General features: G+C 37.9%; 5 protein-coding genes, 1 long non-coding RNA gene and 2 pseudogenes across 9 annotated transcripts in view; 3 read left to right on the forward strand and 5 right to left on the reverse strand.

The window, feature by feature from the left end:
* The window catches only part of LOC143558810 (uncharacterized), a 9,040-nt gene extending 6,754 nt beyond the window's left edge, over positions 1-2,286 (forward strand). Inside the window, exon 6 of the mRNA XM_077047567.1 lies at positions 2,120-2,286. Within this exon, the coding sequence (XP_076903682.1) occupies positions 2,120-2,286 (167 nt within the window). The remainder of the gene's footprint in view (positions 1-2,119) is intronic.
* A 4,963-nt stretch (positions 2,287-7,249) lies between these two features.
* Positions 7,250-8,868, forward strand: LOC143558804 (UDP-glycosyltransferase 91A1 pseudogene; annotated as a pseudogene).
* Positions 8,869-9,835: 967 nt separating this feature from the next.
* LOC143558832 (F-box protein At3g07870-like) lies at positions 9,836-16,927 on the reverse strand. The gene is made up of 2 exons (XM_077047591.1): positions 16,777-16,927; positions 9,836-11,453 (listed from the first exon to the last, which is right to left on the reverse strand). Exon 2 carries the CDS (start codon positions 11,433-11,435, stop codon positions 10,299-10,301), a length of 1,137 nt encoding a protein of 378 aa, XP_076903706.1. The 5' UTR covers positions 11,436-11,453; positions 16,777-16,927; the 3' UTR covers positions 9,836-10,298.
* Positions 16,928-22,811: 5,884 nt separating this feature from the next.
* Positions 22,812-25,575, reverse strand: LOC143558805 (uncharacterized protein At2g39920-like). Its single transcript, XM_077047564.1, has 6 exons — positions 25,490-25,575; positions 24,967-25,065; positions 24,398-24,887; positions 24,100-24,300; positions 23,706-24,031; positions 22,812-22,915 (listed from the first exon to the last, which is right to left on the reverse strand). The coding sequence occupies exons 2-5, from the start codon at positions 25,034-25,036 to the stop codon at positions 23,839-23,841; spliced, it is 954 nt and encodes a 317-aa protein (XP_076903679.1). The 5' UTR covers positions 25,037-25,065; positions 25,490-25,575; the 3' UTR covers positions 22,812-22,915; positions 23,706-23,838.
* A 1,741-nt stretch (positions 25,576-27,316) lies between these two features.
* On the reverse strand, positions 27,317-32,710 carry LOC143558834 (dnaJ protein ERDJ2A-like). Its single transcript, XM_077047592.1, has 11 exons — positions 32,612-32,710; positions 31,335-31,558; positions 31,159-31,254; positions 30,951-31,071; positions 30,741-30,847; positions 29,681-29,898; positions 29,405-29,582; positions 29,213-29,332; positions 29,032-29,118; positions 28,831-28,941; positions 27,317-28,216 (listed from the first exon to the last, which is right to left on the reverse strand). The coding sequence occupies exons 2-11, from the start codon at positions 31,518-31,520 to the stop codon at positions 27,383-27,385; spliced, it is 2,058 nt and encodes a 685-aa protein (XP_076903707.1). The 5' UTR covers positions 31,521-31,558; positions 32,612-32,710; the 3' UTR covers positions 27,317-27,382.
* Positions 32,711-35,564: 2,854 nt separating this feature from the next.
* LOC143558835 (pentatricopeptide repeat-containing protein At4g39620, chloroplastic-like) lies at positions 35,565-38,487 on the forward strand. Its single transcript, XM_077047593.1, has 2 exons — positions 35,565-36,117; positions 37,135-38,487. Exons 1-2 carry the CDS (start codon positions 35,767-35,769, stop codon positions 38,248-38,250), a joined length of 1,467 nt encoding a protein of 488 aa, XP_076903708.1. The 5' UTR covers positions 35,565-35,766; the 3' UTR covers positions 38,251-38,487.
* An 844-nt stretch (positions 38,488-39,331) lies between these two features.
* On the reverse strand, positions 39,332-42,472 carry LOC143558836 (receptor-like protein EIX2; annotated as a pseudogene).
* A 1,001-nt stretch (positions 42,473-43,473) lies between these two features.
* LOC143558806 (uncharacterized) lies at positions 43,474-55,077 on the reverse strand. 4 transcript variants are annotated; one of them, XR_013139812.1, is made up of 4 exons: positions 54,777-55,077; positions 54,203-54,742; positions 44,108-44,162; positions 43,474-43,661 (listed from the first exon to the last, which is right to left on the reverse strand). It is a non-coding gene; the product is annotated as an uncharacterized LOC143558806 (long non-coding RNA). The 4 variants fall into 4 exon arrangements; XR_013139810.1 differs by lacking the exon at positions 43,474-43,661 and having other exon boundaries at positions 43,943-44,162; XR_013139813.1 differs by lacking the exon at positions 43,474-43,661 and having other exon boundaries at positions 43,943-44,162; positions 54,203-54,675; positions 54,710-55,077.
* Positions 55,078-72,089: the final 17,012 nt, after the last annotated feature.

Genomic DNA, 72,089 nt, shown 5'->3' on the forward strand with positions numbered 1-72,089 from the left:
GCCAACTAAAGTAACAACTATGAACAACAGGAAACAAAATCCAAAGAAAAAATTATAAGCTGAAGGATTAATACCTGACATCAGCAGACCTCCGATGATAGCAGCTTCGATAAAGACCCGCCTGAAACTGTTATGAACTAGGATTTTGGGTTTGAGAGCCACATTGTAATCAAAGTCGTTGCATTATAATATAAGTACAGTAGATTATAGTTGAACAATAATGTAGTGCACAGAAGATATGACCATTGTGTTTTTTTATTACTAATAAGTATAAAAGACAACATTGGTGCCGCAAAGCTTCATTGGGCTGTTTTGCGTCACCTTATTGGTCCGCAATATTTGTTTTTAATTTTGGTACTTATGGAAAACCAACCGAATGCCAATTTTGTTTCTGTTCCGATACCGTAACAAACGTGACTGAATCCGACCAAATTCGTGTGTACTTACCATGTTTTGTTTTAATTCTGGTGTTGTAGAGAACATAACGAAAATGTCCGAATGCCAATTTTGTTTTTGGATTGGTCCGCAATATTTTTTTTTTTAATTTTGGTACTTTAACGAATGTAAGGAAAACCGACCGAATGCCAATTTTGTTTTTGTTCCGATACCGTAACAAACGTGACTGAATCCGACCAAATTCGTGTGTACTTACCATGTTTTGTTTTAATTCTGGTGTCGTAGAGAACATAACGAAAACGTCCGAATGCCAATTTTGTTTTTGTATTGGTCCGTAATATTTTTTTTTAATTTTGGTACTTTAACGAATGTAAGGAAAACCGACCGAATGCCAATTTTGTTTTTGTTCCGATACCGTAACAAACGTGACTGAATCCAACCAAATTCGTGTGTACTTACCATGTTTTGTTTTAATTCTGGTGTCGTAGAGAACATAACAAAAAATGTCCGAATGCCAATGTTGTTTTTGTATTGGTTCTGGTATCGTAATGAACGTGATGAAAACCAACAAAATTCGCGTCGACTTACCACCTTGACACATGAGACCAACAACACTTAGGTTTGCTTAACGCGCACCAAGGTTTAGCAACCTGCCTCGGCGCAACATGTCGGGTAATACCACTAGTTATTATACAAATTAAAGAAGGTTTTTTTCAATGTTATGCTGAAGTACTTTGGCACTCCGCACCCCTATCTGTGAAATCATTTGTTGTGATAGTATCTTTGGGCCGTGTTTACATGTGTGAAAACCAAGTCTTTACAGCTAATGTTCATCATCTCAGTCACATCTTCGTTGAAGAATACGACATTAGTTGTCCCTGTTTTATCTGTGATGGCCGTGTTTACACAATACCTTGTGGAGTCAGAGTCATATCTGTGATGGCCGTGTTTACACAATACCGTGTTTACACTTTGAGCAATGCACGTTGTACCAGGTATGGTAGGCACAGATGTCTTCGATAGGGCCACGCATGTGAGGTTAGATTGCTGCCATCTTGAAAAGAGTATGATTGCATATGTATAGTTAAGCAATGTAAAAGAATTTAATGATTGATTATTACTTATTTCTTTGTAGAGTTGTTGTCGATCAGTTCGTGTATATGCATGATGAAATGTCTTGTAAATTACTGTTTTGACTGAAATTAAGTTTGCTCTAAACATGAGACGACTCATATCATTTTACCATTTTTTTAATAACACGTTTTCGTCCACATTTATTGTGCCTAAAGCCTTTTTCGATCTGAGCCAACTCACTTCCAAGGCGAACTAACTTTGTAGATGACCCAATTTTACCTGAATTGATTCTAATAAATGTGGCAACATTTCACATGCAGAAGTTAACATTTAGAGCTGAACCACACAAATCATTCTTACAGTTCAAGTGGGCCTAGTGCTTCAACCTTGATATTTTGGTTGCATTTAGTATCGAATAATTAAATGCCTTTTGTATGTGAAATGTGACTATATTTTGGGCTGACTATTCTGACTTCAAGTCAAATTGCTCTAAACATGTCTTGACCATGATCAATATACAAACTTTTTAAAATAAAGCGCTTTAGCCCGGATTCATAATTTCATAATGCCAAAAACCTTTTTCGATCCGGACCAATTCACTAAAAATGTTCTTAAAGTAACTCATTCTATGGCTAACTAATTTTGTTAGATCATTTTTTACCCGAGCTTATTTTGCTAAAAACCGATTTTGATCTGAACCAATGCTTGTTTCTTCGAGTGTGTTACATGGTGACATGCTCTACTGTTTCTAAGATTGGTGGATTGATGAAAACGGTTGTTGCAGGTGTTGTTTCCAACTGCGGCAATCCTGTTTAGACAAAGATGCAAATGAGATAATAGTTAATAATGGTGTTTTTGAGTGATGCCAAATTAGATTTACAGTATCTATGTTCAACAGTACATAAGAAAGCCCACTAATTAATACAGCAGTCTAGATGCTAAAAATTAGAGAATAGTTTCTCCTTTAACTAAATTATTAGTTAATAATGATTTAATCCTTAAAATATCACTAATTTTATATTGAACCTTTTAATCTTTAAGTTAGCCTTTTCAAAATACTTTATTTTATTATTTAATTTAGAACAAATATAACATAAATGATGAGTTATATAAGTAGCATTAGATCGACTTGGCTGCAACAGAGGTTGCAAGGGATTTAGAACACTGCACTTGCTGTCCTCTGATTTTGCCACGCAAAAACACAATCTTGACTTGACTAATCACTGCCTCTTTGTGTTCTCCAAACACCTACACATAGGCGGTACATGGAAACAAAACACAATTATGAATAAACGCATTTTATCGAACAACTTATGGGCAAACTAAAAAAACAAGCAAAGTCACCTAGTGAATGTCATACATGCAAAGGTAAAATCAAAATGAAACAACACGTAGCTTCAACCCACAGTGAGACAAATTAAAAGATACGTAGAAGTTTAAAACACACGTGGCTCAACAAGGGAGTAAAGTGATGCAGCGTACTATGAGAATCTGAAGGCGAATCACGTGATTCTTAGAATACCCGTGAAAATCCTTCCCCAAACCCCCAAATTCGACTCAAAAGTCAAGAATTTGAAAAGACAGAGTAATTTTATTCAATTCTAAATGATCAGTCACAAGTTATCTTAAAATATAAATAGAACACCCAAAATAGGTTTGGGCCAACACAAACAACCAAAGGCCCAACAGCCGAAACAAAACCCGAAAACTAGACGAAAAACACAAACGCGGCCCAAAAGTGTATCTAGAAGCCTTATTTCGGAAAAATAAACGGAATAACCCGGCTGAAACGGAGGCTCGTAGCCCAAGTTATGCCCATTTTTGTGCAGCCCCTTTTGAAGCGTGATCTTGGACCTACATAAACACCATGCCCCGCTCTTCTACACTTGGGCCCACATCATAAAATAGGTTGAAAGCAAGCAGTAGGTTGCAAAATGGTACAACTACAGCTAAAAGAACAACCTTTAAAGCCAACTTCCTCCCAATTTTATAATTATATAAATTTGTTTTGGTCCATAATGACGATGGTGGTCATGCAGTACAAAAGATGAAAGTGGGTCTGAGATGCGGCTGTGGGACGCGTGGTTGCCAAATGTTTTAAAAAGCGGAATTTTACTTGTACCGGGTTTTGTTTAAAATTGGTATAAACGGTTGAACCGGGATGTACCGAGAGGTTCAACCGGGTGTAATAGGTTACCCTGTAATTCAATATAAATGCAACTTTAACTCAAAAGAACATTAATAAACCTCAAACATGAACCAAACATCAAACATGAACAATGATAACTCAAGTAGAAACTTAATCCATTACAAAAGATGTAAAGAAATCAACATTGGATTTGCATAATACAAAATTTGTTTATTAATGACTCGTCGTTTACTATGATTATTTGTTTCAACCTTACCCGTTAGGTTAAAAGTTTTTATAAAATTTGGGCCGCAAAAAAGTATAAAAAATATCTCGGTTTAAAACCGGTTTGCCGGTTTAAACCAGTATTTTTAAAAAACCGACGGTACGATGTTCTAGCAAGCCGTCCAAGAATGCCGGTTGCTTTACCATAATCCGGTAAAACTGGTTCAACTGCCCGGTACGAACCGGTTTTTAAAACACTGGATGGTAGAGTGAGACAGAGAGAATGTGGGGGCAGCATAAACACATGGAGCACAACCAACACAATAGAAAATGTACAACGTTCACAGCAAGTCTAACAACACATTAAACACAATTTCAAAGAAACAGTAAATTTGAGAGTGATTACTATTTTGCAAAATAATATATATATATATATATATATATATATATATAGGGTGGAGTTATAATAAGAAATTGAGTGTGTTTAATAAGTGTAAGAAGTAATCTGGTGCGTTAGATATTTTGATCTGACGGTGGATATGAAAAATGTGTTTATTGTGCAGTGTGTTTTATTTTTAGTTTTCGTGTGTTTATTGTGCGGTGTGTTTTATTAGATATAATGGTGAAAACACACTTCCTATACTTCTTAGGAAAAATCTGCTTCTTATTATAACATTGCTCTCTCTCTCTCTCTCTCTCTATCTGTATATATATATATATATATGTATATACTAGCTTTTATCCCTCGTATTACAGGTTGTTTTACATTATTCGTTTCTAATATTTATATATTTTTAGGATATTAATTTTATTTATTGTAAAAAAGCTAATAATATACTTAGAATTTAATGATGAAAGGGCTTCACAAATAAATAAAATGTTATAACCCAGTTAAAATGCTATTTGGGTTTGAAGAGACCCGCGGCGCGTTTTTTTTACTATAAAATTGTTTTTTAATTCTAAATAATATCTTTTTTTAAAAAAAAATCGGATATTATTATATCTTTTTTTATAGGATTTTCATATCAAATATTTAATGGATTAATTTTTAATATAATGAATGTTATAACTTGTTTAAGAGATATCTGGGTTTAGTGAGACTCATACCCGTGAATTCGTGTCAAATGCATGAGAAACATTCATTTACAAATAAAATAATTTGGTGGCTTTAGAGAATTTATGAGGGTAATACTTATATATATATATATATATATAGGGTAGGGTTATTGTAAAAAACAATAGTTTTGTGAGAATCATAAGAATAAATATAGGCCTTTGGATTTGAGATTCAACGGTTGAGATTTATAGTTTCTTAATAACTAAATAGTGTTTTATTTTTGCTTATAGTTTTAATTGTTGTAGGGGTAATATGGTCCATGTATTGTTTTAAAACATATACAAAACTACCATTATTATGTATCAATTCAAATAGAATCCTGATGTTAACCCTACTATATATTATTTATATATTTCAAATATAATATATCCCAATCTGTGGAAAAAGAATCGAAATTAATCTCCATCACAAAACTATTAATTTATTTCAAATACAATATATACCAATTTTACTATGAAACAATGAACACTTATTAAATTAAACATAATACTATGATTGTTATAAACCTTATCTTAAAAACTATCGAATTATTATGAACTTACCATTGTCTCTGTCCAAAATCAAATTTATGTAGTTAGTGCTTTTTGAAAACTGTAAATTACTATATGATTTAAGAAAAAAAAAAGAAAAAACATTCAAATAAACCCACGATATGTTAAATCCCTTGAATAGAGGAACAATTATTTTATTTAAAATATTTTTATTAATATAAAAATGAGAAGATTACCTTAGTACCCTTGAATCTTAATTTTATGGATCTCCACTTGTCGAATTTATATTGGTTCGTATTATTCTCACAAAACTATAACTTTTTATTTGAACTCTTTTCTATATAGTAATATAGTATATATATATATATATATATATATATATATATATATTTAGAGAATTATATAGTACTCTACTTGTATATATAATTATTCTACTTGATTTTCACGTTTAACACGTTAATTTCATTTGTACGTTAACCTTCCCCTTTATATATATATATATATATATAGAGAGAGAGAGAGAAAAGAGTTCAAATAAGAATAAGGAGTTTCCTAGAAATGGTAAGAACCAACAAAATTTTGACATTTGGCATTACAAATGATGGTGAAAGAACAATTTTTGGAAACTATGTCGGTTATAATGATAAAAGAGTAATTCTAGGAAACTATGTCGGTTATTGGTAATTTTAAATCTCAACCATTGATTAACATGATCCAATGACTATGATTTATTTCTAGTCTTCTTAGGAAACTATTTATTTTTAGGATAACCCTCCTATTTATATATATATATATATAGAGAGAGAGAGAGAGAGAGAATGATTTAAATAAAAATTTGTAATCATTGTAAATTTATGCTTCCCAAATTAAATATATATTTTGGTTTGTATATATTAATGCAATAATCCAAAACGATAAACTTTTACAAACCATCACATCAGTTTTTAAACTTTCCAAAAAAACCTCATTTTCACAACAACAGGCCGACACATAATCACATACTAATTTAATCAAGTAAAAATAATTCTTTTATTATATATTATTAATCACCTAATAAATTATTATTTAACCACCAAATAACTTTGACAGTTTAAACAAAAACAAAAATAATAAAATAAAATAATCCTCTACGTAATATTAATCTTTATATATATTATCCATGGAGTAACCAAATCAATCAGATGTTACCTCTTAAAATCTTCAATGAAGTCAATGAAGGTCCCGTTTCCATCATCATTAGCATCATCAAACTCTGGAAAACTGAAAACCATCAATAATATATCAAGAAACAAATGTACTGTAAGTTAATGTGATATAAACATGCCCCTAATATTTAATTTAGAAACTAATCTTCATGGTGGAAGATTTTAGACAAAACCTTAAGTTAATAAAAGAAAAGAAGAATGCATATACAAACGAAACATTAAGGCGAGAAGATGTGTTCGCCAAAACTCTTAACTGATTTCGACAATTTCAACAAAATTATAATACAGAGATCTGTAAATCTCAATTATAAACGAAACATTAAAAGAAAAGGAATGGTAATTTGGGAACGAAACAAAAATAAAAAAATGGCAGTTGTACGCGAGAGCTGCATGCAGAAATTTTAATCGCCGACAATAACGAAGAGCGGCGTTTGAAGTTTGGGAAATAAGGTTTGGACGTGTAAACTGTAGAAGGTTAAATAGGTAGTAGAGTATTCTTATTTTTTGTTTTGGGTACGGTTTTTTCCATTTTGCAATTACAATAGAGTTTGAAGGACAATGAATTTAGAATATGACTGTTATCAAGATTCAAAGTGATTGATTCAAACAGAAATCGATCTCCCTATTGATTCAATAGCAACAACGAAATACGATTAGTCTCCTTCAAATCAAATCAATGGCCGAAAACAATGCTAATAAGCAACTACACATAGCAATGTTCCCATGGCTCGCATTTGGTCACCTCTATCCATTTCTTGAACTTGCAAAACTTATTGCCTCCAAAGGCCACAAGATCTCTTTCATATCTACTCCTACAAACATTGATCGCCTGCCGAAAATTCCCGAAACATTGACTCCTTTTATCAGTTTCATCAAAATCAAATCTCCCAAAAGTTCAAAATCTCCCCGAAAACGCAGAGTCCACCCGGGATTTACCCGCAAATAAGGTTAAGTACCTCAAAATCGCATACGACAGCCTCAAAGAACCTGTTGTTGATTTTATTAAAGCCTCATCTCCAGACTGGATCATTTGTGATTTTGCTGGTTATTGGTTGGGGCCATTAGCCGCGGAGCATGGCGTCCGGACGGCTTTTTTTAGTGTATTCCCTGCGCTCGTGCTTGGTTTCATGGGTTCCCTGAATACAATGTGCGGGAACGATGATCGGGCATCAGTTGAAGAATACGTTCAACTACCAAAGTGGGTTGCATTTCGATCCCATGTTCGACCAAGCACGTTTCAGGTTAACAGAATCATGCAAAACTTAACTGCCGACGATGAAAATGTTAGTGACGTGTATCGACTTGGAGCCACCGTCCGTGGATGTGACGTGGTGGTTATGAGAAGTAGTGTGGAATTCGAACCGGATTGGTTGAACCTCCTGAACGATTTATACCAGAAACCAGTCGTCTCAGTCGGGCTTTTACCCAGCAGAGACGAAAACCACAGTTTAAACTGGTTATAAACGAAAGAGTGGTTGGACAAGCAAGAAAAAGGGTCGGTTGTATACATAGCCTTTGGAACGGAAACTAAACCGAATCAGTACGAACTGACTCAGCTGGCTTTAGGGTTGGAGTTGAGTGGATTGCCTTTTTATTGGGTTTTAATAACTGATCAACGTGGGGTATCCGAGGATGAGGTACTTGAGTTGCCAAGTGGCTTTGAGGAGCGGACAAGTGGGCACGGTGTGGTGTGTAGGGGTTGGGCCCCACAGTTTAAGATAGTGAGTCATGACTCGGTTGGTGTGTTGTTGATTCACTCGGGTATGAGTTCGGTCATTGAAGGGCTTCAACTTGGTAAGCCACTCGTGTTGCTCCCGTTCATGTTCGACCAGGGTTTAATCGCAAGTTATTTGGTGGAGAAGAAGATGGCATGTATGGTACATAGAGAGGATGTGGATGGGTCGTTTACTCCGGAATCGGTGGCTGACTCACTGAGTCTTGTGATGGTGAAAGAAGATGGGAAAATGTATAGAGAGAAAGCAAAAGAGATGATGTCTTTGTTAGGTGACACAGATGTTCAAGACAAGTGTTTGGATGAGCTCATCATGCATTTTCATCATAACTCTTCCAACAAGTAATTGTTTGTTTGTTTATTTGTTTGTTTGTGTATATGCCACTTTTGAACAAGTTTGTTTTCTGTTGTACTAATAATGTTAAGTAATAAAGCTTTGAATCAAGATTTAATACTTGGATATATATATGTAAAATCATCCAATTGTTTTTACTTATTTCACATCATTGAGACAAAACAAGTTTTACGTCACATTAATTAGCTTGTAAACCTGGCCTAACCAAAGACAAAAACCAACTCTTTTGCGACACATCAACACCAAGTACGGTAACTAATTTCGTTTGGAGAGCCAAATGTGAATGATTCCCACAAACGATATCTAGATTACTAGGGGTATATACTGCAAACATTTCCTCGCCGAATTGTGCCATTTTGATGTAAACTGCAAATCATGTGATGGAATCGTGTTTGATGGGCAGATAAGTATGGTGGCAGATTTGTGGTTGGTTAAAGATTGGTAGGGGGATAATAAAAGGAGTTTCGAGCTTCATGATCGTAGGAGGCATTAGGAAGATCCTTTTTATGGGTGAGAAATAGATCAAAATGTTGTAACACTGATTGGAATAGGTATAGTGTCAAACTTTCAACATCGGTGATGTATCTGTATAGATTAGATGTTTTGTGATTTTCCGTAAATTTTATACAATGAAAGTAAGTCGACCTTATTGGGTCAAACAGAGTTAAGCCTAAACTCACCGGCTAAGATACCAATGTAACTCTACATAAGTGAAGTCATGCATATATAACAAAGGTACGCTATTTTTCCCTACATATATTTACTATTCTTTCTAGCCTATTAAATTGCAAAACTAACATCATAATCACAAAGTATTTCAAGAATTAAGTGTCTGCTCATATAAACTAAGTCCTGATGCATGTAAAGTTAAAATGTACTTTTGATACTCACTTCTAGCAGATGTGCTTCCTAACATATATTGCTTTAACCTTAATCATCATCATCACCATACCCAATAAATCCCACTGACGGCAAAGCTATGTTAGGGTCTAAGAAGGGTAAGATGTAGACAACATTACCTTTGCCTCGTAGGAATAGAGAAGCTGCTTCCAATAAGACCCCCGGCTCTATAGAAGTTTTGCATCAAACCTCATACATAAGGCACACGGGACCCTGGCCAATTGATGCATGCACCATTGTCTTTCGGCTATCAATGCTACCACATGATGTATGATTAACCTTCCACCACTTTTAGCGTTATTTTAACGTCAAAATTAGTGCGATTTCACTTTTGCCCACCGAGGGCCCACACATATATACATTATATGCGCGTGCCGCAAGCAGGGCATATCAACATTAATCACATACGCAGGTTATATCACAACACATTTCATCAAAATATCCAAACTCTCAATTCAAACAAGGGGGCATAACAACCCTTCATAACATCATAGTCAACATCCTAAAATAAAAAAATAAAAAAAAAACAAACAAACACACAAGGTGATTATACGAGTCGACAAGGTACCCGATAACACAAGACGTCCATACTATAACTAAATATCTCTCTTTTATGCTATTGGTCTTCTACTTATAACTTATAAAGCTTTATTAGCCTTTATAATATAAACTGCATTATGCCTTGATTTCAAAAGAACCTGCTGCCACTATCGTCCGAACCACACAACGTTCACCAGGTTTGATATCAACGTCCAACCGCCTCATAACTTTGTCTTTCAAATCATAACTGTATAAACCACTCTCAGGTCCGGGTTTCCTAAAGATGATATACCTCTTGCTTCTCACACAAGTAACCGGAAACGGAAGCACAAACCCAGGATAAATGCTTGAACACAGATAACTCGAGGTGCTTATTGACTGCATATTCTCCCACTTTGACCTTTGGTAATCTTTAAGCATCCATATGTTGATTTTATCGAAAGTAACGTTATGAAGAAGCGAGAGAAAACCGCCCATTTCAACCAGAAAATACCGTTTGTTCATAGGAAAAACATCAGACACAGGTAAGCGCGTTTGACGAAACCGCTCTTTCACTGTATCCATAGAAACCAAGTACTTGTTACAGTGAACATCCCAGTGAAAATACCTACCTTGAACCGAAACCGGGTCATCCCAATAATACCGCCTCTGACCCGTATAGTAAGGCCCGGCAATCTTTTTCCATGCTAATGAACTACAAGATGCAATATCACCTTTCAAGATAAGAAGCTCGCATTGGATCTGTGGGCCCCAAAACACGTGAACAACCTTGTATACGCCCTTGAATTTATCATACGAAAGACCGACTCCGCATTTGCAGCCGTAATGTCCTCCGCAGGAAGTAGAACACGGAGGAAGAAACAAACCTTTTTTGCTGATGATATTGTACACGTACAAAGTTCCTTGTTTGTTGAGGTCGGTTATTAAAAGAAATTCATTACACCACGACTTCGTACGACCGGTGTATTGTAATTCAAGAGGTTGGTCTTTCAGCGCCAGCCCTTGTTTATGCTCACTTATATCCATGAGGCGCACCGCACTGCTTCCACCGGTATTTTCAAGAAGAAAAGATGCATGGTCTCGTAATACCCTATCGGTGATCAAACTGAACCACCGTTTGCAGACGAATCTGGTTTTGTAACGAAGTATATCAGCTGGAAGCTTTTGAAAGATGTCTAGAACGATGTCATCATGAAGAGAGGTAAAAAAATCGACTTTCGTTCTCTTGCTTGGCGCTTGCTTGCCTACGCTTCCTTTCCTCTTCCTTTTCATTCCAGTTTTCACCGAGTTCTGTTTCATTAAATATATAGATAACGCTTTCAGTTGGTTGCAAATGAAAAACTAAAATATTGAACACAAATATGCAAATTCAGAAGAAAAAAAATTAGAACTAAATAGAAATGATATTCACAACGATCAGAAAATAAGAATTGAAGAGAAGCTTATCTTAGTATCTCTAATAATATTCCTAGAAATGATATTCTCCTTATACATTTTATTTCTTATTTTGATAATCATTAATGAAGAGAAAAAGAATGCTGAAACCACAAAATAAATAAATTCCAAAAAAAGATATTTGACCCGGGTATAAAGGGTTGGGGAATTTCAGAAAAGCATGCCTAGATCTTCTTTAAGGGTACGAAACAACACGATATTTAGGTAGCTACGCAAATCACTTTAGAATCCAAGAAGTCAGCAGTAAACTAATTGGTCCAGAGTAAAATAACAAAAATATTAATTAAACTTGAATTTTATTTGGTAACTATTTATATAAAAATTTATATAAATAAATAAAGTTCCAAACTAATATAGACTTGAGAACTGGTAAGCAAGTTTTTTTCTTTGAATCAATTTGCAGCATTGCAGCCGTGTATGAAAGATGCTGTAAATTAGAAAATTTTCTTATGCTAAATGTGTAATGTAACAATAAAGAAGGCGCACGTGTGGTCAAAACAAGAAATAAGTTAACCCTGTTTATCCCTAACTCAAATCCTTGACCTTTTGGACTAATGTAACTTAAGCCACGTGTTCCATGGCCGATCCTACAAATGTTATATCAACAAGACAAGTAAACATATAAAAACACATACACATACACATACACACACATCTTGTGATCTCAAGTTTAATTTTATTTTTCTAAAATTACAAAAATCAGAACCACATTCCTTAGAAAAGCGATGCATTTGTGTAAACAACTTTAGACTATGCAGTATACCCTTTTCAGGAAAGACCAAAAAGAACATTTATTTACCCCTTTGATTGAATAATACAAGGCCACATCATATAGCAGTGTTGTAAAACTCACTAGGCGCTAGTCGGGCGGTGACGTACTGACTAGCGAGTAATGAGGATTAACACAATTAAATTTTTGATGTAAAATCTCAAACTCACACACATCGAACCCTCATTTGATAATTTTTTATTGCTTTTTTACAAACCTCAGCATTTCGAACCCTCATTTGATCATCTTTTGTTGCTTAAAACTTGAATGGATCAATGCTGATGCTTAAAACTTGGGTTGCCATGTTAAAACCAAAGGACCAATTTAGACAACCTACTGATTTTTGGGGTCCGATTACATAAAATCACATCGCTAGAGTACCGATTAATCTCGACTTTTACAACACTGTCATATAAAAGGCAAAACTTGTGCATCTTAGAAAATATACAAAACTGGAATCATATCACATCCAAATCTTATAAACCACTATTCTACAACAACTAACACCCATTAATCAAATCTTAAAACACTCTAATCACACACAAATTAGCTAAATTACCCAAAAGAAACCAGAAACCCTAAAACATTTCATTATCGATTACAGATCTCAACAAATCAAGCAAAAAGGCGAAAAAGCCAAAAAATTTAAGTTTATCATCCACTTAAATAAATTCACAACGGTCAGAAACTAAAAACTAAAGAGTAGTTTGTCTTAGCATCTCTAATAATATTCATAGAAACGATACTCTCCTTATGCATTTTATTTCTTATTTTGATAATCATCAATGAAGAGAAAAAGAATGCGGATAACACAAAATTAATAAATTCCAAAAAAAGATATTTGACCCGAGTATAAAGGAATCAGGAATTTTAGAAAAGTATACGAAATAAAAGTAGATTTACATTTGTAAATACCCAAGGAAACCCAAATTTTGCCTAGATTTTCTTAAATGATGCAGAACAACACTATATTTGGGCAGATACACAAATCACTTAAAAATCCAAGAAGTCAGCGGTAAGTGGATTGGTGCAAAGTAAATTAACAAAAAAATTGATTAAACTTGATTTTTTTTGGGTAAATTTATGTATGAAACAAAGTTCCAAACTATATATAAATTTGAGAATTGGCAAGCAAGTATTTTTCTTTAAAGCAATGCGCTGCCGTTTACGAAAGATGTTGAAAATTAGAAAGATATCCTTGATGTGTAATGTAACAATAGAGATAGCACACGTACAGTTAAAACAAGAAATAAGTCAATCCGTTGTATCCCTAACACAAACCGTTGACCTTCTGGTCATCAAGTATTAACTTAAAGAGTTAAACCACATGTTCCATGGCCAATCCTAAAAAAGTTACATCAACAAAACAATTAAAACATATACATACACACACGCGTGCACACATTATGTTATCTTCAAGTTTAAATTTATGTTTACAAAAACCAAAACCACATTCCTTAGAAAAATAATATATTTGTGTAATCACCAGTTAAGAGCATCATCCATGACAACTTTAGATTATACAGAAATGGACACACCATTTTCAAAAAAGACCAAAAAGAACCTTTAGTCATTCCTTTAATTGAAAAATGCATAGCCACATCATATAGCAGTGTTGTAAAACTCGCTAGACGCCAATTAGACGGTGGGGATACCAACTAGCGATTTATATGAATGAATCGGATTGAACTTTATATGTAAATTTTCAAACTTACACACACACACATCGAACCCTTGTTTGATCATTTTTTGTTTCTTATTTCACAAACCTCAGCATTCCGAACCCTCGTTTTATCATCTTTTGTTGGTTAAAACTTGAATGGGTCGATGCTGATACTTAAAATTCGAGTTAACATGTTAAAATAAAAAGACCGATTTTGACTGATTTCGACCGCCTACTAGTTTTTCAGGTCCGATTACATAAAATCGCATCGATATACCAATTAGCGAATGATCACCGACTAATCCTGATTTTACACACTAACACACATAAAAAGCAAAAATTATGCATCTTCTTAAAAAAAATCCTAAATTGGAATCATATCATATCTAAACCCTATAAGCCCTCATCTACAACAACACCCATTAATCAGATCTAAAAACAATCTAATCACACACCCATTAGCTAAATTACCCAAAAGAAACCAGAAACCCTAAAACATTTCATTATTAATTACAAATCTCAAGAATTAGGTAAAAAGACGAAACTAAGAGTAGTTATCTTAGTATCTCTAACAAAATTCCTGAAATGATACTCTCCTTATGCATTTTATTTCTTGTTTTGATAATCATCAATGAAGAGAAATATGTGCCAAGAATACAAAATAAATAAATTCCAAAATAAGCTATTTGACCGAGTATAAAGAAGTCGACGAATTTTAGAAAAGTATACCAAATAAAAGTAGATTTACATTTTGCAAATACCCAAGGAAACCCACATCTTGCCTAGAACTTCTTCAAGGGTAAGATACAACACGATATTTGGGTATTTTCACAAATCACTTTAAAAACAAGAAGTCAGCGGTAAGCAGAATGATCCAAAGTAAAATAACAAAAAATTTGATTAAACTTGAATTTTTCTTTGGTAGATATCTATATTATAATTTATGTATAAAACAAAGTTTCAAACTATATATAAATTTGATAATTTATGCTGAAAATTAGAAAGATTTCTTATGCTTAATGTGAAATGTAACAATAGAGATAACACACGTATGATGAAAACAAAAAATAAGTCAATCTATTGTATCCCTAACTCAAATCCTTGACCTTCTGGTCATCAATTTATAACTTAAAGACCACGTGTTCCATGGCCAATCCTAAAAGTGTTACATCAACAATACAAGTAAACATATACATACACACGCGCATACACATTATGTGATCTTCAAGTTTAAATTTATGTTTTTCTAACTAATACCAAAACCTCATTCCTTAGAAAAGTGATATATTTGTATAATGAATATACCATTTTCAAGAAAGACCAAAAAGAACCTTTAGTTAGCCCTTTGATTTTAAATACAAGGTCACATTGTCGATTACAAATATAAAAAAATTAGGTCAAAAAACGAAATTAGTAACTTACCAAACAAAATTAACCGGATTAAATTTTTTATATAAATTTTCAAACTTACACACAGACATCGAACCTTCATTTGATAACTTTTTATTGCTTTTTTACAAACCTCGGCATTCTGAACCCTCGTTTGATCATCTTTTGTTTCTTAAAACTTAAACAGGTCGATGTCGATGCTTATGGCGTAGGTTAACAAGTTATAACCAAAGGACCGAATTTGACCGCGTACTGAGTTGGGTCCGATTACATAAAATCGCATCGCTTGAGTATTGATTAATCCGGATTTTTACAACACCATCATAAAAAGTCGAAAATCATGCATCTTCTTAAAAAGATCCTAAATTGGAATCATATCACATCTAAACCCTACAAACCACTCATCCACAACTAAACACCAATTAGTCAGATCTTAAAACACTCTAATCACACGCCCATAAGCCAAATTACCAAAAAGAAACCACAAACCCTAAAACATTTCATAATCACAAATCTAAAAAAATTAAGTAAAAAAACAAAATTGGTAACTTTTTAAACGAAATTAATCGAATTGAATTTTTTATGTAACTATTCAAACTTATACATACACACACACACACACCTAAACCCTATAAACCACTCATCCACAATAACTAAATACGAATTAATCAGATCTTAAGCAACTCTAACCACACACCCATAAGCCAACTTACCGAAAAGAAACCGCAAACCCTAAAACATTTCATAATCAATTACAAATCTCAAAATTTAGGTAAAAATAATAAAATTGGTAACTCATCAAACGAAATTAATCGAATTGAAATTTTTTATGTAAAATTTCAAACTTACACGCGCACACAGACATAGAACCCTCATTTAATATTATTTTATTGCTTTTTTACAAACCTCAGCAATTCAAACCCTCATTTGATCATCTTTTGTCGCTTAAAACACGTTAAAAATGGATCGATTTACTCCCGCCTACTGACTTTTTGGGTCCGATTACATAAAATCACACCCGATTAGCTACCGATTAATCGGCAATGAATACAATTTTTACAACACTGTCATGTAAAAAGCAAACTTGTGCATCTTCCTAAAAAAGATCCTAAATTGAACCATATAAGCACTAAATACTAATTCACAACAATTAACATCCATTAATCGGATCTTTATTAACTCTACTAATACACCCATAAGCCAAATTACCCAAAAGAAACAAAACCCCCAAAACATTTCACAATCAATTACAAATCTTGAAAATTAGATTAAAAAAACACGAACTTGGTACACAAAAAGCCAAGATTTTTAGTGGGTATGAGGTAATCGAATGGTACCTGTAGATCGGTAGCTTCAATCGATGAAAAAATCAAGAATCATGAGAGTGATTGGGAGAATTGGGGGTTTTTCTAGGGCTCAATTGAGCATGCGCGGGAGATTCATGGATGGGTGGGTGGGTTTTAGTAAAATCTTTGTTTATGGTATTAACTTTAGTATTTTGACTTTTGACTAGAGAGATTTGGGATTAGAAAACATTAATTTGAAAGATTTTGAAGTGGTTTGAAAATGAAAATATCCTTTTTAACATGAAAATATATGAATAATATTAATGATTAATTAAGATTTAAAAGTTATCACATTTTCAAAAATAATAATGATAATAATAATAATAATAATATTTAAATAATAATAATGGTTAATTAAGGTTTAGAAGTTATATAATAATAATAATAATAATAATAATAATATATGAATAATTTTTTATAATGATTAATTAAGGTTTAAAAGTTATCACATTTTCAATAATAATAATAATAATATATGTATAATAATAATGATTAATTAAGGTTTAAAAGTTATCATATTTCCAATAATAATAATAATATATGAATAATTATAATGATTAATTAAGGTTTAAAAGTTATTACATTTCCAATAATAATAATAATAATATATGAATAATAGGAAATAATAATAATAATAATAATAATATATGAATAATAATAGTTATTAATTAAGGTTTAAAAGTTATCACATTTCCAATGATAATAATAATAAAATGATTAAAATCTAAACACGTTCATATACACATTGTTTTGTAAATATTTATGTAATTTGACATTCTGTTGATATGAATTGTATATATTGTTTTCCACCTGCAACTTGTTCTCGAATAAAATGATAGCTAACTTTCATTATGCTTTGTTCGGGCATGAAAAAAATGGATTTGCACCAAGGTAGGTTGTATCAAGATCATCACACAAAAAGGTTGGAGCATTTTTTTGTAAGCTTAAGTTCTTTTGGTAATGTTGCTAACTAGGTTAATTCAGCTACTGTGACAACGAGAGCTTTGTATTCTAATTCTATAAATGTCCGACAAACTATTTTATGCTTACGTGTGATCCAGGAAACGAGGTTATAACACCCCCCCCCCACCCCAAACACACACACACAAACACATAATGGATCGACAATCATCATAGCAGTCAACATTTGAGAAGGCATGAAGAGACGAGGTCCCTGCCATTTCGCATCGGTAAAGGCTTGAAGATGGGAGCTAGAGTCGTGACGAATTAGAAGTTCATGATCAATTGTGCCTTTTAAGTATCAAGTGATGCATTTTACAACTGACTAGTGGCTCTCATAAGGAAAATGCATGAATTAGCATACTTTGTTTATAGCAAAGGTGATGTCATGTATGGACAAAATTGCATGTTGTAGGGCTGTTGATGAGTTTTGTTGGATAAAAAAGGAAATGGTCGTTTCCAATAGACGAAGGTTGTGATGTGCTCGCTCATATGAGATGAATCTAGTTTACACTTGGTAAAACCCATGTGTTGATGAGATCATTAATGTACTTTTGTGAATGAAATATTTTCATTCTTTCTTCTCCATCAGGTGTCACCCTCCGTTCTCATCTATATCGTGCATACTGATCTACAAATTTCATCGTCAACCAGCATCATCTACTGGTATGTCTTGATTCATAACCGATTTCAAATATTACAGATGTTGAGTAATAACTGATCTTGACTAACCGGTCTTAAGAACTTAATTGAGTTTGCAGTTACTGATTTATAATATTACTAGTTTGAGGCCCGTGTATTAACGGGTAATTGTTGAAAAGTTTAAACTTTAACCATTAAGTGAAATATATTCAACAAATTAATCATATATTGTTACAATTACTATTAACATTAAAATTTAGATAACTAAGATTACACAAATATGTTTCAAATAAGTAAAAACTTCCTTTTACACTACATTTGTGATTATATTTGTAGATATACATTGTTTATCAAAAATCAGAATTTTTAGTCCATGTCTGCTTGTAACTCTTACTAAGGTAACATATAGGTCTGCTTATAACTTTTGATATATCCACATATAGTTGTCCGTGTGACAAAAAAAGGTTCTCTAAATACATACAAACTCTAGATAAATGATTATATATCCATGAAATTAATAAAAAAACATATTCATACACATAAAATATCATAGCTTTTAATCAATTAATATGACGTCATTTGAGAAAATCTGCTCATGTTTATAAAAAAAACTTGATTAACCCAAAAATCATATTACCTACACTTTGATGTTATAATCATCATTAGAATCTTTAAAATTTGAAATTAATTGATCATGATAAATTTGTTGTCATTAATATTAATTGATCATGATAAATTTGTTGTCATTAATATTCTGTTTATAAAGTGAAAGTAGTGATTCTTATATATAATAGTTGGAAGTAGGACTGTCAATTTTACCTGTAACCTAAAACCTAACCCAAGAAAACCTGTACCCAAATCCAAGCTAACCCGACCCGAGAAACTTGAACCCGAGAAAATACTAACCTGAACCTGAACCGAAGCAATTCGGGTTGGTCTTGGTTCAGAATTCTAAGTTTCGGGTCAACAAAAATAAACTTTTAGTTTTTAAATCATATATATTTTTAGGTATTAAAAGCCAAGCCTTACTCGTTGGCGTTATCAGGATTTAGTCCAAGTCGATTGTTCTCGTTCCACATATAATGAATCGTTGTTTATTTTTATTATTTTGAATATAAACCATAATAAGCACTTTAATTATGTACTAATTAACATGTAAAACTAACATAACCTCGATTCGTTGTATTTGAATAAAAATAAAAATAATAAGGTAACATAATATAGGAATTGTGTAAATAACTGATGAAAACGATATTCTATGTTTCAATATCCTTAATGATTTTTGGAAAACGAAAATAATGGAATGAGATTGAAACAAATTTTTTGGTTTAAAATATCAAATGCTTTTAATTAGGTAATTTATCTTATAAGGCATATTAAATTAAATATATTTGAATGTATAGAAAAAGTATAAATCAAGTCATAAAAAATATGTTTCTGAAGCATTTTGGTCTGAGTTATTGAATAAAATATTGAAAACTAAATATTGATCTTTTTATTGCTAAAACCATTTATACTACAAAAAAAGTCTTATAAATAGATGACAGATAGTTCATAGAATAAATCGTCATACATATTGATTATAATTATACTACTCAACTTCAATGATTTAATATTAAACTTCAAGATATATATATATATATATATATATATATATAATATTTATACAAAATGTTTGTAGAAAATTAAGAAAAATACATATTTCATGAGTTCAAATGCATATGAGAAAATTTTAAATCCAAATTTGAAATCAATCTTATATAAAAAAATTATGTACTACTGTTTGAATCCTTGCTTAAAAACAATTTGTAGTTTATCATACAAATCCAAATTTTTCGATAATAATGCACCTTTATTTTTATTTTTTTAATTTGCAATTACTTGTGACTTTCAAATTTTTTTCTAACATGTCTACAACTTCAATTTTGATACTTTTCTTATTTCACCAGTAATGTTAATGAATGAATCAGTTAGTAATTACATTTAGGGGGTGTTTGGCCTAGCTTTTTTAACAAAGCTTATAGCTTTTTTTACAAAATAAATATAACTTAGTGTTTGGTTTAGCTTTTTAAGCTTACGCTTATAAGCTTATATAAGCTCATTTGTAGAAGCTTATGTGAATATGGTTTTTTTAGCTTATTTAAAAAAGCTTATTTGTGTAAGGTTGTAAGTTACTTATTTGTCCTCAAAAGGTGATTGATTAGTAATTATTGAAGCAACTTATTACTCTAACAAATTAAAGAACGATGAATTTAATAACTTATTTACACATTATTAACTTGTAGAATATAAGCTAATCCAAACACTTAAAAATAGCTTATCAAATAATAGAAAATAAGCTATAAGTTACTTTAAAATATAAGCATAAGCCAAAAAAAAAAAAAAAAAAAAAAAAGCTAGGCCAAACACCCCCTTAATAAACATAAACTTGAATTCATATATTAAAATGATTTAAAAGATAAGGACCATATATGAAAATTTATTAAAAAAAGGTAAGGAGGGCTATAAGCTTGACAAGTGCCAAAAATTGTAGTCTTTTATTAGAATAAATAGATTGAAGTCGATTTGTGTGTTTCGTTTATATAATATTATTGAAATCGCTATTAGGATCATAATCGAATCTTTCAGATTTCAAAAGATTTTTTACCACAAACGTTTGGACATGGTTTTATAAAATATTTAACCCTAAAAGGTAGATTAGTTTAATTTTGATTAGACCTTTATTCGGTTTGGTTCAATTAGTTATCTGTGTTAATTTTGATTGCATCCTTCTATTATTTGACATTTGACAAATTTGATTAGACCTTATCTAATTTATCACTTGACAATTCCGTGTAATACACTTGTTCAAAAGCTAGTATAAGATATATCAATTACACAAGTCTTTTTTATACAAAGAATGGAAAACACGAAAAACCAAACTACACACATATGACCAAGTGTACATATCGTATACGTAGTATAATATTAGCAAGAACGAACTATCGATCTCGTGTCTCAATATCTAACCGATGTAAAAAGTGATGATTTGTAAAGGGACTAACGATTCCAAAATAAGAAACTAAAAAATACCTAGAAAAGCCTAAGGAGTTCAGATGAAGAAAAACCACCTAGGTGTTGAATCCTCTTGACTGGAGTTACAAACCAAATTGAATATGTGATCGAAGAAAAGTTGTTTGAAGGGCTAAAATGGGTTAGATCCTGCAAGGGTTAATCCCACAAAACAATGAATTAATGTTATAGACACCCACCAAAACCTAATCTCGTGAAGCAAGTTTTAGTTATCATTACTTGTGATTTAGGGTTTCCAAACTGGGTTCTTACAGATCGACAACTTGAAGAATATAATCCGCACAATAAGTTTGAAGAAAGTTGTAACTAGTTTCTGGATCCTTTTATTCGGATTTTTTTTCTTAGGTAGCTCACAAGTTTTACAAGTTATGTTTTACCGATTTTGTCTATTACCGATTTAGGTTTCAAGCCTCATATTATACGTGCACCTTTATAACCTAAAGACAGTACGCGTTGAATCTATCTAACATACTTATATAGAAAGATCAAAAAGACCACACAAATCAAATCTAAAACCAATAATAACAATCATGCACACACATAATAAAATTACATAAATACAAAGCGAATCAAGATTCATCCAAACCTAGATGATTGAAAGATGTTTAGCTTAACATAATCAAGAACAATACAAAATCAGTAGAAAACATCTCTGAAGTTAGTAGAAAACGGAATATGAACGACAAAATGAGCGGATTAACTCAAATAAACGCTAATTGTGTGATTGATCTTCATCGGGACTTCAATATCTCTTCGTTTATGCTCCAAGATCCTCCAAAATTGCTCATTGGGATGTTCGTCAATGATCAATGATCATTTTACGTGCCTGGGTTGATGTATGGTTCGTGCATTGTAAGTTGTATACAAACTGTGCGTCTGTTTAGATTCAACTCACCTAGACACCCACAATTCATACATTATGACTCCCATAACTAATCTTCTAGTTTGGGATATGCCCATGTGAAGTTGTGGCTCATTTTGTCGCACTGTTTTGCTCAATTAATACCTCCAGCTATGGGTTTTCATCAAAACTCATCAAGAACACCATCCAAACCTGAAAATTCACAATTTAAATGAATACGTACCATAATCTTATCGAATTTGCAATATAAACTTGTTAAATGTGTATAATAAGCATGTATATTTAAGATCGCATCGACCACTTTAAGAGAATGATCAATCTTTGACCCACGAAAACCCCAGTTGTAGAGGATTTGTGAGTAGTGACAGACAATGAAACCAAGCATGCAGAGCTTGTTTTAGCTCACAAAGTGACTTGTGTAGTAAACATACATGATCAGGGTATTTGGCATCAATAGAGCCTTGTGGTTGTTTAAGGTAGACAGTTTGTCCCCCATGTAAAAATGCATTCCGAACATCAAGTTGCCGTAAAGACCATTGCTTTGTAATTGCAAGCAAAAGGACCACTTGAATAGTTGTGGATTTAACCACACAACTGAATGTTTCAGTAAAGTCAATGCCATGTAACCAAAAACGTTTCGGTTAGAAATATAAAAAAAAAAATTAAAACACCAAACATGTCACTCCAAACAACTCATACTCACTATCAATCAATCAATCAATTATACCTAGTGGGATCCCACAAATAGCAAAACTATAAGTAGGGTCTAGGGAGAGTGAGATGTAGGCATATCGTACCTCTATCCGATAGGATAGAGAGGTGGCTTCCATAAAGACCCTCAGCTCTAAAAAACATATGTATGAGTGAATATAAGAGGAAAGCAAAGTTCCACAATAATATAATTAATAATAGAATGTAGTAAAAATAATAATACTAATACATAAAAATATATAATATATGACAAGAAAACAACATAATGGTGTGTGATCAAAATAAAGTAATTAAAGAGTAGCCCTTAAGGTATTCATTTCTCTTAAAAATCCTTAACTTTAGTTCTACGTCTTTAAGAATTCTTATCCTCAATCATGTCCTCGGAGAGGTTTAGGTCTGGCAAATCATGTCTAATCCTCTCATCTTAAGTCAGTTTAGGTCGGCCTATACCCCTCCTATCCTCAATCATGTATAATACTCACCCTATGTATGATCCAAAGAAGACACACATCTTCAATCACTTCCAAGGTCTTTCCTGAACATAGAGCCACTTGCTTTAAAATGTTATTGTTTATTGACCTTCATATGCACCACAATCTTGTAAGAAAATTAACCTCCGCTACCTTCTTATGTTCCTGTTTTCGGTAGATATCCATTGGTTTTCCCATCATACCAATTATTCTTATAAATTTACCCTTTTCATATAATCAGCACAAAAAGGAAACAAAAAATAAACTCTTCTCAATTCCTAATCTTGTAGCCCAAAAACATACTGACAAGAAACTTATATACAATGCTACAAAAACTTATATAATGGCATGAGTTGGAGCAACAGGAAGGATGTTGGGAAGCTTGAAGTTTTGTGTTTTGACAAATGCTCCTAGTAACATATCCATATGGCTACTAATCACACCCCTGATGCAGTAACTCTCCGCTTCAATCGCCATTTTCTGTTTCAGAGAGTAATCACGAGTATCCATTTTCATACCCTCATCTGATCTGCACCAAATGGTAACGTTCAGATGTAACAGTTTTGACTCATATACTTATAATTGCATATGCACTACCTCATGATTAACTTTGACCAGCCACCACATCCAACCGCCTTAAGGTCATCAACGGTGGCATTGCGTAGCGTTTCAGGCTTCCTTGATAATAAAATCAACGACCATCCTCCAGAATTAAGTTTCGTGTACAATTCAAACAAGAAAACATGTTTCATATGCTTTGCCTCTCTAACACAATCGTCACAACCATATCGATCATATCTGCACCATAAAAGTTACAAAAGGAAATATATTTTTTCGTTAGTCGATTATAGTTTGTAAAGATAAACAAAAACATGGATCATGGATGATTGTTTACCCGTACAGAAACGAGTCAGTATGCAAAGTTTTGGCAGGAAGGAAGTCATCTATGTCCATTAACACCACATCATGACCATCATAATTCGCTGTAATCCCATTGAAGTAATTCTCAACCAGTGACACTGAATTGTTTAATTCTCTCATGTAATGACCTTCTTTTATGTACTTAACAGCCGCATCCTTGCAAAAGTTAGGTAACGAATACGCTTCAAAGTTGTTAATCTCCTCCGCGTTCAAAGCAGCCATTTTGCAGTAATCATAATCATAATGATGATGCTGATGTTCATGATGATGATGGTGATGATGATCAAATCTGGAAGATTCAATCACTCCGGCCTCCCTACTTTGACATGATTGTAGCATTACAGTCAACGCGGTTAATAAAGTCAACATTAAGATCCCAACTATCACGAGTGCACCAACGAAGATAGTTGCAGCACACGATGACATATACACCACTGATTCCATCCTAAATTCACTTCCCATATCTGCCCCAAAGAATATCAAAACTTAATAACGGAATCTAAACTGTTTTTGTCACAAAAAAACTTTTAACTATATTGATACCGGATCTTTCATCACTTGAGACACTTTGAGCAGAATATTCCCTCTCCATCTGATGACCGTATGATGACATATTGATGTCAGTTTGTTGCTCCTAAAATTCTACCCACACACCAGATTTACAAGATTAGTCTAGTATATCATAATTAAGCTTACAAATACTTGATCTCAACGAATTAACTCGCTTATAAACAGATTAACTTACAATTTCCCTAAATCAAACAGAAACGGTAGATATTCAGATCGAATTATGCCGATTAAAGCTACTTATTATGCAAGTAAGTATCTTCACATGTAAGTCAATCTATGAGGTCAAACACTTAAACACGGATTCTGATTAATTATATTTTATGGAACAGCAAAATTTTGTTAATAAGAATCCGGCTAGTAAGAAAGTAGACAGAACGAGACAAAATTACAAACCGACCCAAACAAGGATTCTCAATTTTTTTGAACGGTAAAATTTTGTTAATAAGAACTCAGCTAGGCGGCTAATAAGAAACTAGACAGGACAAGACAGAATTACAAGCCATGGATTGATAGATGTAGAACCAACTATCTTCAAAATCATCAAGATAAAACTTTCTTCGTTTTTATAATCGAATTTCTATAGATTGATGCCATAACATAATTTATTCATTTAAGTCGAATTTGGTGACGAAAGTAACATCTGATTTGTGAAAAGATAAATAAAAAACCTGATAGTGACTCTGAAGTTGGTTTGAGAGGAAACTGAGATTAGAATGAATGATGAATGAAAACTGAGTTGCTTGAATGGTGAGGACGTAAGAAGACAAAAAGATTGAGAATTGAGAACATGTCAAAGGACAGAAGTGACAGTGATCGGATATAGATATAGATATAGATTGAGTTTCATATGAATGGGATGATTTTGGGTCGCTTTCGATTGGAAAGTACTTGATGTGCTGCCACCCTATTGGCTGGCTTCTCTCTATAATGCGTTTCTTGTTCATTATTATTATTATTATTATTATTATTATTATTATTATTATTATATGAACTTTTTTACATTTAGGTAAATACCCAACATATATAAAATAATATGAAGAACCAAACTAGAAGATTCAATACAGTCATACGGATATAATACTTCATCGTTCATAAAAATAAGGGAGTATTTGGAGAAGCTTTTTAAATTGCTTTTATGTTTATTTGCTTTTTGAAAAGGAAAAACAACTTTTGAAAAGCTCTATTATGAAGCTTTTAGATTTGTTTTACCAAACACTTTTTGCTTTTCAACAAACAAATTGCAAATAAACAAGTTTTAAAAGCTCACCCAAACACCCCCTAAAACAAGTGTGTAGTAAGCGAGCGTTTTGGTGTTTGGTTGACTAGCTTCTTGCTAGTCTTTGTTTTCAATACAATTTGGTTGTTCAAAAAGAAAATGTATTGAATTTAAAAATAACTATAGCGATAGCGAGATAATAAACTTAAAAAAGAATAAAATACTTGTTTTTATGATATATTTTTTACAAGTGTATTAACATGACTATGTTAGTCATTTAAAAGTTTTCAGGGAATTTAGTTTTGAGACTGAAATTAAAACTTAAAAGAAATACAAGACTATTAAAGATGAGCGGAAACAATATAAGCTGTTTTAAACTAAATAAAAGTTGCTATAAGATTAGGGGACGAAAGTATACGTTCCTGTTATTTTGCTCTCTTAAACCTTTAACACAAAAACGAGTTTAAATCGTATCATAAAGGTTCGTGTTAAGAATCGCTATCGTGAAAAAGAGAGATCAAAACAGAAAATGGTATATGTATCTTTATAAGAATATATTTATAGTAGAATAAAAGGTTGCAATATGTATTCCACCATGACTCAAAACTTATTTATAGAAAACTTTTAAGGATATAAACATAAACATCTATCATAAATTTCTATATTCACCTTTTTTAGTTTTAGGAAAAAATCATTATACTTTGAAGTTTTTTTTGAACAGTTTGGCTTACTGGCAATGCACACCCCCTAACACCTAAAGGACCCGGGTTCGAATCTCCCAGAGAGAGGGACCTTTCAACCTAAAATGGTATTTTTTTTGCCTCCGCAGAGACTCGAACCTAGGCCACCACCCGGGCGGGACCCTCGCAAGCGAGTTATCCCCCCACCTCCGACCGGCTGGGCTGGACCTCATCGGCATTATACTTTGAAGTACAAGGTTGTTCAGGTTTGTGGGCCACACCTACTTTTGCCCACCCAAACAGAAAGTAAAAGCATCTTTTAAAACTGCCCTGGTTCGTTATGGTTTTAAGGTTTTGCTTTTAAGGAAAAAACCCAACTGTTATTTTGGGTTTTGAACCCCCCCTAGTTTACAAACTTCATGGTCTCTTTAAAAAACTGCATTTATCAAAGTCGAAATTTTTTATAAATCCTGCCTAAAAACAAAGAGTATTATCATTCCTCATCTGACCCCGAGTCTGAACCCGAGCCCGAGCTTGACGCAGGCGCTTTACCATTAGCACTCTTTTCTTTCTTACCCTTCTGTTTATCATCCTCTTCATCTTCACTATACTCACTCTCATAATCTTCATCATACTCGTCTTCTTCAATCTCCTCGTCCTCATCCACACCATCTTCCAATGCCGGTCCGTCCTCCATGACCCCACCACGGGTCCCGGCCCGAGTCCGTTTCACAACTTTGACTTTGACTCCTGTCTTCCTGTCACAGCCAAGCCAAGAATCACACAACAAATAACAAGTCAAATTGTAGTTCCCTTCACTTGGGGCCTGGAACTTCCCCATCACGAGGTGGGACCCGCTTTTGACTTTTTCAACTGCCTCTCTAACTGCTTTATTTGTTTCCTTAGGGTTTGCGCCCGAGCCTTCCGAGGTTTCCTCGATTGCTTTTGAAGCAGCAGTTAAAGCCGAAGCTTCATCCATGAAGTTCACCTTTTGTGAAAACCAGACATTGTTTGAGGTTTGGTCGGCCATAAGAAACCACCAGTTTTCTTCCTTGTGAAACGGGAAATATGGGGCGTGAGGTAGGGCGCGGGTCAACCCGTTGGCCCGTTTTAGGGTTACCCAAGCTTGAACTGTGACAATATCACCTTCTTGGATACCTTCTTCGCCTTCGGTCCCACAATTGACTTCAACTGTTACTGAAGGCATCATTTCGAGTACCGACTCCACATCTTGAATTTCAGCAGCCGAAAACCCGGCAACTTGAGAAAGTAACTCGGCTCGGTCCTCGGTTTTCATGTCACGAAACTCCTGGAGACTTTTCACCTTCTGCAATAACGTATTTTGAATGTATAAATGTACGAACTAAAAGCAAACAAACGTTAACTAACGAATGTAAATGAACACGAACAAACGATCATAAACGGATTTAATAAAGCAACATGTCATAAACAAACATAAATGAATGAACAAGACGTGTTCAAACATACGAGTATAAATAAATAAATTTGTTCGAAAAATAATAATAAAAATGTACAATAAATAAGTTGATTAATTAATTAATAAAAGGAAAAATAACTAGAAAAGAAAAAAATTGTAAAAATTACATATTTTGTCCTTCGGTTGTAAGAGCAAAACGATCATTTAATATAAAAAGAAAAAAGAAAAAGGTTAACACTGGGTGGTAGAAAGGAAGAAAAGTGTGACAACGTATAAAGTTTAGAAACATTTTTTGAACTTACTAAAGTTAAAGAAAAATATCTGAACTTACTAAAGCTACCCCCATACATGAAGAACAAAATATGTTATTTACCCTATTATTTAACTGAAAAGGTTCGACCCGTTTGTTATTTAACACACAAAACTACTTATAATTTCCTTTTGTTTTAAAAAAAGGTATTACGGGTCAACCCAACCCGCTTTGACCCTGATAAACCATTTACCTTGCGAGCTATCTTTTTCATGACAGCCTCATTAAAATGAGGAAGCTGAAGAAAAGGTGCGTTTCCTTCTGTAGATCCTCCAGTAGCTTTCCTTGCACTAAGAGGAACAGCCTGCAATAGTAACAAGTATTATTTTATAATTTACAATTTTAAGCATTAAATAACAACATTCAAATGATGAGTTGACTTATTTTGACCAACCTGAATGATACATTGAGAGAGCTCAACAACACCAACTGCAGGCCTCAGCCAGCCATGCCCTTGAGCTGTGCGTGGTATAACTGCCATCTGTACATAATAAAACATTATAAAAAACTAAATATTTGGTATAAAAGTTATAAAACTATACTCTAATTTTTATAAAAGAATTCTCGAGGAGCACCTTCATTAATTCCTCAATAAGGCGAGGCGCAATTTCCACCACACGTTTGTAGTCTGTTTGTAATTCAGGGGTTAAAGTCGCTGTTTCGCGAGTCAAATGTGCCTGAATCAACAACTCTGTCTGCAAACAAACCAAAACAAAAACATTAAGAGTCAACTCAACATTAAAAAATATCTTTTAACAAGACTTTACCTTTACTAGAGCGGGATGTTGTTTCCAAAACTTTGCCTGTTCTTGTTTAATATTCTTAAGATCTAAATTTAACTCGCTTCTAACTAACATAAACAATTTCTGAAGCGGTTCTGCATCAGATCTACGGATTGGAATCTCCATATATTCAGCAGCTTTAATTAACACGTCCATAACTTTGCTGTAAAATCAAAACATAAATATATAAATTGGGATAACTTACACACCAGCAATAAAATTATAAAAGAAGTGTAACTGTGTAAGTGAGAAGACGTTTACCTTGGTGCTAACGAGGGTTTCATGAAGTAGTAATAAGCCGACAACGTTTGATGCATAACATTATTACCCGTATATTTTGATGACTTGGATAGATATACAACAGCCACCACCAATGGTAGTAGAATACACACACCAACAATCCATAGTAACAATATTCCACCCGATGCACCTTCTATATTTAGCAAAAATTGAGGAAGAGCTATTCCCATTTGAAACCCCTAAATCAAAACAAAACACGATAATCACAAATGGGAAGACTTGTTATATTTTATTTCTAACCAACTCAATGGGTTAAGCTACAAGATTTAACTAAAAAAATAAGGGTCCCACAAGTCCAAACTCATCCAAAGTAGGGGTGTGCATGAAATCAAATAACAGAATGTTACCAAAGTGAGATAACCAAACCCAATAAGAAACTGACAGTTTGATTTTATGTTGTTTAATAAACCGGAGTTTAGGTTCAGTTTCGGTTTTGTTAAAACCATAAACTGAACCAACAAAACCGAACTGTAAATAAAAAAACCAATTATAAGAAATTAGTAAATGGTGTCGCACAAAAATCATAGATTTAAATGTATAATAATCAATTGATTATATATTAACACAGAAATTTAAGCCCAAAGTTTCAGGTCCAAATTCATTATTTTAGACCACTTTTTCGACCCAATACTTTCAGACGCAAATTCATTATTTTGGGCCCCCTTCTACATCCCAAAGTCAGACCCAAATATTTTATTTTAGGCCACCTTTTCGGCCCAAAGATTCCGTGCCCAAATGATTAAACCAAACCAAATCCATTGTAAAAACCAAAACCAAACATTTTTCGAAAACCCAAAAACTGAATTTTCGGCTTGAGTCTAAAACCAACCCATGCAAACCCCTAATCCTATATTCAAAAAAAAACTTTAATAAAGAAAATCAGAGAAACATTATAATAAATTATAATTATTAATTCTTTGCAGTTACATTTAACATATTAATGCTTTATTTTTTTTAAATGAACATACAATGATCTGAAGAGCTCTAACCCGGCCCGGCCCGACCCGTTTTGTAAACCTACCTGTCGACCATCTGGATGACCATACTTTTCAAAGTTTTCACGGGAAATTGGATCAGTAAGTGCTTGATAGGCCTTAGCAATCGACTCAACAAAATATTTATGGGCATCTGGATTAAAGCAGAACAATAATCAATAAATAAACAATTGACGGATATGCAATAAAGGTTAACATGAAAATCAATTTAATCAAAACTTAAGAATAACATGAACCTGGATCTGGATTTTTATCAGGATGGTATTGAATAGAAAGTCTTCTATACGCCTTCTTTATTTCATGGTCAGAAGCTCCAGCTTGTAATCCAAGAATGCTAAATGGTTCAAATACTTGAATCTAATTCCACCACACAATATATAAGCAATGATGCATCATTCATGCAGTAAAACAGGACTGACATGATCACAATACTAGTTTACTTACTTCACGATTAATGTTCTTTATATAGTACACAAGAACACCCATAGCAACCCATAACAACACCAATGTCAAATTACTCCATGTTGAGAAGTTTGAGATCTGTAAATAAAATCAAAATTATTATATCTTGGAATTCCATATTTCTTAAAAATACAAGATATGAAAGAAAAGATGATTGCCTTTTTGAATATTGATTTGCGGTATTTGCCTGAACGAGAACAAACCGCACACTGGCAGTTGATGCTCTTCGCTTTCTTTGATGCAGCACGACAAAGCTTCATGATTGTATAAGGTACAAGTGGCAGTGCAATCATGGTTAATATGAATATTGGGAAGAGACCACTATTCTCTTCTGTAGCCCCCATTCTGTATGTGTATCACTTATTAATGGTTGTCAAGTTACCTGTTAAGAACAAATTAACCATTCGCATAACCTGAAGAGTAATTTTTCCTTAGAGGGGTGCATGAAACCAAAGAAGCCGATCCAAAAAACCAAACCAAAACAAAACCCGACAGTTTGGTTTTATGTTTTTGTAAACTTGAACTTACGGTTCAGTTTTGGTTTTGCATATAATAAAAAACGAAAAAACCTTACCGAACCGAATTTACATACTTTTATTTTTTATTTAAAGTAATTCATAAGACTTTAATAAATATGTAACTTACATACTCTAGCACAAATGTATAATAATCAGTTAATTATTAAACAAAAAGATTTAGACCCAAATTCATTATTTTGAGCCAAATACTTCATCTCAACCCAAAAATTTCAAGCTCAAACGACAAACTGTAAAAACCGAAGCCAAACCGAACGTTTTCAAAATTTCAAAAACCAAAGTTCCAGTTTTTGGCTCGATTTTAGCCCAAAACCTGCCCAAACCAAACTGTCATTGCAGTTGAATGAATTAGACAATGCTAAATCAAATCAAATCAATTAACACGATTTAAGATGAATTCAGCCGATTCATCTTCATGCACAACAATCCAATCGCGTAAAATTAACTCGAGATGAATCAATTTGAATAATTCTTCATTCACAGCAATCAAGTCAGCTAATTGAACAATAAAACCTAATTAGCTAGACAATGGGGCCAATGCCAAACCAAATCAAATCAATTAAATCAATTTAAAACAAATTCAATTGATTCACTCTTCATGCACAACAATCTAATCGCGTAAATTAACTTGAACTGGATCTAACTGAATCGTAATTAAACCGTAAACCTAATTACCTAAACGTTCATCACCGATCAAAATACACAAATCAAACTAATTACATCCAACGAAGGCTCAATTAAATAGCTAAAATTGAAAACAAACGCATCGGATCTACGAATTGGACACAGATCAAATCAAAACACTGAAAAACCTCAGTTAAGAGCTAATGCAATAGTTACACGAGTAAATTGGTAGTAAAGTGAACTGAATTAGGTATGTATGATGATGAATTGATTACCTGTGAGTGAATTGGAATTGAGATAGAACTGGAAGACGAAGGTTTTGTGCCGTCTGCTGTTATTTATGTTTCGATTTGAGAATAATATTCAGCAGGTGTGTTTGTGTAACCCCCAAATATCAATGAATGATTTATAAATAAATGGGTGTAAAAGGAAATAAAGAAAGTTGTGTGGGTAAGTTGAAAACAAATAGAATAATGAGGGGTTAAAAGAAATTGGTGTTTTACAAGGAGTTGTGATATTTTTTTTCAAATGATCAATCAAGAAAATTTATTATTAACGAAGTAAAAGCCGACCTAGTAAGTTGCTAGTAGGCACAAAATACAAACACATCACACCCTTCACATGCTTATATAATTGGTTTAGTTAGATGTTATTATTTGAAATTAGACTCAAATAATTTAAAATTTTATTTCAACTGAATATAAAAAAATTTATCCAAATTTTGAGTTACTTGAGTCGAATCCTTATTAGATTTGAATTTCTAGTTCGAATGAAAGTCAACTTTGAAACCAGATGTAACATCTTGTATTATGGTAACAATAAAAATATATGAATCTTATATTTTATATAATATTAAACGAGTAACTGATGAGTAAAATGACTATTTGTAACATGAGGCATCTATATGAGTATTTAGCGTTATGAGATAACTGCTTAATAACGCTATTAAATATATTATATTTGGTCCTACTTTTTTTTTAAAGAAACTTAGCTCGAAACAAAGAGAAAAATGAGCTTATCCTAACGACATATTTGTAATTTTATAAAACACTATATTTTATAAGTTATTAGACAAAAATAAGATTTGAGCTAAATTAATTATAATGATATTGATATAATAATAGTCATAAAAAAACAGAAGAAGAAAAAGTTTATAAGCGCTCGTGTGAAAATGTGAAAATAATAATAATATATTATTATTAAATTTCAAATGTAGGTGTGCATGTGAATTGAAACATTAGTGTTCATGTATTGTGAAAAAGAAAAGTAATAATAAAAATATTATTATAATAACACTAAAATGCTAATGAATAATAATGATAACGTAGTTCTAGTCAGTTAAGTACACCTATGTGTGCATTGAAACAAAAGAAATATGTGAAGATAACGATGAAGGTCATGTTTTAGATTTATTCGTATTAATAATTCTTGAAGGCCACGTAAATAAACCGACTCAATAGACACTATTAATAGTTAGTGGAATTTAGTTTACATTCCTACTCAAATTTTATCAACTCCTCCCGCGGACGATTGCTAGACGGGTCTGGCATAAGGCAATTTCTTTAAATAATAATTTCATTAATTAGTTAATTTTAACCATAAAATAATATTTGGTTATTATTTCTTTTGGGTTAAGTTACGAAACCAGGATTTACCCGTAAAGTAAAAAATTATACCCCTTTAATATTTATTAATAAATAACCTAGAGACTTTAGGGTAGTGAACCACTAGAGTAGACTGTATGGTCTTAGCACAATATGTCTAATACGTGCACGGCTAGATTGTGGTATTGTATAACCACTCTAATCATGAATGGTTAAGAGAACCATGAAATGTAAATTGGTGGGTATGGTTGTTTAAACCATAACACCGTCTGGACTTGAGTAGTTGTGCACGATAATGACAGATGTTATGTGAAAGGCCTACAAGTATTAGAATATTACTTTTTGGACATGAGTAAGTAAATAAGTAAATAAGTATGGTTGTTTAAACCATAACACCGTCTAGACTTGAGTAGTTGTGCACGATAATGACAGATGTTATGTGAAAGGCCTACAAGTATTAGAATATTACTTTTTGGACATGAGTAAGTAAATAAGTATATTAAATCCTAGATTCAGTTGAAGTGGGAAGAGCCAAAGAAGTTGAAGAAAGTTTGTTTCTATTCAGGCGAGTTACTTAAACTATTTTCAAAACTCTGATACATGCTCATAAAAGTATTTGGACTGTGAATGATCTTGTATTTGCATGGCGCATATGGTGTGGCACCCAAGGTGTTATATATATATTATAATGATCATTATATTTTTCCGATGGGACATGCACTTTATACAGCAGCAGACGTGCGTAAAGTCTGTATGTGCGAATATATGATGCTGACCCGGCTTAACGTGAAGCGGGCGGGTTATAATTATGGCATGACATGCAATGAGCTCAAACTTGATCAATAAAAAAAGTTTTAGTACCATTTTATTAAATATGTCGGTTTATGTGACTCACCACCTTGTGCTGACGTATTTTTACCCGAGCATGTATTACAGGTTGATAAACAAGGACATGGAGATTAGTTGTTATGAGTTGGAAGAGTTTAGATGTTTTATCATGTTACCATTAAATTTTATAGTAAGTGTAATAGTTAGACACGTAACTAATATTTTAGTTTTTATATAAGATTACGGTTCCGTTGTAAGTTTGTACCGACTGGTCACTGTAAGTACCTCATCCTGGGAGGGGTGTGACACCAGATTTCTCAATTCATTTCGATTCGAATTTCAATATATAATATACAAGCATTTGAGCGGGGGTTTGGATCAAATACAAATTAAATTAAAGTGCTAAACGTCCGAATCAAATGGTGTAATTATATACTCAAGTAGTGTAATTATGTAAAGTAATTGTTTTGTATGTAGTACAATTACACTACTTGCATATATAATTAGACTATTTGATTCACATGTTTGTTACAATTTTTAGCTTGTACGTTAACATTCCCCTTTGAACGTGTTGGACACTTATTTAACTTTTTTATGGATCAAAAGGACACCTAATAATCTAAAAATCTAGTTAGTAATTACATCAGATTGACTCATTCTATGTCTCATTCAGTTAACCTTCCTTGAATATCACATTTTCCCACGACACTATTTATGTTAAGTTCGCAATTATGTATATGTCAGGTTGTTAAAACTTTATAAAAACAATGATTTTTTTTAGTTTCTATGTAAGTTTTTATCTAATTCGACTCGATGAACACCCCTACACAAAATGTTACGTGTCACTGAAGGAACTTTAGAGCTAGAAACTTAAAATACCAAAACTTCAACACCTCTTTTGCAATATCATCTTCATCATCGTCCAGCAGCCTCCAGTTCATCCCTATCCTATCCTCGTATCAAAACAACCTCGTTTTGAAACAAACACCAACACCAACATGTCTTCTTCAACTTTCTCCAACGGATCTCTTCATATTCATTCAATTCCCACACCCCCTACCAAATTCACCCACACTTCACCCCTTAATTACACCTTCTACCATCGTAACAACAAACCCACCAGATACACACTCATTATCTGCGGGTCAACAATTCGACCCAAACGTAACTCAAAACCCGACGATAACTCGGAGGCTCAGGAACTGGTTCGGACGCTATTGAAGGGTTTTAATTACGATAAACCGTTATTGTCCACGTTGAACAAGTATGTGAAGTTAGTTAGAACTGAACATTGTTTTCTTCTGTTTGAGGAGCTTGGCAAGTCCGATAAGTGGCTTCAATGTCTCGAGGTTTGTTCATTTGGTTTTTTCCGTGTTGGGTACTGACTAGCGATTAATAGGATTTAAACTTTTTCATATGTGATTTTCAATGTCTCGTGAGCCGTGCCCGAGCTCTAACAGGCTTGAGCTTGGCTCGTTTCAAGCTTCATTTTCAAAGCTCCAGCTCGGTTCATGACTTATGAGCAGTTTTTCAAGCTTGAGGTCAGCTTGTTTACTATTTGATAATAGGATTGGAATTCTTTATATGTGATTTTTCATTGTCTTGTTTGTTTTAAGCTCCATTTCTAAATCTCGAGCTCGACTCTGAACAGTTTTTCGAGCTCGAGTTAAGCTATTTTACTATCTATTAGTTAACTTTCATATATATATATATATTTATATTTATAATTATTTTTGTAACTATTTTAATTATAATTTTATATATAGCTTGATATAAATTTTGTATTTTTTTAAAATTTTATCATGACTTTTATTTGTAATAATTATTATTAAATAAATGTATATTAAATATAATATTATAGCAATTTCGGCTCCATATTAAAGATATTGTCACTAGCATCAACATCGTAACTAGCATCAGTATAGGCTCATTTAAGCTCTCGAGCTGGTTTGAGCTCAATAAGTGAAGCTCGGGCACATGCTTGTTTATTAGACAAGCTTAATTTTAGGTGCTTGTTTATTATACAAGCTTATATTTAGGTTGGAACTCGTTTAAACTCGTCTCGAATTGAGCTTTTTTGTGAGCTGATATTGAGTAGCTGCGAGCGGCTTGGTTTGTTTACATAAACATAACAAGTCAATGAGAAAACCAAGGTCCGGTTGCCTTTCAAAAAATAAAAAAAGGTTCGTTTTTTGACCAATTTGGGCCGATTTTTTTACAGATTTGACTGAGTTTGCTCAACTACCTACTAATGTCACCAATTAGCAAAAGATTAATGAGTAATTCACTGACTATCAACTAGTCCCCGATTAATAGCGATTTTTGCCACACTGGTTTTTGAATCCTATATTTCTTTGTTAATTTAGGTGTTTAGATGGATGCAAAAACAACGATGGTATGTAGCAGATAACGGGGTTTATTCGAAGCTAATATCAGTAATGGGAAAGAAGGGTCAAACCCGAATGGCAATGTGGTTATTCTCCGAGATGAGAAACAGCGGGTGCCGGCCCGATACTTCTGTATACAATTCACTTATCACCGCTCACCTGCACTCGAAAGACAAACCCAAGGCCTTATTGAAGGCGCTCGGGTACTTTGAAAAGATGAAAGGTATAGAACGATGCAAACCAAGTATTGTGACGTATAATATTCTTTTAAGAGCATCCGCGCAGGCAAAAGACGTTGCTCAGGTTGAAGCTTTGTTTAAAGATTTAGAGGAAAGCGTTTGCACGCCGGATATTTTCACGTTTAATGGCGTGATGGACGCGTATGGGAAAAACGGGATGGTGTGTGAAATGGAAGGTGTGCTTTCGCGTATGAAAAGTAATCAGGTGAAACCCGACATCATAACTTATAATTTGTTGATTGATTCGTATGGAAGAAAGCAAGAGTTTGAGAAGATGGAGCAGGTGTTTAAAAGCTTGTTACGGTCGAAAGAGAGACCCACGGTTTCCACTTTTAATTCAATGATAACGAATTACGGGAAGGCTCGGCTTAGAGACAAAGCAGAGTCGGTTTTTGAGAAGATAACGGATATGGGGTACACTCCGAATTTCATAACTTATGAATGTATGATTATGATGTATGGATGTTGCGGGGGTGTGTCGAAGGCGAGGGGGATATATGATAAAATGATAGTGTCGGAACGGCATTTAAAGGTTTCGACTTTGAATGCTATGTTGAATGTTTATTGTTTAAATGGTTTACCGGTTGAAGCGGACAAGTTGTTTGAGACTGCTTGTAATAGTGGGATGTTTCATGTCGATTCTTCATCTTATAAACTTCTTTATAAATGTTACACGAAAGCGAATATGACGGAGCTGATACAGAAGTTGTTGAAGCGTATGGATAGAGATGGTATTGTACCGAATAAAAGGTTCTTTTTAGAAGCTTTAGGGGCGCTTGGGTCACCACGAGCTGATCAAGATGCTATTACTGCTAAAGCTAATTCGAGTATGCCTGCGGATATGACTAGAGTATAAGACGAAGACTTGTTCGAGTTCCAGAACTGATTTAGTCAACTGATGGTCAACCTGTTTGGATAGTTCTTGTGGTTTAAGGTTAAATAGACCCGTCTCGTGTAGTAAAATGTGACAATTTTACATGTTATTCTACTTGTTTGGTCATATTTAAATATTCATTGATATTTTTATTTTGTATATCTTGAATACAGAACTAGAGGTGACAAAATAAGCATATCTGTCACATGTTAAAACAGGTGACTTGTCTTGTGAATTCAGGTTTGACTTAAAAACAGCATTTCTTTTTTCACATTTAACATTTTTATTTCATAACTAAAAGCAAACACATGTATTCATAACTAATACATACACTTTGCATTTCAAAGAACAAAATGAACAATCTTTCTGTTGTTTTGACTTTTGAGATCAACTAGCACAATGATGCAGTTTAAAATTCTCAAGAAGAAACAATGTTTAAGATATGATAAGTAAAGAAAATAGATAAAATGAGAAGCTTATTTTGAAAGATTTTTGAGCTGGATTTGTAAACAAAAACATATCTTTTATGAATTTGAATAGTTACAGGTTGACCTTAAAATTCAAACAGAATCATTTGGAAAAATAGCCATAGGTGGTTTGTTTACGAGTTCCATCAATTTGAACGGTTCCGATTTTACCACTTATATTTCCCTTCAATTTAAAATATCTACAATGCTTTTCTCTTTTATCCAAGATGTGTGGATCACTGATCAGACCATCCGTAGTGGCATAGAGTTTTGGCGTTTTGGGGTGAAAACGCCGGGAGAACACCGCTCCCCCCTGGGCTTTTTGGCATAGCGTTTTGGGCAAAGCGTTTTCTACAAAACGCGTATATGGCACAAAATTTGAGGGTTTTGTGAGAGAGAGGTAGAGAGAGGGGGAGGAGAGAGACGTTTTGTGGTCTTTTTCCCCACTACAACCACTTTTTGCAAAATGCCAAAAAGCTGACTAGGCGCCACATGGCGTAAAATGCCTGGGTGTGCCTAGTTTTGTCTACGCATGTCTTGGTATAAACTACACATCTATTTATATATATTCAACTTTGGTGTCTGAGTCATACTTTTATTTTAAGACAAATTTGTGTTATCCAAAAACACACATTTTGAATCAAATAAAGACTCTGAAATCATAACAATAATTTAAATCCAAATAAAGACAATACATATTATTACTTGATGACAATTTATTAGTATACAATTCCGATGCATAACAAAAACATACTAGTAAATATACCTTGTCACGGTTTTCAGCTTTTTGTAACAAGAAACAGTTGCACAGCCCTCACCTTCTAAACTTTCTTTCAAGTTTGCCAATATACACAACCACGGTTACATATATCCAATCCTTGATGTAACTCAATGAAACAAAAAGGATATATCTGCAGCGACGGTTTACGGTTAAGGCACCACAAATTCCCAAAAATCCAGCACCCATACCCGTGTAATATGATTTCCAAGAGTCATCTTTATCTTCTTCAATGGCTTTCTTCTTTTCAACAACAGGTGAAATCCCACATCTTGGTGTAAGTGGAGGTCCACAAAGTTGAGGGTTACCAATGTAGGAGGTATTATCGAAGCTTTGAAGTTGAGTACCCGTTGGTATTCTTCCTGACAAGTTATTATATGAGAGATCAAGGTAACTTAGAGAACTTATTTGTGCCAAACTCAAGGGAATATGTCCAGATAACTTATTTCTTGACAAGTCAAGAGATTCAAGAGACTTCAACCGACCCATATTTTTCGGGACTTTCCCATGCAGCATGTTAATGGAAAGATTTAATGAGATCAGTTCGTAAAGACTAGTGATCTCAAGCGGAACTTTTCCAGATAAGCTGTTTCTTGAAAGATCAATGCTCTTCATTAGTTGTAGACCGCTTCTTCCGAATGATCGTTTTGTGCCTTTCCATGTAACCAATGCACTGTCTAAAAATTGTGCCTCTTCACCAGGTGGAGAACATGAAGCTCCAAAAGGCATTCGACATGGAATTGATACAGTAGATGAACAAGTATGGCTAGTGATCATATCATCCACAAAACTTCTTCTAGCCATAGCCGTGAAGTTATCAAAGCATCTAGGAATACTACCTGACAATCCATTATTAGAAATGTCAAGGACTTGAAGATTATGCAACCAGCAAATCTGTGAAGGTAACCTCCCATAGAATCTGTTGGATCCTAAATCTAGAACATATAACTCTGAAAGTTCTTCACCTATCCATTTTGGTATGACACCAGATAACTTGTTTTCCCCAAGATCCACAAACCTTAGTCTTGTGCAGTTTCTCAAGAACGTTGGCACTTCACCTACAAATGCATTTTTCCATAAATTCAATGCCTCTAGGTTAGACAAGATTCCGAAAGACGAGGAAATTTCCCCAGACAAATTGTTATTTGATAAACTAAGAATGACTAGATTTTCTTGGAATTTCATCAAACAATCAGGCATGCTCCCGGAGAACGAATTGTTGGAGAGGTCAAGAAAAGTTAAATACTCTTTAATCTCACACAGGAAAGAAAGTGTTCCAGAGAACCTGTTTTCAGCAAGGTTTAATGCGACCAGATTAAGAGGCAATAACGGTACCTGCCCTTCAAAATGGTTGTAACTCAAATCTATTCCGGGAAATTGAAAATTATCTGTCGCACTTGACCCAAAATTGCTCGTGTCTGGCAGGACACCTTTTATTTCATTTGAAGAGAGGTTCATAAAATTCATCACATCTGAGAGACCCACAAACCACGTAGATATGTTATCTGATATTCCAGCGTTGGAAATATCGAGATGCTGTATATTCTTTTGAGTTTTAATCCACATTGGGAATTTAGGTCCCAACTTGCAGGATTGCAATTTTATTGTTTCTAATTGAAAAGGGATTTCTCCATGGAATCTTAAGTCTAATGCTAAGGAATTAAGTGACAAGTCCTAATAATCTAGGTTGGTGAGATTTAGAAAATGAACTTCAGAGATGACACCGTCAAAGGAGTTGGATGAAAAATCAAGAAATCTAAGATTTGAAAGTTGACCCAAGCTGTTTGGTACATTACCAGAAAACTGATTACCAGACATGTCTAAGTATGAAAGGGAGGGACATCCCATGAATTCAGGTAGACTTCCATTTAAAGAATTGTGACTAACATCGAGATTTTCTAGATTTGAAAGTTGGAGCTTACTGTTCGGAATGTTTCCGCTAAAAATGTTACTAGAGAGGTCTAGGCTATTCAAGGATGTACATCCTGTGAAGTCAGGCATGCTTCCAATAAAAAAAGTTGTGAGCAATAGACAATGTGTACAAGGAAGAACATCCCACAAAGCTGGGAAATGTCCCATTAAGGAGGTTTTGTGACAAATCCAGATGAGCTAATGATGAACAATTCCCAAATGAATTTGGAATGGCACCTCCTAGTTGGTTTTGTGACAAATCCAGATAAGCTAAAGATGAACAATTCCCAAATGATTTCGGAATGACACCTCCGAGCTGATTATATGAGAGGTATAAACGGGTAAGAGAAGTCAAATCTCGAAAGGAGAAAGGAATCGAACCCTGCAAAGAATTAACGCTAAGATCAAGAAGAATCAAGTTGGAGAGATTGGCCAGTTGATGAGGAATAGGTCCACTAAGATTAGCATTAGAAATACGCAATTCTTGTAAGTTGGACAAGGAACCCAAAAAGTTGGGTAAAGGATTGGATTGGAAATCAGTAGAACTCATATCAAGATATTGTAGCTGAGTTAACACTTGTAATGACGCGCTACTTTTACCTACACCTCCCCAAGAAAGATCAAGTTCAATCACATGACCGGTGAGGTTGTCACAAATGACACCAGCCCATTTGCAACAATCCGTTTTTTCTCCTTCGCTCCCCCAACCATCTAGATTTCCATTCGGGTCAGTTAGGTTGGCTTTAACATCGAGTAGAGCTTGCCTCTCCACCTCAATGCAGGAGCTCACACCACCAATCATTAAGAATATTATGCATAGCAGCAAAGACACAAGAATAGACATCATATTGAAATAGTGTATATTAATGAAATGGGAAACTGAAGATACATTTGTTCGTGTATGAATAATTATAATTTATAGCAAAAATCAGTCCTACGTGGCAGAAAAAGCAGTCTTCACTGGCCAGAACGTACATACCAGGAAGTTACTAGTCGAAAAAATGAAATTGCTTTTCAGATTTTTTGTTTATTTTTGCCGTGTAAATCCCGCAATATGGCCATCTAAATAAAAAATCATGTTGAAAAAAATGATGTTTATATTCGAATAAAGAGTTTTTGTATATAGAATTGGTTTCGTTAAATTATAAACACAAACGAAAAATATATCTAATCAAAGTTAACGAATGAATCTATATAATTAAGAATGTTGAGTATATATGGCGGCGGTTGGTGATCAGGTGATGAACAATATTCTTGTTGAACATCAATAACCAAGTTAAATAAATTATTAAACACATATTAATAATATTTTTTACCTTTTTAGTAGTTCAGAACAATATAAGCAAAGCTACACACATAATAATACGGCAGAATCAAAACTTTTTTTTATCGAAAATATATATGATATTTTATAAACATAGACGAATAGGCAAGTGTACATATGGTTTACATAGTACAGGCAAATGTAAATACTGAAAAGCCAATGAAATCATCTACTATAGCCAAGAAAATAGAAATATTTTCTTTTCGATATGGTTTGGTATGAGTAATTGGATCGGGTATAACCTACACTACAAACAAAAAGCCATTTAACGGCATACAAAAAGTGTTACAAGAAACCAAATAAGTGCCACTAAAGAACCTTGTTGGAATGAGTGACACACAAAAAAAGTGCCGCCAGAAGCGCTACCATTAAAGCCTTTTAGCGGCAGTTTTCTCGTCTGCCACACAAAACTTCTTGGCTTTTAGTGACACTTTTTCCGTATGCCATTGAAAATATTTTGTATTTTTAGTGGCATTTTTTTCCGTATGCCATTAAAAGCATTTTGGACTTTCAGTGGCATTTTTTTCCGGATGCCACTAAAACATTTTTGGGCTTTAGTGACATTTTTTTCTGTATGCCATTAAAAACATTTTGGACTTTCAGTGACATTTTTTTCCTTATGCCATTAAAAACATTTTGGACTTTCAGTGGCATTTTTATCCGTGTACCAACATAAAATAAATATAAAACCGTCAAATATAAAAATTATAATATCTTTACCACAACTAAAAGTTCAATCGCATTCTAAACACACGCCAATTGCATTCCATATGCATATTATATGTCTAATAACTCTAAGTCAAGTCAAATATCAATCATATAAAAAGAAAAATAACAAATATTTGAATAAAAACTAAAAGGTTCACCACACTTGTTAATCTCTTTCACCATCTTCAAACTTCATGCAAGGTGCCTAATAAGAAAATAAAAACTTTTCAATATGTAAATAATATGGACACCAACTTGTGTAGCCTGCTTAATTATTAATCTAAAATCGATAATAACCTATTAAAATCAACCATCTAAACGCTTGCGAGCTTGTGAAAAAGCTAAACTAGCCCGAGCCTAAAAATAAGCTCGTTCTATAAACGAGCCCAAGTTTCATTGTCGAGCTTGAGCCGGCTAACGAGCCAAACATTTTTATTATATATTTGTGTGTGTGTATATATATATATATATGTTCGTTAACCGGTTTCGTTTAAATGGTTCCTATGTGAAAATCCCTAACCGGTTCCTAATCATTAATTACAATTGGAAAGTAACCGGTTTCTCCAACACCGGCTATTAACCGGTTTCGGTTCGGTTAACCGGTTAGGATTTGCACCTCGAGTTACATACAAATTGCATAAAACAAATTACCATTATTATTTCGTGAAGATGATACTTGGTTAACCGAAGAAATTGTACTCGGTACCTAAAACATATAAATGAGAAAAAGTGTTAACACATAGATATGTAACCATAAAAAGAATAAACAATAGTTTATGAATGTGAGTACCTTTATGTTCATATCGCTAAGAACTGAAGACAAGTTTGCATTGGATATATGTTCTTGAATAATGTTCAACATAACATTGACAACATTCATTAGTTGATCAAACTATAATGAAGCCTAAATACAAAATAATAAAGGTGAGTAATTCTGAAAATACTGAAGCACACATAATGTTAATAAATTGATGGTTTTCCTAAGTTATTAAACTAATCACTTTTATATCTTCAAACTAGTAATTTATAATGTTAATAAACGAGCCCGAGCCCAAGGTTCACTTATCGAGCTTGAGCCAGTTTGCGAGTTGAGCTAGGGCTCAGATCAGCTCGTTAACCTCTGACATTTTTAGGAGCACCTAAACAAGTTTTAATTAATAAAAAATATGATAAAACCACATATCAATAATTGGACGTTGTACCTGTATACCAGATTACAAAGGCAGTTCAAGATACAGTGATCACCGAAATGCTAGAATACCAATGGTGAAAAAACATGGGTCAAGTTAAGTTGTTTGTATCTCTATAACATCATAATAATTCACGTTTAGCATACACAACCCATTAGCGGCTTTTTGTTGACCGATTATTACCCACATATGGTGAACACACATGGGTTAATGTGTTGGTTTTTATTGTGAATAGGAAAATTTTAGCAGGTACATAAAATAGCCAACATCAAAAGATAAGTATCAGATAGTTTTCTTTGTTATGCCTTATGCATTCTCTAAAAGATAAACATGCAGTGCTCAATAAAAATTGATTTGACTGCACCTTCGATTACCAGTAAAGCATTTGAATTCCAAATTTGTTGACTACATAAACCTTATATTGCAATAACCAACTAGCCCCTGTAGTATTCATCTACCAAATACCAAGCAAGATCACAGTATCATTTAATAAAAACCACGAATATGCAAGATATATATATATTTAACTATTAACATAAGAAAACTAATATTGGTCAAAGAATATTAACTAGTTAACAATCAATACCTAACTACACCTAAATAAACATTATTATAACCAGTGTACATGTGCAGGGGCGGTTTGGGAATAATGAATTAGAGCATATATCTGCTCATACTCAAAACCAAATTTCAATAACCTGAAGCTTAATTTCTAATCAAAATTTTAAACTAAGTTACACATGATACATAAAACAAAACATCGTATGGATACTGAAGAAACACTAAGTGACCCCGGCAGATTACGGATAATCTTAGGGTTAAGTAGATGTTTCCCACGAGGGTTAGGTCCGGCAAAGATGGTTATTCTTCTGATGACCTGCAAAACAGACACCGTGAGCGTCACTGAGAAGGGGGGGGGGGTACCTCCTTGTGACCACCCTCCGGCGTGAGAATCAGACTAGATTGCTCTGAATATAAGTGTATATTAAGAGGAATAGCTAGAGAAGATATGTGATGATATAAGATGATCATACCGTTCCAAGGTGTTGGAGTATTTATAGCCGAAGGTAGGTTTCCAAGCAGGTACAGCCAGTTGTATAATATTCCTTTTCTACCAACTGTGGGCTACGCACGTGCCGTGCTGGTGGTTGGTGGGTAGGCAGCGGCTGATAGTGACATGGCCGGCTGTGTACTATTCCTTTTCCACCAACTGCAGGCTATGTACGTGCCACGATGAGGGTTGGCGAGTAGGCAGCGGCTGATAGTGACATTTTGTACTAGAGCGTGCTCCTCCTCGTACTGTTGTCAGTGAGCTGTCACCCTGTGATGGGTTGCTTTGGTCAGATCTTGTCTATTTTGTCCATACCTTGGCAGGTATAGTACAAAAGATCCTCCAGAAGCGTACGGACTGGCTCATTTGGGCGGGAGTATTCCCGCCTTGCTCATTCCTTCTTCAGGTGACATTACTGAATTATTGAGAGTTAGTGCCTTGTGCGTGTAGCCTTACTTAGTGCGGGTAGCCTTCCCTGATGGCTTGTATCCGCAGCTGCGGGAACAGGCGGGGTACTTCACCATTGGGAGGCTTTTCCTGCGGGAACAGCTGGCGTACTGCGCGTAAGGTCTTCATCTCTCTGAGCATGGTGGGTCCTGCGGAACCAGTTGGTCTTTGCGCAGACGTCCCTCTTCAAGGTGAGTCTTGCGGGTCCAACTGGCCTCTGCTGGGACCTACCTCTTCAAGTCCCCTCAGTCCAATGTTCTTCTCATGAATTGTTAATAAGTGAGGTGAACTTTTGGACTTAAGCAAGGGGTTTTGAAAAGGGTTTTTAGTTTTAAGGTTTTCCGTGGGGATTCTTCCCGCGGTTTCCCTAATGTCACGTGCAGAAATTCCCGACTTTTCTGCTTGATCTTTGGGTATGATGCGGGTAGGTGTGTAACTTCCTCGCAAGTCAGGAGCGTTGAGTATCACTTGTGTAGATTCTCCACGAGGTTTTGGTAGTTTTAGACATAGTGATCAATTGTGTTAAACAACCAATTCCATCTTGGAGCTTCAAACAATCTAGTTCTCAACGTTCCCGCTATGCGGGGATGTTATTTCCCTTTCCACAAGCATGGCCTAGAAGATCCCTCTTGGTTTTAATTCCCTGCAAGTGCTAAGTATGTGAAGGGTTTCGCCTTGACACTGTACCCGCACTCGTCTTATAGTTACTTGACTTCCAAGGTATTCTTGGTTTTAATTCCCTGCAGGTGCTAAGTATGTGAAGGGTTTCGCCTTGACACTGTACCCGCACTTGTCTTACGGTTTCTTGGTTACCAAGGTATTCTTGGCTTCAATTCCCTGCAGGTGCTAAGTATGTGAAGGGTTTCGCCTTGACACTGTACCCGCACTTGTCTTACGGTTTCTTGGTTACCAAGGTAAGGGGGTATATTCCATCTTATTTTTGAATCTTTGTTTCACGCATATTTTAGTTTAACTTAGCAATTTCTTGAGTAGTTTGGATAAGTTAACCTTACAACGTGGCAGATGATAGGTTAAAGTTTTGCTTTCTCTTTCGTGATTGTGCGGGTAAGACCGTCACTTTCACTTAGTAGGATGGCTAAACTTTACCTATATCTGACCTGCGTGAAGGTTTCCTCATCTTTTCCTTAGAAATTTTCTAAGTGTTTTAAATAAGTTAACCTTTCGACGCTCGGTTGTCAATAGGTTGATGTTCAGTTTCCTCTATCATGATTGTGCGGGTAGGACCGTCACTTTCATTTAGTGGGATGACCAAACTTTACCTATAACTGACCTGCGTGAAGGTTTTTCTCATCTTTTCCTTAGAAATTTTTGCCGTTTCTTGTGTTTATGCGGGTTTTGCCGCCTTCCACACGCAACGACTTACTTCCCCACTTATTTATGCGGTGAATACCGGCATATCAGTGTTTTGAATAAGTATAAAAGTACGGCTATCAACACAATGTGATAAAGGAGAATCATTTCCATCAGAAGTGGCTCTAGGCCTTTTCTTTATAAGTTTGGAATTGATCTACATGTAACATTTGCGTAATTGAGCTCCATTCCATGTTCTTGGGATGGGGGTGCCATCGAGCCTTTCGAGCCGGTATGCGCCCTTTCCCAAAACTTCTTTGATAATGTATGGCCCTTCCCAGACCGGGGCCAGCTTTCCTAGGCGTTCTTGGTTCGAAGCCCCGTTGTTACGCAGTATGTAGTCTCCGACATTGAAGTTGCAGAGTTTTACCCACGTGTTGTAGTACTTTTGCATTTGTCGCTTGTAGTTCTCTTCACGCGCTGCGGCTAAGTCTCTGCGTTCTTCGGTTAGCATAAGGTCTAACCGTCTTTCCGCATCATTGTCTTCTGGCTGAATCAAGACCCTTGGTGAGGGTAAACCAATTTCGACCGGGACCATGGCTTCAGTGCCATAAGTGAGGCTGAACAGGGTTTCTCCCGTACTGGCCTTTTTCAGCGTTCTGTTTGCCCAAAGGACGTGTGGAACTTCGTCCACCCAGCCGGATCTGTGTTCCAAGAGTCTTTTCTTTATGCCGTCGACGATGCTCTTATTTGCTCTTTCCACCTCACCATTACCCTGCGGGTGCGCCACTGAGGTAAAGGTGTGGGTGATTTGAAGTTCTTCCAGCCACTTTTGTAGCTTCTTGTCAGCAAAGTTGGTGCCGTTATCGCTCACCAAATTCTGGGGAAGTCCAAAACGACAAATTATAAATTCCCAAATAAATTTTTTGATATGTTTTGCGGTTGTTTGGGCTAAGGGTTTTGCTTCTATCCACTTGGTGAAGTAGTCGATGGCTACCACTAGAAACTGAACGTTCCCTGCTGCTGTGGGAAATGGGCCTGTCACATCGATGGCCCACTTCTGAAATGGCCATGAAGAGGTGACTGGAACAAGTTCATTCTTCGGGCGATGCGTGTTGGGTGCGTAGAGTTGGCAAGACCTACACTTTCCGATGTATGCCAGTGCATCCGTATGCATCCCCGGCCAAAAGTATCCCGCGTTATTTAGCTTAGCTACGACAGCGCGTGGACCTGCGTGTACTCCACAGATGCCCTCGTGCACTTCCCTTAGGAGGTAGCCAGCATCTTGGTTGTCCACGCATCTTAGGAGTGGGCCAAGAAAATTACGCCTGTAAAGGATGTCATCGATGAGTTGATAGTTCAGTGCTTTACAGCGTATTTTTCTTGCCTGTGTTTTTGACTCTGGTAGTATACCCGCCGCAAGGTAATTTATTATTGGTGTCATCCACGTTTTTGTGCCGGTTTGGATGACACAGATTTCCTTGTGCGGGACTGATGGTGCTCCAAGGAGTTCAATGCGGATGTCCTTTCCCAAGTGGGTGAAGGCTAATGATGCAAGCTTGCTTAACGCATCCGCAGATTTGTTTTCGCTACGCTTGACGTGTGTGACCTTACAATCGTTAAAGTCGCGCATAAGGGTTTTTGCTTGCGCGAGGTACAGGGCCATTGTGTCGTTCACGGCCGTGTATGTCCCGTTTATTTGGTTGGCTACTAACATGGAATCCACGTGGGCTTCCAAGTTTTTCACTCCCATCTTACGCGCAATTCTCAGCCCGGCCAAGAATGCTTCATACTCCGCTTCGTTATTTGTACTTGGAAAATCCAGTCGAATAGCGTAAGTGTATTCTTGGCCTGTTGGGTTGGTTAGTTTCAACCCTGCGCCTGAGCCCTCATTGCTGGCTGCTCCATCAGTGTAGAGTCGCCAGACATCATCGATGTCCTGTGCTGGAGAGGGTTGAGCCTCCTCCTGGCACTCTTTCTCCCGCGAAGCGGGGACTTCTGCAATAAAGTCGGCCAAGACCTGGCCTTTTATGGCTGGCCTCGGCTTGTACTTTATCGCGTATTCTCCCAATTCTATTGCCCATTTGGCTAGGCGTCCTGACAATTCGGGTTTGCCTAGAACGTTTGCGAGTTTGAAGTTGGTGAGAATGGTGATTGGGTGACCTTGGAAATATCGTCTTAGCCTGCATGAAGCCTGTACAAGTGCTAAGACTAATTTTTCCAGGGTAGAGTACCGGGTTTCTACGTCTGTTAGGACACGGCTAACATAGTAGATTGGCATCTGGATGCCTTTTCGCTCTACTAGCAGGACGGCCCCGGTTGCTCTATCTGTGGCGGAAAGGTATAGGATTAATTCCTCCCCCGCTTCTGGTGCTGTGAGCGTTTCGATCAAGCGTGACCGAATATCCTGAAAAGCTGCTTCCGCTTCTGGTGTCCAGCGGAAGTGCGTTTTCTTTAAACAGTTTCTCAATGTTGACACGAATGGGAACGACCTATCCGCATGGTTTGCCAAAAAGCGGTTAAGTGCGACTAGGCGTCCATTCAGTGTCTGAGCTTGCTTGATGGTAGTAGGTGATTCCATTTTGATAATGGCTTCGACCTTTTCAGGGTTCGCTCTGAAGCCATCTTTAGTAACAATGACTCCTAAGAACTTCCCTTCTTCCATCCCAAAGGAACACTTGCTCGGGTTGAGCTTCATGTTTATCTTTCTGAGCGTGTTGGAAGTTTCTTCGATATCTTTCAACATCGTTTCTGGGTCAGGGCTTTTGATGACCAAGTCATCCATGTAGACTTCCAAGTTCCTCCCAATTTGGGCATGAAACTCTTTGTCCATCAGGCGTTGGTATGTGGACCCGGCATTCTTAAGTCCGAATGGCATCATTTGATAACAAAATGTGCCATCGGGAGTCCGAAATGCGGTTTTTTCCTGATCGTCAACGGCCATGTGGATTTGATGGTACCCCTTATACGCATCAAGGAAGCATTTAAGGCGAAACGGTGCTAACGAGTCTACCTTAAGATCAATTTCGGGTAACGGGTAACAATCTTTGGGGCATGCTTTGTTTAATTCTTTGAAATCTATGCACATGCGCCATTGTTTGTTAGACTTCGGTACCATGACGGGATTTGCAACCCATGTTTGATATCTGCTAACGCGTACGATGCCCGCATCAAGGAGTTCCTTGACTTGGGTTCTACACGCGTTAGCTTGTTCCGCCCCCATTACTCTGCGCTTTTGTATGACTGGCGTAAAAGCCGGGTCACACTTGAGCTTATGCTCTGCCTTACTTCGAGGTACACCAGTCATGTCAGCTGGTGTCCACGCGAAGATATCAGCGTTTTTCTGTAGTAAGCGTTTGAGTAAGGTGCGCGTAGGATCAGTGACTGTTGGGCCAATGGTAACAGCCTGGTCAGGGTATTTGCCATTGAAGGCCCATTCTTCTGGTTCGGTGATGGTTGGTTTAGCCATCTTTGGTTTGGGTTTTGATGAGACAAATGCGATGCATACCTGGGGAATACCGGTGATCATCGCTATACCCTCAGCTGTTGGCCATCCCATCATGCCGTGGACTGAAGATACCACGGCATTGAATCTTGCCATCCCGTCTCTCCCGATAAGAATGTCGTATGTGTGGTGTGGCTTCCTCATTACGACAAAGTCCACGTCTTCTGTGCGGGAGTGTTTCCCGTCTGTGAGAATGACGGGGAAAGATAGGATACCCAGGGGGTGTTTGTGCTGCCGTCGAACCCTTCCATCGAGGCGTAGACGTTTCCAGGCGTTCCTTGTCTTCGTCGTCAAGCTTGTCGAAGAACTGCCTGTACATAACCGTTGACGAGGCGCCGTTGTCAGCAAGAGTGCGGGAAGTGATGTAGTGCCCCAGCTGGCTTTTGATGACGATAGGGCCTTCTTTGCTGGGTCCTCCTGGCACTCGCGGGAAGCGCACCTCAGCTTCCTTCCACGCGCATGGTTCTGTCGTTCGTCTTTTTCTTCCTCTGACGTTACTATGAACCATGTGGATGCTGATGTCAACGGGCTTTCGTCCGTTGCTTTTGTATCGGTTATCATTCTTCCCTCCATTCTTGATTGATGCCACAAGGTGTGTAAGTTTTCCATCCTTGACGAATGTTTCAACAATATCCCTCAAGGATATACACTCTTCAGTGGTGTGACCCTTTGTCCCGTGGAAGTCACAGGATTTGCTCTGATCCGCGTTATGTCGCTGCCGGACCATTGGAGCTTTTGGCCATGGGAGTTTTTCGGTGGCAAATATTTCCGTGACGCTTTTGGTGAGTGGCGTCCACCGGGGGTTTCGACTTGATGGGTGCGTGTTATCCCTTCCGCCTACTAGAGGGCGAGAGCTGGAAGAGGTGTCAAAGTTTACCCTTGACTGCCAAATACCTAGCTTCCACTTTTTGTTTTGCCGGGCGGTCCGGACGTTGTTTTCTCTAGTCCTCTGCGTGTAGAGGTTTGTACTCTGGGGAAGATCCCTACCCAGTTGCTTCTCCGTTTCGGCAAAGCGCTTGGCCGCCGTCATGATGGCATCCCATGTAGATGGCATGCCGTCTTTACCCGTCAACGTGCGGATAAGCTCTGGGTATTTGGCGCCCTGGATGAAAGTGGCGCGAACAAGATCTTCGCTTATGGTGCCCAGACTCAGCTTTTTCGAATTGAAGTGAGTGATGAAGTCTAGTAAAGATTCATCCTCTTCTCTAACGCAGTTGAGGATCGTCCACTGCTCTTCAGTATATTTCCTCTGTTGGCTGAAGTGCTGGCTGAACTTGTGTTGGAAGTCCGCCCAATCATAGATGTGGTGGACCGGTAAACGATCAAGCCACGCCCTGGCCGCTCCAACCAGCGTCATCTGGAACATATAACACCACGTGGGTTCCGTCCAGTTGCTGACGGTTGCCCCCGATATGAATCTGTTCAAGTGATCATCTGGGTCGGATATACCATCATAAGTGCCGATGTTGGACATCTGTTTGGCACTCTTCGGGGCGATTGCTTCCGCAATGTCCCTTGCAAACTTGGACGTTCCCGCATTTGCAACAGTTGGTCTAAAGGTTTTGGAGAAGTCACGTGGGTTTCCCCCCGCGTTCCTTGGTTTGAAGGTTTCTCCAAAATTCCTTCTTGGTTGGAAGTCCGTTTCCTTGCGCTTCCCTTTCGCCCTATGACGAGGGTTTGCGTCACTGTCGGACTCCTCCCAATCATCATCCAAGTACTCGCACTCATTGCTCATGTTGAGCTGTTGTCGAGTGTTTTCGAACTCGTCATTAGCCTGTTGGAGTGAACGTAAACGTTCAGCCAACTCAGCTTGGAATTCTTTCTGACGTGCTTCCACCCACGCTTTAACTTAATCAAGTGTTTGGCGGGGGAGCCTCGTCTGTTGTCTCTCCAACTGGGTATCGGTGAATCCCAGTGAAGGATTGTTTACTGCACTTGCCCCGGCTTGGGTAACCGGGGTAGTGTTCGTAAAAATTGTGTATTCGCCGGTGTTCCCCCCAGTAGCTGGGGTTGTGGTTACCGGAGTTTCTTGGTCACTCGCTGGCCTTGGTACCGGAGTAACCTTAACCATCTTTCCAGAGGTTTTGAAAAAACTGAAAAAGAATTAGTTCTAGCTTTTATGCACGGATGGCGCCAATGAAGAAACACTAAGTGACCCCGGCAGATTACGGATAATCTTAGGGTTAAGTAGATGTTTCCCACGAGGGTTAGGTCCGGCAAAGATGGTTATTCTTCTGATGACCTGCAAAACAGACACCGTGAGCTCGTCACTGAGAAGGGGGGTACCTCCTTGTGACCACCCTCCGGCGTGAGAATCAGACTAGATTGCTCTGAATATAAGTGTATATTAAGAGGAATAGCTAGAGAAGATATGTGATGATATAAGATGATCATACCGTTCCAAGGTGTTGGAGTATTTATAGCCGAAGGTAGGTTTCCAAGCAGGTACAGCCAGCTGTATAATATTCCTTTTCTACCAACTGTGGGCTACGCACGTGCCGTGCTAGTGGTTGGTGGGTAGGCAGCGGCTGATAGTGACATGGCCGGCTGTGTACTATTCCTTTTCCACCAACTGCAGGCTATGTACGTGCCACGATGAGGGTTGGCGAGTAGGCAGCGGCTGATAGTGACATTTTGTACTAGAGCGTGCTCCTCCTCGTACTGTTGTCAGTGAGCTGTCACCCTGTGATGGGTTGCTTTGGTCAGATCTTGTCTATTTTGTCCATACCTTGGCAGGTATAGTACAAAAGATCCTCCAGAAGCGTACGGACTAGCTCATTTGGGCGGGAGTATTCCCACCTTGCTCATTCCTTCTTCAGGTGACATTACTGAATTATTGAGAGTTAGTGCCTTGTGCGTGTAGCCTTACTTAGTGCGGGTAGCCTTCCCTGATGGCTTGTATCCGCAGCTGCGGGAACAGGCGGGGTACTTCACCATTGGGAGGCTTTTCCCGCGGGAACAGCTGGCGTACTGCGCGTAAGGTCTTCATCTCTCTGAGCATGGTGGGTCCTGCGGAACCAGTTGGTCTTTGCGCATACGTCCCTCTTCAAGGTGAGTCTTGCGGGTCCAACTGGGCTCTGCTGGGACCTACCTCTTCAGATACACATATATCTATAAATGCACTCCGTTTTAACGTGGCATGTATGTATGCATCATGCAAGAGATGTACAAGGGCAGTTTTGGAATATTGAATTACGACAACAGAATAAAGTGTACATAGATTTACACAGTCAAATCGTTACCTTGTCCGTTTATAGACCGACATTCTTCAGAATCTGATTGATCACCTTGCATTTTACTAGTATGATCACCTTAAGTTTCATGTCACTCATTATCCACAAGACTACAACATTTTCTTCAACAGTCTCTTCCAAGTCGCTAGAAATTATACATAGCCTCTTGCGTTTACCCACACTATCCATTAAAAAAATGTAATTAAACATCATTACTAGCATATTAATTATTACACAGTCTGTTTGACCGTATCTACACATAACATATTTACCTTGAGAAACACTAAGTAAACAAGCCATTACATGAGAATAGATCGTATCCGCTTCAAAAACATTACATTCGAGTATGAATTCTTTGATATTATACAAAACGTAACACCTTATCATTTACTAGCATATTAAACCTAACAACAATCGATTGATTTAATAATCGAGCTAAACAATAACATAACAGATCCATCATGTTGTTAACCTAATTTCAACTAATAACTCAATCACAACTCGGAACAAGTAGACTCAGTTGCATAATCACAATTCAGAACAATTAGACTCAATTGCATAATCACAATTCAGAACAAATAACCTAACAACTCGTATTGCAGTTAAACACTTAAACCTAGTTTCTATTTGTGCTAACCAATAACCTAACAACTCAATCATACAGTTAACCTAATTTCAACTAAAATCTCAATCACAATTAAACACTTGAACCTAATTTCAATTCGTATTAAAGTCGCCGGAGATTTGGTGTGTCGCCGGAGAAGTTACTGTCGCCGGAGATTTGGTGATGTGAAGAAGCTACGTCGCCGGAGATTTGGTGTGTCGCCGTAAAAGTGTCACGTTGTCTCCATCTGTGATTTCGTGAAGACTTATTTCGTGGGTTTTTTAAAGCTATATATTCCAGTGTGTGGAAGGGGTTTCTTTTTAAAACTATATTATTATTTAATAGATAGGACATCTAAAGGTGCAAACTCGCCGAGCCGATCCCGAGCTCGACTAGGCTCGAGCTCGGCTCGTTTAACTTACACGGAGCTCGAGCTAAGCTTGTTTCGAGCTAGCTAAGCTCGTTTCGAGCTATATTTTAAAAGCTCGAGCTCGACTCGTGAGTAGATGTTCAAGCTCGAGCTCGGATCGTTTACTATTTATCGATTATTTTTATATAATTATAATTATTTTCAACCTCGAGCTCGAGCTCTTTTAAATTCTATAGGAGTCTCATTTATGTTCATTTCTTTAATAAGCGAACGTACATAAACATAAAATTTGTTCATTTAGCTAGTTAAATGATAAGAACACGTAATGTTCATAAAAAACCTATTATTGTATTATTATGTTATTATTACAAGTAAAATCAACCCCTTACCAGCTCTGGATCTAGTTACAATAATGGCAACCGACTCCTGCTTCAAGAAATTCTTTAACAATCAGTTCAAGTTCAATTTGCATACACTTAAAGGTCAATCCTGTATGTGTTGCAAACACAACTGAAAACTATGCCATTATGTCATGGGGTCGTACTTAATGGGCCCACACAATGCCACTGGCAGAGGGTCTACTCCCTATCACCGGTGAAGAAACACTAAGTGAACCCACGGGCAGATTATAGATAATCTGGGGGTTAAGTAATGTTTCCCACGAGGATGAGGTCCAGCAGAGAAGGTTGTTCTTCAGGGGACCTGCAAAACAGACACCGTAAGCTCGTCACTGAGAAGGGGGGGGGGGGGTTCCTCCTTGTGACCACCCTCCGGCGTGAGAATCATTACTTAACCCCCAGATTATCTATAATCTGCCCGTGGGTTCACTTAGTGTTTCTTCATTGGCGCCATCCGTGGGAGAAAGCTAGAACTAATTTAGTTTTTTCAAAATTTCTGAAGAAATGGTTAACGTTACTCCTGTCCCAAGGCCAGTAACCGACCAAGAAACCCCGGTAACCACAACCCCAGCAACTGGGGGGAACACCGGCGGTTATACAAATCTTACGAACACTACCCCGACTACCCAAGCCGGGGCAAGTGCAGTAAATATTCCACTGGGGTTCACTGATGCCCAGTTGGAAAAACGAACGAGGGCCCCTCGCCAAACACTAGATCAAGTGAAGGCGTGGGCCGAAGCACGTCAAAGAGAGTTCCAAGCTGAATTGGATGAACGCTTGCGTTCAGTTCAACAGGCTGACGAATTCGGCAGTACTCGCCAACAGCTCAATATGAACAGCGAGTGCGAGTACTCAGACGAGGAGAGAGAAGAATCCGATACCGACGCAAACCCTCGCCATAAGGCGAAAGGGAAGCGTAAGGAAACGGACTTCCAGCCAAAAAGGAATTTTGGGGAAGCTTTTAAACCAACAAATGCGGAGAGAAACCCGCGTGACTTCTCAAAAACCTTTAGGCCAACTGCTACAAATGCAGGAAAGTCAAAGTTCGCAAGGGACATTGCGGAAGCAATCGCCCCGAGAAGTGCCAAGCAAATGTCCAACATTGGCACTTATGATGGTCTATCCGACCCAGACGACCACTTGAACAGATTCATTGCGGGGGCAACCGTCAGTAAATGGACGGAACCCACGTGGTGTTATATGTTCCAGATGACTCTGGTTGGAGCGGCCAGGGCATGGTTCGATCGTTTACCGGTCCACCACATATATGGCTGGGCGGACTTTCAGAACAAGTTCAGCCAGCACTTCAGCCAACAGAGGAAATATACTGAAGAACAGTGGACGATCCTCAACTGCGTTAGAGAGGAGGATGAATCTTTATTAGACTTCATCACCCGCTTCAACTCCAAAAAGCTAAGTCTCGGCAACGTAAGTGAAGATCTTGTTCGCGCCGCTTTCATCCAAGGCGCCGAATACCCGGAGCTTATCCGCACATTGACGGGTAAGGATGGCATGCCATCAACATGGGATGCCATCATGACGGCGGCCAAGCGCTTTGCCGAGACGGAGAAGCAACTGGGAAGGGATCTTCCCCAGAGTACACACCTCTACACGCAGAGGACAAGAGAGAACAATGTCCGGATCGCCCGGCAGAACAAAAAGAGGAAGCTAGGTATCTGGCAGTCAAGGGTAAACTTTGACACCTCATCCAGCTCTCACCCTCTTGTTGGCGGAAGAAATCACACACACCCTTCAAGCCAAAAGCACCGGTGGACGCCACTCACCAAAAGCGTCACAGAGATATTTGCCACTGAAAAGCTACCGTGGCCAAAAGCTCCAGTGATCCGGCACCGACCTAATGCGGATCAGAGCAAATCCTGTGACTTCCACGGGACAAAAGGTCATGGTACGGAAGAGTGTACATCCTTGAAGGATATTGTTGAAGCATTCGTCAAGGATGGAAGACTGGCACACCTGGTGGCATCAATCAAGAAGGGAGGACGGAACGACAACCGGTACCGAGGCAACGGACGAAAGCCCGTTGACATCAGCATCAACATGGTTCATGGTAACATCAGAGGAAGAAAAAGGCGAACGCCAGAACCATGTGCGTGGAAGGAAGCTGAGGTGCGCTTCCCGCGAGTGCCAGGAGGACCCAGCAAAGAAGGCCCTATCGTCATCAAAAGCCAGCTGGGGCACTACATCACTTCTCGCACTCTTGCTGACAACGGCGCCTCGTCAACGGTGATGTACAGGCAGTTCTTCGACAAGCTAGATGACGAAGACAAGGAACGCCTGGAAACGATCTGCGCCTCGATGGAAGGGTTTGATGGCAGCACAAACACCCCCCTGGGTATCCTATCTTTCCCCGTCACTCTTACAGATGGGAAACACTCCCGCACAGAAGATGTGGACTTTGTCGTGATGAGGAAGCCACACCACACATACGACATTCTCTTCGGGAGAGACGGGATGGCAAGATTCAACGCCGTGGTATCCTCAGTCCACGGCATGATGGGATGGCCAACAGCTGAGGGTGTAGCGATGATCACCGGCATTCCCCAGGTATGCATCGCATCTATCTCATCTAAACCCAAACCAAAGATGGCTAAACCAACCATCCCCGAACCAGAAAGATGGGCCTTCAACGGCAAGTACCCGGACCAGGCCGTCACCATTGGCCCAACAATTGTTGATCCCACACGCACCTTACTCAAGCGCTTATTACAAAAGAACGCCGACATCTTCGCGTGGACACCAGCTGACATGACTGGTGTACCCCGAAGTAAGGCAGAGCATAAGCTCAAATGCGATCCGGCTGTTACGCCGATCGTACAAAAGCGCAGAGTAATGGGGCCAGAACAAACTAACGCATGTAGAACCCAAGTCAAGGAACTCCTTGACGCAGGCATCGTACGCGTTAGTAGATATCAAACTTGGGTTGCAAATCCCGTTATGGTACCGAAGAATAACAAACAATGGCGCATGTGCATAGATTTCAAAGACTTGAACAAAGCATGCCCCAAAGATTGTTATCCGTTACCTGAAATTGATCTTAAGGTGGACTCGTTGGCACCATTCCGCCTTAAATGCTTCCTGGACGCGTATAAGGGGTACCATCAGATCCACATGGCCGTTGATGATCAGGACAAAACCGCTTTTCGGACGCCCGATGGCACATTTTGTTACCAAATGATGCCATTCGGACTTAAGAATGCCGGGTCCACATACCAACGCCTGATGGACAACCAGTTTCATACCCAAATTGGGAGGAACTTGGAAGTCTACATGGATGACTTGGTCATCAAAAGCCCTGACCCAGAAGCGATGTTGAAAGACATCGAAGAAACTTTCAACACGCTCAGGAAGATAAACATGAAGCTCAACCCGAGTAAGTGTGCCTTTGGAATGGAAGAAGGGAAGTTCTTGGGGGTCATCGTCACTAAAGATGGCTTCAGAGCGAACCCTGAAAAGGTCGAAGCCATTATCAAAATGGAATCACCTACTACCATCAAACAGGCTCAGACACTGAATGGACGACTAGTGGCACTTAATCGCTTTTTGGCAAACCACGCGGATAAGTCGTTTCCCTTCGTGTCAACGTTGAGAAACTGTTTAAAGAAAACGCACTTCCGCTGGACACCAGAAGCGGAAGCAGCTTTTCAGGAGATTCGGTCACGCTTGATCGAACTCCCAACACTCACAGCACCAGAAGCGGGAGAGGAGTTAATCCTATACCTTTCCGCAACTGATAGAGCAACCGGGGCAGTCCTGCTAGTAGAGCGAAAAGGCATCCAGATGCCAATCAATTATGTCAGCCGTATCCTAACAGACGTAGAAACCCGGTACTCTACCCTCGAAAAATTAGTCTTAGCACTTATACACGCTTCACGCAGGTTAAGACGATATTTCCAGGGTCACCCAATCACCATTCTCTCCAACTTCAAACTTGCAAACGTTCTAGGCAAACCCGAGTTATCGGGACGCCTAGCCAAATGGGCAATTGAGTTGGGAGAATACGCGATAAGGTATAAGCCAAGACCAGCCATAAAAGGCCAGGTTCTGGCCGACTTTATTGCAGAAGTGCCTGCATCGCGGGAAAAAGAGTGCCAGGAAGAGGCTCAACCCTCTCCAGCACAAGACATCAATGATGTCTGGCGACTCTACACTGATGGGGCAGCCAATAACGAGGGTTCAGGCGCAGGGCTAAAACTAACCAACCCAGCGGGCCAAGAATACACTTACGCTATTCAACTGGATTTTCCAAGTACGAATAATGAAGCCGAGTATGAGGCATTCTTGGCCGGGCTGAGAATTGCGCGTAAGATGGGAGTGAAAAACTTGGAAGCCCACGTGGATTCCATGTTAGTAGCCAATCAAATCAACGGGACGTACACGGCCGTGAACGACACAATGGCCCTGTACCTCGCACAAGCAAAATCCCTTATGCGCGATTTCAATGACTGCAAAGTCATACACGTCAAGCGAAGTGAAAACAAATCTGCGGATGCGTTAAGCAAGCTTGCATCATTAGCCTTCACCCACTTAGGAAAGGATATCCGCATTGAACTCCTCGAGACACCTTCGGTCCCGCACAAGGAAATTTGTGTCATCCAAACCGGCACGGAAACGTGGATGACACCAATAATAAAATACCTTGCGGCAGGGACACTACCGGAGTCCAAAACACAGGCAAGAAAACTACGCTGTAAAGCACTGAATTATCAACTGATCGATGACATCCTTTACAGACGTAACTTTCTTGGCCCACTCTTAAGATGCGTGGACAACCAAGATGCTGACTACTTCCTAAGGGAAGTACACGAAGGCATCTGTGGAGTACACGCAGGTCCCCGCGCTGTTGTAGCTAAGCTAAACAACGCGGGATACTTTTGGCCAAGGATGCATACGGATGCACTGGCATACATCAGAAAATGCAGGTCTTGCCAGCTTTACGCACCCAACACGCACCGCCCGAAGAATGAACTTGTTCCAGTCACTTCTTCATGGCCATTTCAGAAGTGGGCCATCGATGTGACAGGCCCATTTCCTACAGCAGCAGGAAATGTTCAGTTCCTAGTGGTAGCCATCGACTACTTCACCAAGTGGATAGAAGCAAAACCTTTAGCCCAAACAACCGCGAAACATATCAAAAAATTTATTTGGGAATTTATTATTTGTCGTTTTGGACTTCCACATAATTTGGTGAGCGATAACGGCACCAACTTTGCTGACAAGAAGCTACAACAGTGGCTGAAAGAACTTCAAATCACCCACACCTTTACCTCAGTGGCACACCCGCAAGGTAATGGTGAGGTGGAAAGAGCAAATAAGAGCATCGTCGAAGGCATAAAGAAAAGACTCTTGGAACACAGATCCGGCTGGGTGGACGAGCTTCCGCACGTCCTTTGGGCAAACAAAACGCTGAAGAAGGCCAGTACGGGAGAAACCCCGTTCAGTCTCACTTATGGCACTGAAGCCATGGTCCCGGTCGAAATTGGTTTACCCTCACCAAGGGTCTTGATTCAGCCAGAAGACAATGATGCGGAAAGACGGTTGGACCTTATGCTAACCGAGGAACGCAGAGACTTAGCCGCAGTGCGTGAAGAGAACTACAAGCGACAAATGCAAAAGTACTACAACACGCGGGTAAAACTCTGCAACTTCAATGTAGGAGACTACATACTGCGTAACAACGAGGCTTCGAACCAAGAACGCCCAGGAAAGCTGGCCCCGGTCTGGGAAGGGCCATACATTATCAAAGAAGTCCTGGGAAAGGGCGCATACCGGCTCGAAAGGCTCGATGGCACTCACATCCCAAGAACATGGAATGGAGCTCAATTACGCAAATGTTATATGTAGATCAATTCCAAACTTGTAAAGAAAAGGCCTAGAGCCACTTCTAATGGAAATGATTCTCCTTTCACAATGTGTTGATAGCCTTACCTTTATACTTATGAACTTCCCACACTGGTGCCGGTATTCACCGCACAAACGGGGGAAGAAGTAAGTCGTTACGTGTGGAAGGCGGCAAAACCCGCATAAACACAACGCTAAAAATAAGGAAAACCTACACGCAGGTCAGATGTAAGTAAAGTTTAGCCATCCTTGTAAGTGCAAGTGACGGTCTTACCCGCACAATCACGAACAAGGAAGCAAAACTTCAACCTATCATCTACCACGTTCAAAGGTTAACTTATTCTGAACACTTAGAAAATTTCAAAGGAAAAGATGAGGAAAACTTCCACGCAGGTCAGATATAAGTAAAGTTAAGCCATCCTACTAAGTGTAAGTGACGGTCATACCCGCACAATCATGAAAGAGGAAGCGAAACAAACTTATAATTTACCACGTTAAAAAGTTAACTTATCCAAGTACTAAAGAAATTACTAAGTTAGATCAAAACATGCGTAAAATAAACAAGGCAAAGAACAAACACAATCTTTATTTCATCAAATTCAAATATTACAAAGCTATACAAAAGCAAAAATCTACGCTAATGGTGGAAAGGGATCTTCAGAATCAAGCTTCAGGACCACTTCCACTTGGACCCGCTCCATCAGTAGAGCGTGGTGGTTCAAGGAAGGCTTTAAGAATAGCTAGCCCATCATCAGCAGCAGCGACTTCGTTCACCTTCTCCACCATAGGATGCGAGAAGGCGGCATACTGGTTCACTGCTTGGTCGTAAATAGCTTCAGTATCCACATCGTACAAAGGGAAGTTGGAAGGCGGGATGCCTTTCTCAACGAACCCTAGACCAAGCAGGAAGCCGGCCTTTTCCCCATCCTCATGAGAAGCGTTGAGGGCTGCGCTCATAGCATCGTCATAAGACGTCTCTGAGAAGACCCGATGCACAACCTACAAAGAAAAAATACAAGTATCAGAACCTTTTCTATTTATAAAGAAAAGCGTGAAGACATGAAGCTAGACTTACCCGAGACAACGCTTCTTGAAGAAGCCATTCCTTGGCAACCAGAGCTTCTTGGAGGGCGGCTTGAGCTTGGGTACAGGCGCGTTCGGCTTCACTTTTATTAAGGTTGGCAAGCAACACTTCCTTTGCAGCAGCCTCTTCGACGCCCTTTAGCTTCCGCTCAGTATGGTCAAGCACGCCCCTCTGGTCCAGGATCTCTTGGAGCTTCTTCGCGTCCTCCATCGCCAAAGCATCACGAACCTGCTGGAGAGCCTCTAATTTGGCTTTAAGCTCTTCATTCTCCACGCGTAGAGGATCGGCAACAGCTTCAGCCTTGGTGGCCCTTTCAGTCGCGTTCCTAGCAGTCTCCTTAGCCAGCCGAAGCTGTTCATTAACAGCTTGGGCAGCCCTGGAGCGAGCCTCGAGACGGGCCTGAACCTCGACTTCAAGGGCCTTGAACGCCTTCTCCTTCTCCGCCGCCGCGGCGGAAAGCCTCCTATTCTCCTCCCGGACAGCCCGCGCCTGAGCTACTTCCTTAAGGCGAGCTGCTTTTAACTTGTCGTTTTCACGACAAAGCAGCTCGACGCGCGGCTGCATCCGGGCCAGGAGAACCCGAAGCTCATTGCTTAGCCTACCCTCCTGGTAGCTAGCCATGGCTTCCCCCAACGCACCACTGGGAGCAGCGTGACGAGCCCACTCCACGCACTCCACAGGTGTGCGAAGGGTTGTTCCTCGGCGGATGTTCCATCGTGGAACATACACTTCATTAGAATCCGACACTGCAAAAAACATAAAGCAGTTAGGAAAAGATGATAAAAATATGAAAAGGGCCAAAAGAACCCTACGCACCTGTAGGGTCAATAACAGGCCGATAGCCGCCAAACCCATCACCTGAACCCAAGGGAAATCCATCTAAGAGGTCAGGCAGATGGGAAGGTGGCAAGGTTTGGCGATACGCCCCATGCATACCTGAAGGATCGGCCGTCGTTGCCGATGACGGAGGAGGCATGGTGGCGGCCGCCGCGGTGGCCGCTGCAGAATCCGCAGCAATAGTAACCGCCGGCTCGGTGAAAGATGCTGTAAAAATAGCACTCACAGCCGGCGGTGACGTCATCACAGCTGGAACAGTCGGCTCAAAGGAGTGAGCGACTGAAACAGCGGATGCAGGCGCAGGCGCCTGGGTCGTCGCCTCAGGAAGGCTGACCAAGCCTACCGTCATTGGCGGAGAGGTACTCCTCTGCGCTCCACCCTGGAATGCGTCAACATCCACGCCTGCGTAAAGAAGACAAGTGTTAAAATGACATTAAACTATGAAGCTAAAGATAAAGGAAGTTTGTACTTACGGGTTTTCTTGAGCCTAAAGGTACGGAGAGGCGGGGACGAACCCGATGGAGCCGGCCTCTTCACGCCGGTCACCGTCGTCATCCTGGGCTCTTCGGTGACAGTTGTCACAGCCTCCGGAATGGTGATCTTATCACCACCGGGATTCCCCGCCACCTCTTCGCTCTCGGTCTCCAAGTCAGACCGAGGCGCTGGATCGGCTGTGGAGGCCACCTTCTCCTTCCGCTTCCCGCCGGCAGCCTTCTTCTTCCGCACCAACGGAGGACCATCTGCGGATTCCTTATCAGAACATACGATTAGAGGAATTCCAGCAGAGGTTTCAACATTGAGGGGTCGAGGGTCGAATAGCGCCTTACCTGGCCGACGAGAGCTAAGGATCTCATGGCCTTGCGGATAGACCTCCACGAACCGATCCGCCGTTTGTTCTAGGATGGGCAACTCGTTCTCGTCCAGACACGAGTACCCATCCGAGCGGGACCGTCAGCCTCCCGCGGGTTCAGGAGCGACTGCAAGTCGTTCCCCTCTGAAATAAACAGGAAAGAAGTTAGAAGAAATTCAGAATCAACAAAAAGAAATAAAGCATACCGTAAGGAACATAGTTCGAACCGTATTCGAGGACGATCGGAATCTTTCGCGCATCCGCCTCCTTCCACACCCGGCTCATCCCCAACATCACCATCCCGGACTCCGCAAACCGGTAAACCGGAGATTGGACCCGGGATATCTTCGAAAACCATTCCGCCTCCTCGTAGTTGGAGGCGTGAAGGCTGGGAAGTACTTGCCCGTTCTTGAATTTCATGGCAATGGGGATGGCGCGAGCGGATATGAAGAAGAACTCCCGCTTCCACGCGCGAAGACTGCGCTCGGTTGCGCAAATCTTCAAACCCTTGATCCGGGTTATCAACGTGTACCACCCCTGGATGCACCTCCAAGTGTAGAAGGTCATCAGGCGGTCAACATAGGGCTCAATGCCCAAAATCTGGCACACCCACTCGAAGTGGCGAATCTTGGCGATCGCCATGGGGTGCAACTCGGTCAAATGAACACCGTGCCTCTCAAGGACACGGTAAACAAACTTTGTCAATGGGAACCTAAGATTCCCATAAACAAAGAATGCAGCATAAACCCCGATCTTGCCTCTGGGGGCATCGTACACCGTCTGATGGGGTTCAGGAAACTCAGGCTCGAGAGACTCGAGCATGAACTTCCTGACGACGTACCGATACAGATCGCCAGGCAGAGCACACTGGCACTCGCCAGCAGTACTCTTGTCGTCAGCTGTAGACTCGAGATCACGAGACATCTTGAAAAAGAAGAAAACGATTTCGGGAGAATGCTTGCCTGAAAAGGTGAGTATTCGCCGGAAATCGCAAAGAAGATGAAGAGAAGAGTGAAAGTGTGGATTACAAAGAACCCTCTCCCCCTTTATATACTAATCGCAATTAATGCGATGAAATTAATGCGGAAGAGAGAGAAAACGAAGGTGCAATGAAACTATGACACGTGGCAAAAAGCAAGCTGGCAACAGCTGTTGACAGGACGCATACCATTAATTTCGCGGCTACGCTCCAGAAAAATCGCGCCCACGCGCCTGAAAAAGCGTCTGGAATGACCATGTACTGTCACGTCACCATAACTTCCTGCACGTCCTGACACAGTCAGAAGAAACCGTCGCACGACGTGGCAGAGGTTTGGACTGTTCTTATCCTTCCACCAACTCTTCGAATTTCAAAATTCAAAATTCAAAAAGATTCAAAAGTAAGCGGGAAAATACCCCTTACCTTGGCAACCAAGTAACTGTAAGACAGGTGCGGGTACAGTGGTAAGGCAAAACCCTTCACATACTTAGCACCTGCAAGGAATTGAAGCCAAGAATTCCTCGGCAACCAAGTAACCGTAAGATGGATGCGGGTACAGTGTTAAGGCAAAACCCTTCACATACTTAGCACCCGCAGGGAATTGACGCCAGGAATACCTTGGAAGTAAAGTAACCGTAAGACAAGTGCGGGTACAGTGTCAAGGCAAAACCCTTCACATACTTAGCACTCTGCAGGGAATTCAAACCAAGAAGGATCTTCTGGGCCATGCTGGCGGGAACGGGAATAACATCCCCGCATGACGGGAACGTCGAGAACTATATTGTTCGAAACTCCGTGATGGGATTGGTAGTTTTAGCATAATTGATCAGTATGTTGAAAACTACCAAAACCCCAAGGAGAATCCACACAAGTGGGACTCAACGCTCCTGACGTACGAGGAGGTTACAAACCTACCCGCTTCACACCCAAAGATCAAGCAGAAAAGTCGGGAATTTCTGCGTGACATCAGGAAAACCGCGGGAAGAATCACCACGGAAAACCAAAAAACCAAACCCTTTTCAAAAAATCCTTGCTAAGTCCAAAAGTTCACCTCACTTATTAATAATTCATGAGAAGAACATTGGACTGGGGGGACTTGAAGAGGTAGGTCCCAGCAGAGCCCAGTTGGACCCGCAAGACTCACCTTGAATAGGGACGTCTGCGCAATAACCAACTGCTCCAGCAGGGCCCACCATGCTCAGAGAACCTTACGCGCAGTACGCCAGCTGTACCCGCAGGGAAAGCCTCCCAATGGCGAAGTACCCCGCCTGTTCCCGCAGCTGCGGATACAAGCCATCAGGGAAGGCTACCCGCACTAACAGCAAGGCTACACGCACAAGGCATTCGCTACTTCAGTAGTCACATGAAGGAATGAGCAAGGCGGGAATACTCCCGCCTAAATGAGCCAGTCCGTATGCTTCTGGAAGGTCTTTCGTACTATACCTACTAAGGTATGGGCGGAACAGACAATTTGACCAGAGCAGCCCATGAACCAATCACAGGGTGACAGCTCACCGACAACAATACGAGGAGGAGCACCCTCTAGTACTGTTTGTCACTATTAGCCGCTGCCTACTCACCAACCCTTACGATGGGACGTGCGCAGCCTACAGTTGGTGGAACAGTGCGTAGCCGGCAGTAAATGAACAGTATACAGCCGACCTTTACTGTTGGCTGTAGCCTATCCACCAACCAGCATGGCCTGTGCGTAGTCCACTGTTGGTAGAACAGGAATACTATTCAGCCGGATGTACCTTCTAGGAAACCTACCTTCGGCTATAAATACTCCAACACCTTGGAATGGTAAGATCATCATCTGATATCTCAATCTTATCTAGCAACCTCTTAATATACACTTATATTCAGAGCAATCTAGTCTGATTCTCACGCCGGAGGGTGGTCACAAGGAGGAACCCCCCCCTTCTCAGTGACGAGCTTACGGTGTCTGTTTTGCAGGTCCCCTGAAGAACAACCTTCTCTGCTGGACCTCATCCTCGTGGGAAACATTACTTAACCCCCAGATTATCTATAATCTGCCCGTGGGTTCACTTAGTGTTTCTTCAACCGGATAATCAAACGATATCTAAACGAAAACAAAATATGATGAGTCTACACGAATTTCGTCAGTTTCCATCACGTTTGTTACGGTACCGAAACTAAAAAAAACAAACAAATAAAATTGACATTCGGTCGGATTACGTTATGTTCGATACTGTACCGGGACTAAAGAAAAAAGAAAAATGATGTCGACCGCTAAGGTGCCGCCAAGTAGCCTAATAGGGGCCCTGGCGGCACCAAAGTTGTCACTTGTACTACATAATAATTTCCTATGAAAATAAGTGTGTAATTTATAAGTTTACACAATTTTGTAAACTCGTCGGTGCATGAATGTTCTCTACTTCATGAGTAAACAGGAAAAAAAATAATAATAAAATAAATTAATGACATAAAAAGCTAAATGTCATTGAAAACGTGTGACACTAGATTTTTAGTGGCATACGAAAAGTGCCAATAAAATAATAAATTAGTGGCACTAAAACTAAGTACCACTAAAAATGTGTTATAAGAAAAGATGACATATACAAAGTGCCATTAAAACCAAAATTAGTGACACAAAAGTTCAATGCCATTGAAAACGTGTGACACTAGATTTTTAGTGGCATACGCAAAGTGTCACTAAAATCATAAATTAGTGGCACTAAAACTAAGTGCCACTAATAATATGTTATGAGCAAGATGATATACGCAAAGTGCCATTAAAAACCTAAATTAGTGGCACAAGAGCTAAATGCCATTGAAAACGTGTGGCACTAGATTTTTAGTGGCATACACAAAGTGCCACTAAAATCTTGAATTAGTGACAATAATACTAAGTGCCACTAAAATGTATTGTAAGCAAACAAAGTGCCATTAAAACTTAAATTAGTTTTTTATTTGTAGTGCTAATATCATATATGTATCTAACCTATGAACTTAATTTTTTATCAACCTCATATGCCGGTGTCATGCATGTTCGAGATGCTTTGGGTTTCGAGTTTTCCACAATATTCAAGTTTTTCTGTCACCATATCTAAAACAAAGAAAGTTGAGAAATGACTAGGATCATTATAGAATAGTAGCCCTCAAGTTTACGTTCTCAAAAGTCACATGATCACATCTTCTGCCCTACCTGGCTCGTTGTAGGACAATTTCCTCCAAACCATATTCTTATTATATATTTTTTAATATATAAAACAGTATATACAATAATATAATAACTAATAAGTTTTGATTTTGAACATGTCACATGTGTGGAAGTTCAAAATCCTTTGTTTTATATATGGTGACAGAAAATCTTGAATCCGATGGAAAAATCAAAACCCAAAGCATATATATCCCATATTTGGCAAACAATTTAACATGATTAACTTTATCTTGAACATAAGGATCAATACATGCAATGTTTTGTAAATCATACATGAGAATGCAATTACCTATACCTGTCCCATACACAATTCAAAATCCTTTGTTTTATATATGGTGACAGAAAATCTTGAATCCGATGGAAAAATCAAAACCCAAAGCATATATATCCCATATTTGGCAAACAATTTAACATGATTAACTTTATCTTGAACATAAGGATCAATACATGCAATGTTTTGTAAATCATACATGAGAATGCAATCACCTATACCTGTCCCATACACAATCCCTGCGTAAAGTTAAAATACAAAGGGAGACAAAAATGAGAAGTGGGAGAAGGATTTGTGACCACACAAAAAACCCCCTTAAAATAAATTAAAAAAAAATAATAAAAATATCATAACTCAAAATACAAATAAAAAACAAACAAAATTAAAAAACAAAAATGTTTCCGCCATCATTCCCGTTAAAAAAAATTAAAAAAAATTGACGTAAAGACACAATGGTGTGATCAAAGACACAATGACGAAAATGAACAAAATACATAATTATAACTAAAAAAAGACACAATATATCGCAAAATATAACACAATGTTGAGTAATATAACACAATATAAAGAAAAAAAACACAATGTTAAAGAAAAAATACACAATCAATGACGAAAATAAACACAAAACACAATGATAAACAAAAAGACACAACACCTTTTTTCACTTACCATTGTGGTATTTTTTTTATGAGAACGAGAAAGACGGTAGAAACATTTTTGTGTCCTTACTTTTTTCGGTTTTTTAATTAAATTTTGAGTTATGATTTATTTATTTTTTTTTTTAAATTTTTTTAGGGATCGTTTTGTGTGGCTAGATTCTTCACATTTTTCTCATTTTTCCCCATTTATAGAATAACTTAACCCCACAATCCCTAGCCTTGAAAGTTTCGCCTTTTCAACCGTCACTTATTAATCTATACTATATATAATACACTAAACAAGGGTAAATTAAGACACCAATTTTTAAGTAATTTACAACACTTAAAGCATGAGGTACATGTGTTAGTAAGGGTAAATATGTCTTTTAAACACAATCTATTCAACTTACAAGTTTGGTCCCTTATCTTTAACCATATTATGTTCTTAATTTAACTTGCAAACTAACTTTTCACCCATGATTTGTAAGGCCCCGTTATCGGTAGCCCTACTTTGGTGTTGGATTTACTCATAGACACAGTTCTAAATCATAGTTAATTAAAACATTTGCGGAACATTAAAACTTCAACCATAATATGTTACATAACCTTCAAATCTTGTCTTATAAAACATTCATAGTCATTTAAAACAAAACATAGTCATTTAAAACATCACAACATTTCTTCGAGATGCCAATCTCTTCGATTCCATGTCATGTGTCTTCAATCATGCTAGCTGCCTCAACCTATTTGCTTGCGTGCATACTAAAAGTCAGCTACGCTGAGTGAGTTCTAGTTAATCACATAACTTACTTTACATACACATACACCTGCGCGTAGGTACGCATTACATACTTAACATGTCCATCAATCTTTCATACACATACATATCTAACCTTACGCTATAACGAGCATTCACCCTACATACCTCGGATATTATTAGGGTCCGGTGCCCTCCATCCTTGGAAATTATTAGGGTCCGGTGCCCTCCATCATCGGATATTATTAGGGTCCGGTGCCCTTCATCCTCGGATATTATTAGGGTCCGGTGCCCTCCATCCTCGGATATTATTAGGGTCCGGTGCCCTCCATCCTCGGATATTATTATGGTCCGGTGCCCTCCATTCTCGGATATTATTAGGGTCTGGTACCCTTTCTTCCATACCTTTAATACATACTTTTCTATATACATAATCGTAAGTTTCATACATACATCATTCATTCTTCATCTTACATATAACATCAACCATTTCCTGGCAGTACATGCAATTCCGAAGATCGTTCATGTACCGACAAGAAACCATTCATACATTTCACATAATACACAATGGCATACACTTATCACTTAGGATAAGTGTATTAGCTAATCACATCGAGTATGCACGCAGCCCCGAAAACATAACAAGGAATGAGGCTAGAAACTCACCTGAATGTGGTTACGTTCACCGTTTATGGTAATTCCTTTCTTGAGCTGTGCACGACTAACTGTATAACAATTACACGTATCAATTAACTATCACTACTTATATCGTCTTTCTAGTCTTAATTATTACCCTTAACGAATGGGGGTCCGGGGGCAGCGCCCCTGGCAGCGGGGTCTAGGGGCGGCAGCCCCTAGCAGGGTCCAAGGGGCAGAGCCTCTGGCTGGGGTCGTAACACATTTTCCATTAAGATTTTGAATCATTAATTAATTTGCTAACTCAAAAGTTCAAGGGCCTAATTGTAATTAATTCATTATTTTATAAGTCCGGGGACTGTTCTGTCATTTTATCAAAGTTCTAATTCGTTATTCAGTTCTTAACGAATGGGAGTTCATAGCGAATTAACTATTATAACGAATCTGGCTTTGTAACGAATTAGACCTCATAACGAACTGGTCCTTCTGACGAATTGGACCTTATAACGAACTGGTCCTTAACAAACTGGTCATCATAACGAGTTGGACCTTAATGAACTGGGGTTAGTTCGTCCTTCTTTCGTTAACGAATCAATTCACGAATCAAGGCTAGTTCGTTAGATCTCCGCTAACGAATTACTTGTTAATTCGTTAGTTTTCCATAGCGAATTAGGGTTAGGTCAGGGAATGTCAGAACATTCCCTGACACCTCCTTACCTCGTATTAACTTTTCCGGCGACGCCATTGCCGGAAAGCCTCCATAAAACCGCGAACACGTCGGAAAAACGAGTTTTGGCTCGTTTTTCACCGTTTTTTGTCCCGTTCGATCCAGATCTGAGCTAGGGTGACCCCTAAGCTCATCATAGGTTCGGTTTATACCCGATTTCACCCGGATCTCGTGACTTAAACGGTTTAACGGTGTCGGCTTGTTGTTTCGTGACTAAATCTAACGGGTTAAGCTCATACAATATTAAACTATCATTACCTCGGGTCGGTGCTCGGTTTCCTTCTTGGTTTCGGCTAGAGAAAAGGGAAGAACTAGAGAGAGATCTTAAGTGTGTGTTTTGGGTGGTGTATGGAATATGTGTAGAATGGAGAACTAGATGGTGATTAAGCTTTATATATTTATGGATCATGGGCTTAAGCCCATGGTCTTTCCTTCTTTCTTTATAACCCAAGTCCATAACCCATATCCATTTAACCCAACACTAGCCCAACTCGTATTCTATTTATCTAAACCGTAACGACACATAAAAAATAGACGAAATTTATATTATTCTTATAACCAAAATTAGGATGTTACATGATTTTTAAACGACTATAGCCTTTTTCATACGCTAATTTTTTTATAAACAAATTGCACCATAAAAAAGAGCATTTTATTCTCTTTAATTTGGATATAATATTGTTGTAATTTTTTTCATTTTAA

The sequence above is a fragment of the Bidens hawaiensis genome, unplaced genomic scaffold, assembly GCF_021521415.1.
Source record: "Bidens hawaiensis isolate Kalapana, Puna unplaced genomic scaffold, B.hawaiensis_p1.1 tig00019660_1, whole genome shotgun sequence".
NCBI classification, from domain to species: Eukaryota; Viridiplantae; Streptophyta; class Magnoliopsida; order Asterales; family Asteraceae; genus Bidens; species Bidens hawaiensis.

What these genes read in the sequence shown, in the direction of transcription:
- LOC143558834 (XM_077047592.1), bottom strand. Translation starts at nt 31,520, where the DNA reads ATGGGGGCTACAGAAGAGAATAGTGGTCTCTTCCCAATATTCATATTA. An exon ending in GTCATCCAGATGGTCGACAG is followed by an intron (nt 29,899 to 30,740) that starts GTAGGTTTACAA and finishes GTTTTGATTTAG; the next exon opens with GGGTTTCAAATGGGAATAGC. An exon ending in AACATCCCGCTCTAGTAAAG is followed by an intron (nt 29,333 to 29,404) that starts GTAAAGTCTTGT and finishes GTTTGTTTGCAG; the next exon opens with ACAGAGTTGTTGATTCAGGC.
- LOC143558835 (XM_077047593.1), top strand. Translation starts at nt 35,767, where the DNA reads ATGTCTTCTTCAACTTTCTCCAACGGATCTCTTCATATTCATTCAATT. An exon ending in AGTGGCTTCAATGTCTCGAG is followed by an intron (nt 36,118 to 37,134) that starts GTTTGTTCATTT and finishes TTGTTAATTTAG; the next exon opens with GTGTTTAGATGGATGCAAAA.
- LOC143558805 (XM_077047564.1), bottom strand. Translation starts at nt 25,036, where the DNA reads ATGTCATCATACGGTCATCAGATGGAGAGGGAATATTCTGCTCAAAGT. An exon ending in CTCAAGTGATGAAAGATCCG is followed by an intron (nt 24,888 to 24,966) that starts GTATCAATATAG and finishes TCTTTGGGGCAG; the next exon opens with ATATGGGAAGTGAATTTAGG. An exon ending in ACTGACTCGTTTCTGTACGG is followed by an intron (nt 24,301 to 24,397) that starts GTAAACAATCAT and finishes TTTATGGTGCAG; the next exon opens with ATATGATCGATATGGTTGTG.
- LOC143558832 (XM_077047591.1), bottom strand. Translation starts at nt 11,435, where the DNA reads ATGAAAAGGAAGAGGAAAGGAAGCGTAGGCAAGCAAGCGCCAAGCAAG.